Source organism: Choristoneura fumiferana, chromosome 5 (assembly GCF_025370935.1).
Source record: "Choristoneura fumiferana chromosome 5, NRCan_CFum_1, whole genome shotgun sequence".
Taxonomy (NCBI): Eukaryota; Metazoa; Arthropoda; class Insecta; order Lepidoptera; family Tortricidae; genus Choristoneura; species Choristoneura fumiferana.
In genome coordinates this window covers 8,844,987-8,908,371 of record NC_133476.1, presented here as the reverse complement: position 1 = coordinate 8,908,371, position 63,385 = coordinate 8,844,987, and the positions used below count along the sequence as shown (strand labels likewise).

General features: G+C 37.1%; 4 protein-coding genes across 4 annotated transcripts; 3 read left to right on the top strand and 1 right to left on the bottom strand.

Annotated features, from left to right (window-relative positions):
- The first annotated feature begins 18,470 nt into the window (after nucleotides 1-18,470).
- Nucleotides 18,471-32,727, top strand: LOC141427673 (uncharacterized). The gene is made up of 8 exons (XM_074087272.1): nucleotides 18,471-18,549; nucleotides 26,340-26,502; nucleotides 26,961-27,231; nucleotides 29,118-29,212; nucleotides 29,732-29,795; nucleotides 30,112-30,258; nucleotides 30,477-30,518; nucleotides 31,500-32,727. Exons 1-8 carry the CDS (start codon nucleotides 18,471-18,473, stop codon nucleotides 32,667-32,669), a joined length of 2,031 nt encoding a protein of 676 aa, XP_073943373.1. The 3' UTR covers nucleotides 32,670-32,727.
- A 3,979-nt stretch (nucleotides 32,728-36,706) lies between these two features.
- Nucleotides 36,707-38,173, bottom strand: LOC141427795 (uncharacterized). The gene has a single exon (XM_074087385.1). The coding sequence runs from the start codon at nucleotides 38,145-38,147 to the stop codon at nucleotides 37,206-37,208; it is 942 nt and encodes a 313-aa protein (XP_073943486.1). The 5' UTR covers nucleotides 38,148-38,173; the 3' UTR covers nucleotides 36,707-37,205.
- A 3,811-nt stretch (nucleotides 38,174-41,984) lies between these two features.
- LOC141427719 (uncharacterized) lies at nucleotides 41,985-43,071 on the top strand. Its single transcript, XM_074087315.1, has 3 exons — nucleotides 41,985-42,484; nucleotides 42,533-42,753; nucleotides 42,995-43,071. Exons 1-3 carry the CDS (start codon nucleotides 41,985-41,987, stop codon nucleotides 43,069-43,071), a joined length of 798 nt encoding a protein of 265 aa, XP_073943416.1.
- Nucleotides 43,072-53,368: 10,297 nt separating this feature from the next.
- LOC141428052 (NCK-interacting protein with SH3 domain) lies at nucleotides 53,369-62,493 on the top strand. Its single transcript, XM_074087756.1, has 10 exons — nucleotides 53,369-53,547; nucleotides 53,641-53,825; nucleotides 53,903-54,197; nucleotides 55,277-55,485; nucleotides 55,979-56,212; nucleotides 56,649-56,771; nucleotides 57,086-57,269; nucleotides 59,034-59,255; nucleotides 59,819-59,991; nucleotides 60,267-62,493. The coding sequence occupies exons 1-10, from the start codon at nucleotides 53,523-53,525 to the stop codon at nucleotides 60,456-60,458; spliced, it is 1,842 nt and encodes a 613-aa protein (XP_073943857.1). The 5' UTR covers nucleotides 53,369-53,522; the 3' UTR covers nucleotides 60,459-62,493.
- The last annotated feature ends 892 nt before the right edge of the window (nucleotides 62,494-63,385 follow it).

Genomic DNA, 63,385 nt, shown 5'->3' with positions numbered 1-63,385 from the left:
TTATATCCCTTTAGAGTCCTATGAGAAGTAAAACTTAATTGACCGGCTCACAGACAAGCCTGAGCCTGACCTTTAAGTAGCCTTGTCGTTCCTCAGTGCTAACCCACACTTGGCGAATTCTTTCGCCATGGTGTGTGGGTTCCGTCAATGTTTTTTTATTTACCCTTGTGTGCTTAAGGTTGGAGTGACCATATCGATAGTTGGAGGCTATCTCGTTTCTTCGTATGGTTCGTATGGTTGTTGACCTAAAATACACATGTTTTTACTGAAAAATATTGCAGTTTTAGAATTAAGATCTAGAGAAAGTTTTAGTCAATGCAAAACAATAAAAGTGCCCCAATCTTTGTGACCTAGTGATTTTACTTAGGGCTTCAAGTAAAGGGGCGTGCAATTTGGATTCGACCCGGGCTTTAACTTTTTCAAAAAATATGCGGAATTTAATTTGATTAAATGACCTTCCTGAAATTAAATCAAAACTTCCTGAGGAAATCTGCACTCTTGCGAAGAAATTCAATGCTGTGTCAGAAGTTCCCAAATCTGCACTTTACCCGCGTGAGAACTATGCCCTAAGACTACTCATTTGAGCAGAGGGAGGTCTGTGCCCTCCAGTGGGACGTATATAAGTCAAGATGAGTGTGCCAATGCAGGACAAAGCTGTTGTTATTGGTTTTCTTATGGTTTTCTATGGAACCCTAAGCTCAGCTCGGCATCCTAACAACCGAGGAAGTATATTTTTATGTTTTTACGCGCGTGGAGATATTTTAATGCCACAATCTCAGCGCATGCGCTTGCCTCCGCCATTCATGTTCCGCTTTTTCTGGGCCCTATTTGTTTGAATTTAAATTTCCTGAATGGCCAGGCCACTACGACCTCCAACTACCTAGTTGGAGGTCGTAGTTCAATCCATTTTGCAGCGGCAACACCAAAATAGTGAGAATGAGGACGAAATATCTTAACAGGCGAAATATCGTAAAAAAATTGTCTTAAATGCAATGTTTAACTATGTGACTGTTTGTTGCCTTAATAAAAAAAATAAAAAAGGGTAGTATAGTTTCTATCCTGGTTTTTTTTTTATAATTCCTGCGGTACAGACAGCGGACAGACTTGCGGGCAACGCACCAGTTAATCATCTTATCATCATTATCACTATATTAGCTGTAGGACGTCCACTGTTCGACATAAACCTTCCCTATACACAACAACAGCAACAGTTAATATGATAATGAAATTGGAGACGACTAGGAACTATTTTGTGATTAACATTACTTAACTCGTTTCTGAGTAACGACTGTGTGTGACAAATCGTTACTTAATAATGATGTAAATTACCTTGCCCTTGAGTGGCCATGGTCACGAGCGTACAGTCACCAGCATTAATATCTGCCACAGCGGAGCGTGCAAAAATATCTGACACGTCCTTCCGGCCCTAGAAATAGAGTCGTATCAGATATTTATGCACGCTTGTTGTGTCAGATATTGGTGCTGGTGACTGTACTCACGACAACGGGCACACTACACCACATACACACATACACTACAGACACCAAAACTTCTAGTTAAAACTCTGTAATATAATAAAACCGGCCAAGAGCGTGTCGGACACGCCCGAAATAGGGTTCCGTAGCTATTACGAAAAAAATGAGTAATATATTCTAAGGATTTCGTATTTTGTACGGAATATTCCAAGTTTAGGTTTATTTCATACCTTAGGCTGCTATTTACTCTTAAACTACTAATAATTCTCAAGAAAACTTAACCGTTATAGTCTTCCTTGTAAGTTTGATATACTTACTACCATCCTGAATTATTTCAAATTTTTCCACCCAACGCTTTAGATTTAAGAGGGGGGGAACGCTCGATTTAAATGAAAATTTTCACTTTAAAGTTGAATATTTTGCAAACACATCACTGAATCGAAAAATCGTGTTAGCAACCCCCTTATGGTTTGACCTATTCAACGATCCCACACTACAAGATTGGATAAAAAAAAAACTCACCCTCACTTTACGTCTATGGTAAAGTAAAAAAAAAAATTTTAATTTTTAATTTTACTATTTTGTCGACATAGCTTACTTATATTCGTGCAAAATTACAGCTTTCTAGCATTGATAGTCCCGAGAAAAGCCGCGGACGGACGACAGACAGACAGACAGACATGGCGAAACTATAAGGGTTCCGTTTTTGCCATTTAGGCTACGGAACCCTAAAAATAAAGAAAAATAGAACTAAAGCTAAGCCTGAACACATACTATATTTATCACCTAAATTCTACCTAAATTGCAGTTCTGATATCTGCCTGGAATTTTTTGTATAAGTAAATAGATCTCCTTGTTTTAGTTGTTGTAGTTGATGTTGAGTTTTAGTTCTGAGTAGTTTTTTTACCCACTCATAAGTTATGTTTATCTTCACAATACATTCGTAAGTATGATAAAATTTTCAATTACTTGACTCACAAAATCTAATCACAATGTAGCAGTAAATTTAATTAGATACTTGCAAATCGAATAAATTCCATACGTATGAGAAATCTAATTTCCTCCTCGGACTATTTTGACAGTTAAATAAAACGTTATTAAAGCCAGTCATGTTTAACTAACGCTGGGTTAACTTGATATGGCTTATATAACTGCAGGTCAAAAATCAAAACGTTTAATTTACAGGCCGTAGGGATGATGATTAAAATACTTACCTACCTGTATTACCTAAGTGTGTTAGCAGTCGAGGTATGCGCGACATGTTCCGAACCAATCTGTGGTGCTTTATCAAGGTCAGTTCGAAAGGGAAACTAACCGTGTACTGCACACCAGTGCTTTTGCAGCTTGACTATTTACTCTGAACGGATGGCGAATGAATTTTAGAACACCCTTGTTTACCACAAGAGAAATTTCTCTCCAGGCGGGTGTTATAGAACTATCGTAAAAAACGTATCCTAAAGTGTAACAATGGATAGTAATGTAATTATCGCAGAAATTGATAGCCTTTATAGGCTAATAGTAGATTGATAAACAAGGGTTGTAAGTGGTCAATTACACCCAAGATATTTAGGTGCACGAGCGAGCAAAGCGAGCGAGGGTGCTTATAGTTCACGTCGCGGGTGTAATTGATCATTTACACTCTAGTTCAACTCTACTTTTCATCACAAATGCAAAGAAATAAAGAAAAACCGTTATTTATGTATACGCGATTTGTAACAGAGCGGAGGAATATTTATCGCGCCAAACAGTCTTTTATTTTTTTTGTAATGGCCTCGCGCTCTTTGGCTTTGGCACATTCAGCCAGCACTGGCCAGCAGCATTATGCCACCATGGAGGTTTGGAGGTAAGTATTACGCATTACAATCTCCTTGTTTACCAGTTCGTGAATACAAAGGAGCAACATTCGATTTTTTAATTTACTTACCTATCTAAATATGTAAATATCGAATTTACAACACGGATTTCAAGTTAAATGCAACCTACTTTCAGAGCTTAAGTGATGTTTTTTTTTAACTGAACTCACATTCCTCTTACCTATATGCACAATGACATTATATCTATACAAATGTGTATTAGTTTATTGTTTAAGCAATTAGAATCGATAATCTATATTTTTGTGGTTAAACACTATGTCATCCTCACTTAACTCAGAACTGAACTCAGTTCAATAAATTTGGAGTATACATACATTCTGTTGCTTATATCCGTTATGACTTTATATTATCACTCTGCACAAAACAGTATGTTCCTTGCTATTTGCTATTCTATTAAGTGACTTGTCTATTTAGCGTAATGCAGCAATAAAACTAAAATGTTTATCGCATCTTAACTGTTGAACTGTCACCTTTACCTGTTTTCTCTACGTTGTCGCCTTAACCCTGTTTCTATAAAGGAAACGGGGTCTAAGTCCTATCTACTTTTAGATAGTGCGATGTAACTGTTTGCTGTGATTTGAACAGACGTATTTCTCGCTAAATAGCATATCCGTCTTCCAAAATCAGCAAGTTTTTTATACTTAATTCAAAAATTAGGCACTTTTATTTTGGTAAACCATGTAAAAAAACTGAATTACATTAGATTTAATAGGCACTGGCGTGCAGTGAATCAATTCCAGGGTTGGCAGCTGCTACTTAGTTTGCGCCTGCAGCAGCGCGACGCCTCAACAGCAGGGTAGGCCGCACTAGCTCTGCCTACCCTCAATTAGTGATGCAACGGAAGTCACTTAGCGGAACCAGAAACGGAAACAGATGTCAAAAATAAATTTTAGCGGAAACGGAAACGGACGCAGAAACAGAAGTGTAAATACTATGAAAAAAAAAACTTTTTACAAATATTATATTTTATTGAATATTAAATACACACCAAGCCTAGATAGAAATAGAAATAAAACAAAAGAAAACAATATTGCAATTTTTTTATATACAATAAACAAAATAAAATTAACCTAAACCTATAATATAAATTACAAATTGCAAATTGAATATTTATTAATATTGAAAACAGATGCGGAAACATAAGCGGAAACGGATGTTAAAAAGCGTGCGGAATTTCCGCAGTTGCGGAAACAGAAACAGAGGTCTGTTGCATCACTCAAACTAAACCAACTGTTTAAATCAATATCATCATCATATCAGCCGTAGGACGTCCAATTGGACATCCGCCTTCCCCATTCTGCTGTTGAAATATTACAGCTTGCATACAAGCGTCTGAAGCTTATACATTAAGTGACATTTCTACATCTTATATAATAATACAAGCGTCCCTAGCTTTTAGATTGTGCAATGTAACATTTTTGTTCGTCTTTATAAATATACATAATGCGTTATAAATCAGTCTAAACGAGTTTTTTTCGTTTCTTTCAGCAGACATTCTATTGAATCTAGAATTTCTCAGAATCCAGATTAATATCGTGACTACGAGTGATAACATGCTGTGATGTGATTGATTCAATTCATTTCTATTTCTATTGATTAAAAAACCTACGGACAAAAAAAATATATTTGGAATTGATAGCACTTTGGCACTAGATACGTATGTTATTGCAGCGTGATATTGTTTTATCTGTAAAAAAAACACTACTTTCGTGCATAGCATAAGGTCTATTCATCCTTCCGTGTCTTATCATGTAAAGAAACACTTCTCGAAGACACTTCCACACTTTTTTCTCGGATTACACAATAACCATCACTTAACCCTTTGACCATTATTTTTTTTAAGCAATGAATCGAGAACTTTAACGATACGCACAGCATGAATGATTTTTTTTATGATTTTTGAGAAAGAGAATTGTATATATTATTGCAGGGTTTCCGAATTATGAGACGGCAATATGTTTGCCGCTATCAGCCAAGGGCATTAAGTGACAAGACCGTCATGTCAGTTTGCCGGGGGAACTACGGGTGGCACGATGTATCTAAAATAAATAAATTAAAAACCAATAGATGATAAGAAATAATTAAAACCTTTATTTAACTTAAAACTGAATTCTTTCAAATAAATAACCGGCAAGAGCATATCGGGCCATGCTTATAGTCAGGGTCCCGTAGCTGCCCGACCTTAATTGAAAACGTGAAAATCTCTGAAGCATGGGACAGCACAAAGTGGACTTTACAAGTCTCGCATATATTATATTATAAGATTGCACGCACGAACAATCAACACTTTTTTGCGAGATTTTTTACTTCCGTTGTCATTTCTAACTAACACGGCTAATTCAGCAATAAAGGTAAAGGCAAATTTGAAGTATTGAATTAAGCTATTGCTCCATATATAAATCAATAACAATTGTAGCCTAACCCACCCTTTCCTTTAATAAACACCAGACACTTAACGGATAGTGGCAAATATATTGCCGTCTTCATTTTTTTAAATTATCAAATAACAGATTTTTTTTCTTTAAACTTTATATCGCCAATCTTGTCTCTGAAAGTAGAGAATTGTGACTATCGGATAAATCCAGCAAACAAAATTTTATTTACAAACATTTTTGTTCAATTGTAAGGAATAGTTAAAAATCTAAGTTCAGGCCTAAGAATCATCATTTAACATGGGTTGGAATAACGTTTATCTGCTATTCTTTTTTTCGTTAATTGGTACGAGTATGTTCTCTTATGCGAACCAAAAGTTATATTAACAAACAACACGTTCATTGAGAAAAAAAATAAAATATCTGAGTCGTATGACGGCAAATATCTTGCCGTTACCCACTAAAGGGTTAAAATGTTGTTGTATACTTAAAGAAATTCACAAAGTATTGAAATCAACCAAGTAACCACTGAAAAATATCATTTCGAATAAGATTGCCTTCAATAATCGAAGGAACGAATGAATAACCTCAAAAATATCTGCCATTGCAATGTCTAGATTGTCTTTGTATACGTAACTTGCAGCTGCAAATGCATACACAAAGAAAATTGTATAATCTATTATAGAAAGTAAATTTTACCATGTATTCAAATCTACTTTCGCTTTTTTTTCCTTATAGCAGAGGAGGTAGCATCAATAGAAATTGAAATGTCAAAAGGAAACGCAAATGACATTTAAGAAAAAAAACACTGTTTTGTACGGCGTGCGCTTTCATTTTCTAAGTTGCGTCAACGTTATTTTATTTTCAACTGCGTGACAAGCGTGAGATTGATTTACTTCATATTAAATAAAAGCGTTTACGTGCAAAAAATTTAACTTGAAATAACGAAAGTGAATTTGGTTCATTTAGTATTCTACTAGTATGTATTATAAATGTAGAAGTTTTTATTTATGTTACGTGCAATAACGGCTCAACGATGATTGGGATGAATTGAGCAGATTCCTGTATCCCTCTACTACGAAATTCAAAAATCGAAGTTCGTATCGTACCGTCCCGCCGACGCTTATATTATTTAATACGAGAGTGAATGTTCGATTTACGAATTTCGTAGTACCCCTGCTGGGTAAAAAAGTATTATTCTATTTAGTCGGCCAGTTACATTATTAGAAAATATCGGGCACGTTTTCTTTTATTAATCTAACAAAAAATGGCAAAGACGAAGCGCGTCGAAGTTCGAGAGTAGGGTCCGTGACGTCACTACTTAGTAAAAAGCGTACACTTGAGGGGCTATATTATGTCGGCTGATCGTAAAATCCGCCAGATCACGAAATTCCTAGGCATATCGTGAAATGGCGCCATTTCATGATATGCCTAAAAGTCGGCGAGCCATATCATGATGTGCCTGAGAAACAATACGGCAAATCGATGAGAGCAACACATTCGTTGATATATGTACCTAGCTCTTTACCGGGCACATCGTGATATGCCGAAAAAAAGAAAAATTTAGGAACGACGAGCGAAGCGAGGAGTGGTTAGTATGAATTATGACCACAACGCACGAGCCGAGCGAGCGAAGCGAGCGTGCCGCGGCAGCGGCCGGCGAAGTGCCAAAACCGATATGGCGCCATTTCACGATATGCCTAGGAATTTCTTGATTTGGCGGATTTTACGATCGGCCGCCGACATTATATAAACCACTAGGCTGATTTCTATGCTTTTATGATTTTTCCCAACTGACTTTACCGATTCACTTACCGGTGACTATCAATAATCGTGATTCTAAGCAACGTTCATTTTCTGACCGTCATAGCAAATATTGATGTAACAGTAGCGCTTCCTGTGTCGGTTTGTGTGTATCCACAGCGTAACTTGATTAGCGTCGTTTTATATAGCTCCCGCTAATAGCGACGACATTGGGACTTATATAATAGAATACAGGGAAAAACGGTAGTTTAAAGGCCGTCTTTTTCTCATATGCTGTTAATTTTCAAACTTGTTTGCTCGTTGTTCTTTAAAAAACAGTTTAGGAGCTGATTTCATAAATACTATTGGGGTCTAAGTCATTAAGTAATGAGATTTTACAAAAATACCAGTAAAGCAGAAAGGGGGTTAAATATCTAGTCCCTTATAAAGAGTCTGTTTACAATATTTCAAAACCATAGTATCACTGTACGGCCAACCGCCAAAAAAATCATTGATGTGTAAACCCAGTAAAAGTAATAGTAAAATTAAAGAGTAAACTACGCAGAATGTGTATGTACATTTTGACTAATTTCCGCGGAAAGCCAAAGAGTCTTAAAATAAGTATTACCCTTTTGTTAATTAATCTATGCTAACTCCGGTTGTATGACATGATAGTGACAGCTTAGAATAGGGTTGATAATATTTTTCGCTCTATTAATTTAATAATATAGTTTTTTTTCTGGTTATTTTGTAGCACGTTCTTATCGCTGACCTGTTCAACTTTGGAATCTTTTAAAACGAAACTAATTTAAATATGTAGGTACTTTTTCATCTCAAGGCCCGCCAGATCATGAATAAAAAATAAAAGCTATAAATAAAAAAATTAAGAACAATTTTAGCCATTATATTTCTCGTCTTGCGTAAGATTTTCTCTAATTTCCCAAGATATAGAGAAGTACCATAAGACAAGGTTCATCATCATCATCATCGTTGCAAATACTTTGTACAACAATAACAACACAACAATAACAACAGCTTTGTAACAATATCTATAGCCAAGCTCACCGCGACGCCGGCGCAGGCCATTTGATCTATTTTCCACCATAACCGCATAATACCAACATTTCCTATGATACTTCACTACCGCAACGGACGTCCAACCGCGGCTGTTAGCTAGAATTGCTCCTTCCGCGTATTATATAGTTAATCCTTAGATCAAAGTTACATTCTCAACACAGAAACACCTTTATTTATTTACAATGGTTACATTTCAATGCAGTAACGTACGTTATTTTTTTCATAAAACCCAAAAAATTGTCAACCATAAAACAAACTCGGCAAAACAAAACAGTACAGTTACGTAAAATTTGAAGTTTTAAAGTTCAGTAGAATCGCAGGTAAAACGGTGTAAGTTGTATTAGATTGCGAGGTCGTAAAGGGAACTAGTTCGAAGTTGACATCAGTGGACAGTGTTAAGTTGGCGTATTCGTTCGAATGTGAATGGAACAACTCTACAGTTTTCACAATTACATTGCTACTTGCTGCACTAATTTTTCGGGTTGCCAGAGTAAGGTTTGCTTTACATTGATTGGGATAAGACTCACTGGACAGAATCAAAATCCATTAAAAAGTGGTGCAACTTGAAGCACTTAGAGTAAAGTTTTCTACATCAAACTTCTCGAATGCATTTCTAAGTTACAATTAAAAGTCGTTATCATGTTTTTTACCATTTTTTACATCTAAGGGCATCAATTACACAGAAATAAAATTCGGATGCAAGTGTTAATTGGATAATGGATACCAATGGTTTGGTATTTCGTAACCGGATACCGTATTCCGATTCGGTATTTTACGATATCGGGTTTTAACAAGACAGTTTATCGCTGCTTACGGTAGTTGGGTCGTATAATTTGATATGTTGACCGTACCTAATGACTAGCGGTGTATACCTAGTGCCATCCACGAAGACGCGTCATTTTGGACGTTGTAATAAGGACCATGGCACGCATCATCGTGAATGACTCTACCTATATTACTGATTAAAATAAGGTTCTGTGACCAAAATAGCGAAAACGGAATCCTAATAGTATCGTCTTGTCTGTGTGTATGTGTACACTTGAACCAACTGAATCGTGACCCACTGTGGAACCTTTCCGTAGAAAAAGTCATAGTGACATCGCATTGCTTGAAAAGGGAATTTATTATGACACTTACTGTGAGAACGTTCTACGGTGGGTCACGAATCAAATGGTTCGAATGTATGCCACAACCGTGTAACTTAATATAAGGGCTGAATGTCACTAATGGGCTTCTGAAAAGGTAAGGCTATGTCTAACATGGACTAATTTTGTGTTTGTCATTAACCAATAGAAACTGTTATAGAGATCAGGCGTAGGGAAGCGGGTGACGCAAATGCTGAGATCGAACTCGTGGACTTCAATAAATCAAACCACAGCAACTGATACTCAATTAGGTGTATATTCATTAACACATATGCATATCTATTTCTTTATAACAATCACAATACATATAAGTTGTAAACGGGGACGAAACAGACAAATAGATGTAAAAATAAAATAGGCTAAAATAGGTTGATGCTCACAGTGGTACGGCCATGGCGAGAGAGAGGCAGAGAGAATAGAAAATTATGTACAGCATAGACAAATCCAACAGAAACGCCTTCACCTATCCTCGCTCAGCGCGTCCTTAGTGGAAACAGTGAGGATGGGTAAATAAAGCGTTTGTATTCGTTTATGATAAACACATTTCTCGCAACGCATCCTCGCCTCTGATGGCCCATCGGGTCAGAAGGTTCTCGAATGGCGTCCACGGATCGGGAGACGAGCTGTCGGTAGGCCTCCAATAAGAGGGAGCGAAGAGGATCGCGGGATCGCGGTGGATGCGGAAAGCACAAGACCGGTCTGAGTGCAGAGCCTTGGGGGAGTTAGTCTTTTGACTGACATGATGATGATGATGATGATGATGATGATGATGATGATGATGATGATGATCCTCATCCACTGTAGAAACGCAGCCTAAGACTTGTGTGCTATGTTCAAAATTACTTGTAGAAACTCGTGCGCTTTAACTTTATTGTAAGTCGTTACGTCGGGCCGTCAAAATACGTTTCTCAAGTAAATTAACATAACGGAACAATATTTTGAGTAAAAAAACGGCTCCATTCCAGTTTATCTTAACATCTAGTCGGTAGCGTTTTTTGGACCCCTACCGTGTTCACAGAGACTGATTTTACTGTGATTAAAGTTTAAGTTTTTTGTCAACTGCCAATTGTTTAACGTAGTTTTAAGTACAGCTCACTGCTGTACTCCGAGTCGGCAATTAACTGTACTTAAGACGAGCGATTCAATTTTTTGCCAAATTTTCCTTTTATGTTGTAGGCAAGGTGAGTAGTGTGTGAATGAAATTATAACACGTTATTTTTCAGCCATGTCGTTTTGAGACGTGGGATAAGCCGGGATAGCGATGGTTTTTCATCATAGAAGATGCATTTAAGAACGAATTGGACGGAATTTTTAGCGAACCCATTCGCGACATATTTTTAACAGACTAAGGGGCTGTTTCACCATCCATTGATTAGCGTTAACCGACGGTTAAATGTGATGCCGTCTATTCGATTCGTATCTATTCGAACAAAATAAATAGAGACGGCATCACACCTAACCGCCACTTAACACTAATCAATGGATGGTGAAACAGCCCCTAAATTTGCTATTAAATACTTTCCATCCATTAAACAGATGGGTGCAAATCTTCTCTAAATCGGATCTTAGACATAACATGGTAGGGAATTGAGGTAGCAACGAGCTCAATAGATTTTCGCTCCGAAGCTTTTAATTGCCTAGATAAAGAACAGCATAACTTGCCTAGAATTACTCGTACACAAAATCAGACAAGTAACCATCAGATACGATGTTATTCCTTCATTATACCAATCTAAAATCTAACATTCCAACGGTACATCTTTGCGTGTTCCATTCAGCGGACTGTCATCTTTGCGATCCACCTGGGTTTGTATTCCGTACGCGCAAACAGACTTAAGTTATTTTTGTACCTTGTGGATTGTATCCCATTGTGATTGTTAGCTTCGCTTTATCGAGTGTCTAGTTAGTGTATTTTTGACGCTGTATAGAGTTCATACATTAATATACGGCAAAAATTTATATTAAGACTTGGTGGACTAATACAAGCCTTCATATCTATGATAAATTCGTTAGAATTTGTTCTACTACAGTGTTTTTTTTGACAGATTGATTACTACGAGTAACTAAAGAAATTTCTAAATATTTAGCTGGGAGGGAGAGATACTTGACACTAACAAAAATTACTTAACTGTCTTCAGAACTTTAATATTTGACAAACGGACCTTAGCAGTAGTAACGACAAAGCAAGTCACCTATGCCAATCAATTACTGTCGCCCTTGAACAGCTGTATCATAAGGAAAATGACAACAATTGTGATCAGATAATAAACAGCTCTCCGATATTCCGAGAATGTTAAAGCGAGATAGAATCTAACGTGCATTGATATCGCTCGGCGAATACTCTCCGACATCACTACACGTCTCATCTAAATGACACTTGCTTGATGATCTCATTGCGTTTTTGCACGACTCAACTCATACCGAGGAAGAACGACGTATCTTATATATCAAACTTAAAGCACTTTATAGCTGATGTACTGAGTTACTGTTTTGTTTGTGGAGATGCCCGTTTGAAACGTGGTGTAAGACGATTGACTTTACAATTTTTAAATACATTGCGCGAGTTGCTAGATAACCGATGTGCGGTAAGCGTGTCGGTCATGCAATGGACAGCTAGGAATCGCTGCCGGTCGTGCATACTCGTGGCACAAGTATACCTTAAGTGTGTTTAGTTCATTCTTCGTGGGAAGGCTATAGCACCTGCTTGTATTTTTTGTTCTAATGCATTAACAAACCGCAATGGCACCTGTAACTTTCACTGAACGTGTTCCGCCTAAATCGGTGTTTACAAGAAAATTCACAGTGTACTTAATGAAGATAATAAAGTATAGTTTTGGGTCACTTTATACTATATTACAGTTATATAAGCGATTGTTCTGTTTGAATGTTGTTTTGGCTTTTTATGCTACTATTATCGAATATCAGCAAAGATTTTCTGTTTAAAAAGAGATAACGCAAAAGAAGTGTTAATATTAAAGTGCTGTCTGTTTAATATTTTATGAAAAGTAAGTCCATTAGTAACATTTTTATTCGGAGCACTGTAAAATTGTTAAAGGAAATAAAAAAGCGTATACATATTATACCAAAACTGACATTACAAAAAACAAAGCTCTTCGTTCACAATTAGATTACGTAAACATGCGTATTATTTAATTTAATTATTTTTGAAATGCTAACAAAAAAGTGTTTTTTTTTTCTTTCAATACGTGCCTTTCCTCGGTACGTGCCTGTGATATGAATCTCTATGAAATTATATTGCGATATTCGCTTAGCGACTTATATCGCCGGTTTTTGTTCATCAACCAACCTTATGTAGCCTAGAAAAGGCCTAAGATTATATTTATTTGGGGCTTCATCATCTTATTTCAACAAACATAATATAATATAAAAAGAAACGATAACAATTATATAGTTTAAAAAATATCTAAACCCTGTATCTCTCCTACCCGGGGCATCGTGCCTAGTATGCTTGCGGCATTCCCTCGCTGCACGGCTAAGCTCAGCCTCTGGGCGAAAAAAGACCCGGCCCTGGGGTCGCCAGAGACGCCAACTAATTTATCCTACATCTCGCGAACAAATTTTTTGGTGTCGGATGACCACGGTCCTAAAGTTTCATCATCTTATACTTATCATCCATTCCACTTTTGGTATTTGGCCGCATCTCAACATGGTTACGTCTACTTAATAGGAATAGGACGAAATGTTATAACCGAACGTAGACGTATCGTGCTCGTCATCACCGCGTCTGCTGTAAACGACACTGTCCAAGGCACAGGAGAATGAAAAGGATAGAAAATGCAAGAATACTTGAATTACGTGTTGTGGCGTAGGGCCGCTTGTAGACGTCCGATGTTTTCACCGGACAACAGACTGTTTTTTTGCCGGACTTGTGGTGTTGTATGGCTTACAATGAATGTGTGTTCAGGGACCGGACACTTGTCCGGCGATTTAGCCATAGGTACAACACCGCAAGTACGGCAAAAAAGAAAACGGTCCGTACACCGGTGAAACAACGGACGTCTACAAGCGGCCTAGGGCTAGTTGAATGAGGGCTACTTGTAAGGCGAAATATCGCTAGATGGCGTTCGTATCGTTAAATAACTAAATTAGCCAATGAGGGCTATCGCGTATGAATTCGCCGCTAGAGGCGCTAGTGTAGCGTGAGGTCTCCGAAATGTCAAATCTCATAGTTTTTGGGTGAGCTACGCGAGTTTATTTATAATTAGAATAATTTTGTGAATATTTTGCATTACCTGAAATTAATTATGGCAATTATGCGTTACTGGGCAATGAATGTGTGTGTTTTAAGACAGTTTTGTCTTTCGGAAACCTTTGTCCTCCCTTTTTATTAAATATGATTTAAATGTAAATTTTGTTTTCACGCTCGTAATAACTAACCATACCTACCTACTTCAGGCAGGACCTTTGTCTACAGTGGCGCCAACTGGTGAACGTGAAAACGGTAGCCCTCATTGCAAGCAAGACCGTAACCTCACGATACTAACGCCATCTAGTGATATTTCGCCTGTCTTTTAGCTGTCCATTGTTGCAGGCGGGATCAGGATTAGTAACTTAAATGTTAAACCATATTTAATTGTTTTGCCTTGATATGTTTAACAGCAAATTAAAATGAATCGAGTAGATTCTTAGGTAAAAATATCTCTTTAGTCCGTCAGTTATATTTTAAAAAAAAGCGGACACGTATTTTTTCTGTTGTAAATCAAACAAAAAATTAACAAGATGAACCGCGTCATAGTTTGAAAGTGGAGGCGGTGACGTCACTCTTCAGTAAAAAGTGTTAGCAGGTGTGACGTCACACGGAACTTGAACAGTATATGTCCATAATTTTTTGCTTAATTGACAAAAAAAATACTTGTCCGATATTTTTTGAAAATCTAACTGATGGACCAATAATAATCATAAATATTTTAAGGGATCTAGACTACTAAACGTTTTACAAACTCATAATTAAATATATTGAACCGGATAACTCACGTCTTAAATCGAGTTTAGCGCGACATGTTTCGGGCTAATCCGCGTGCACAGCAGCCGCCGAGTCGCGTTGCTCCGAAGAGGAAGGGCTACGGGTTAGCCCGAAACATGTCGGGCTAAACTCGATTTAAGACGTGAGTTATCCGTTACAATATCATTTAACATGAGTGAGTCTCATGGTAGGTTCATGTTTTATAAACTCAATTCAAAATTGTACAAATACAAAAGTTATGTAGCTATCTGAACTGGACTCTTGTAGCTTGGGCCAAATCGATTCCAGTCCCCTATTAAAATATGTTCTCGGTTTCTGGTTTCTGGTATCGCATACTTAATCATTGGTACCGCGATTTGAAATGCCCAGGACTTCCGTATGTCAAGTCAAGGAGCGACGTGGTCTTACGTTATTAGTAACATCCAAGGATAGATTCCTGTTGATACTGGTAGGTATTTAAGGGTTTGTACCCGAGAGACTTTTGAAAATAGGAGAGGGAATATGCTGGGGCATCTGATACGACATGACAGTTACATAAAAACTATTTTGGAAGGGCGAATAGAAGGCAGGCGAGGCAGGGGAAGGCCGAGACCGTATCAGGAGCTGAAAACGCTGGCAGAGAACCGAAAAGAGTGGCGACTACTCCACCGACAAGAGCTAAGCTCTTAAATTAATGATGATGACCCGAGAGACACAGGTTTTACAGCGAAACGGTTCGAGCTACAATCTTGAAAGTATATCTTAGTACCTGGGCGACCGAGCTTTGCTCGGACTAAAATTCGATGATAAGCGTTTTCCAGAGATAAGACCAAGCTAGATCGATTTGTCATCCCCGAAAACCCACATACCAAATTTCATCGAAATCGTTGGAGCCGTTTCCGAGATTCTGATTATATATAGCAATTAAAGCTCGTTTAATGGTATTATATATATTATTATATAGATTGACCGAAAATCACACAACTTGGCAAAAAAAAATGTTTTTCAGGGGGCTCCCTTACTGTTAAAAAACACGAAAATAAATTAATCGAGGTAGTCTAAAACTTGATGAATAAAAAAAATGGTTTTCAGAAACATTGTAGAACAAAGGAATGATTATTTTTTTACTAAATGTTGGCCTGAAGGATATTTTAGCTTCCAATTGACCTATGAACTGTAACTTTGGTGATTACGGTAATTAATACGTATATTTTACTAACAAATGGGAACTATATGTCTTTGTATTATGTCCAATTTCAGTTTTATCTCGTAAACTAGACTAAACTATAACAAAGTGTAACCACAGAATAACAATACAGCGCGGCCATTACGCCGGACAGATTGAAATACAAGGGGCAGAGCTGTACTTAGTCTAGATTCGATATCCGCCCGTAGCCGCCGGCTGCTGCTGTGGCCACAGCTAGTTCACCTCTGGACAGGACAAATCTGGACTTGGGATTAATGATTGGTTAAAATATTCTACTTTTGAATACGTCAAGCAAAATTACAACCAAAACGTTATTACTCGGTATGAGGGTTCTTTTAAATGTTTTTTATATCTTGCGGAAAAACCAGCATTGCTGAGAAAAAGAATTACTTGCAGTAGTTCCGTTAGTTCCTTTGTTTCCATGCTAACATTTCTCTTTTTTGTACTGACAAAGGAACTACTCCGAATAATCCGAAAAAATGCACCAATAGAAACTTGGCTAAAGGTTTTTTTTTTAATACAAATTATGTATGAATTTTTGACCATATTTCATCCTATCTGAATAATTCTTGTGTGGCCTGTAAAATAAAAATATAATGTTTTAAAAGAAGAAAACTAGAAGATTATGAACGTACTTGGTACCGGATATAACACCCACACTACACGTAGTGACCATGCTAACTGTACTGACCATGCTAATTCCTTTTATATCTTCCGGTTAGTAATCAGATGTTTGTATACCTACCTACTCGTAGTTTAAATTACTGGCATCTATAAAAAAACTAGCGTACTAAAGCGTTTAATTCACAGGCTCTTGACGTTTATTTCGACAATGACTAAGCCGTTGTAAGCTTTAGCACTGGTCATCCAGGGTAGGTCATATCTTCAGGCGCTAGGCGGACTACTAAAGTGGTACAGTCACCAACAAAAATTTGTAACAATTATTCACCTTACAGACCTTGTGATCACCGTCTTGTAGTTAATATTTCGTCAGGTGACAAGTAAAAGTCACTAACTAAAAAAAAAAATTTTGCCTTACGTACGATGCTATGCATAAGTTTGATTAACCGGAAGACGAAACTTTTTTAGGCATATGAACCAGAAGTCATAACGTTGGCAGGCCGCCCACTAGATGTACTAACGACATCGCGAGAGTTGCGGAAAACCGGTGGATGCAAGTGGCGAATTATCTATCATTGTGGCGTTCTAAGGGGGAAACCATTGTTCGACAGTGGACTCGTGCTGCGTCATCGGTTGGTGTGAACGTGCCTTCACGAAACGATGTTGTTAGTGTTGTCTACGTACGTTTCGTCGGATAGTCGCGCGAACAGCGCCTCTAGCGGAACGTTTGCGATGTTCATGCTTCCATACAAATTGAGATTTTATCGCGAACGCGATCGAGACGTATTTTTTAACCGTAAACTTACACTTAGGGCACTGAGCAGTGGCGCGTAGTGCGCATGTCACGTTGCTCCTAAGAATTAAGAAGGGCTACAAATTAGCCCGAAACTCGACTTAAGACTTGAGTTATCCGTTACAATGTCATTTAATATGATAAAGTTTAAGTTGATATTTTTTAATCTATTTTTATGTCTGACTGTACATCGGAGGTATGAATAAAGCTGTTCACGCCCACACGTTCTTGCTAAATCGTATGATTCTTATAATATGAGTATTTATGATTTACTGCATTCCGTACGCCATTGGACTGATTTCACTGGTTATTAATTTTCGGATCTGGATGGTTGCAAATGAAAGCTAATGACATACGAAATCTGTACTTAATAAAAACAGAAAATTAAAAAAAAACATCAGAGGTAAACTTGTATAAAGTCAAAGGCAAAAGATGTTTATTAAATTAAGAGGGTTTATATCTGCTGAGCTGGCAACATTGCATTTTTGTTAGTTTTTCTCGATTATTACATAAATTTAATTTTCATTATTTTTTTATGGAATAATAATAATAATAAAATCTTTATTTCAGATTAAGGCTGTTTCACCATCCATTGATTAGTCTTAACCGACGGTTAAATGTGATGGTTCTCCGTCTATTCGAACAAAACAAATAGAGACGGCATCACACCTAACCGCCAGTTAACACTAATCAATGGATGGTGAAACAGCCCCTTAGTTTACATATCTATCCATATCATGTTAGTACAACTTACAGCCTCAGGATCAGTAAAAATTAAATAAAAATAATAATATATAGTTCAATTGTATTATACTAATTATATTAACTACTAATTACTAATACTTATTACTAATTATTGTAATTGTAATTGTTATTATGAAATAATCGAGAAAAACTAACAAAAATGCAACGTTGCCAGCTCAGCAGGTATAAACGCTCTAAAGGCTTATACAAGCACTAATGAACGTAAGAAACTATCTACCACCGTATCGGAAAAACCTCTGTTGAGAATAATCTGGAAAGAAACTCAACGAATTATAATTTTGTTTAGTTGAAAAAGTATAGCTATAAGAAATGGGCTTTTTTGGGGACTGCAGCTGCAGGGCTACTACGAAACTCGAAACTCAAAGTTCGTGTAGTTAAGTGCGGTCCCTCTTACACTTATACTATTTAATACGAGAGCGAGAGGGACGGTACGATATGAACTTCGAGTTTCGAGTCATCGATGTCATCGTCATCGATGATTACTCCAATGACGAGGTTGAAAGGGGTAGTATCGGTTGGTCGTATTTCGGTTTGAGTTTTATCGATAAATTATCGAAAAATCGGAACTGCAACCATGGTTGTACCGTTATAGGGCCCACAGACGCTATGAAAAATCCTATGATCAGACTGCACCAGGGGTCGGCAACCTGCGGCTCGCGAGCCACATGGGCTCTTTGGATGTGAAGCTGCGGCCCTTTAGTTCCACACACAAATATTATTTACCAATACCATGTAAAATATATAATATTTAGTTTTTTGTGAAATAAAAATGAATAAATAAATATAGGTATATAATTTTTTGTAAAATATTTTCTCTTATAAATTATTATTTTTTTATCAAAAAACTTTGTTACTATTTATTGTTGGCAAGAAAAAACTTTGCAGTTCTTTAAAAAGTTTGAAATTTTGTAAATTGCAATTTTGACTCTTCCGACTCAAAAGGTTGCCGACCCCATGACTACACCGATCGATCGGTCAGATTTATCGTAAATTCTTACGCCACACACGCTACAGTTTATCGTTATTTATAAAAAAATAACCTTAAAAAGTTGTTAAGCCCCCACCACTGTTATTTCAAAGTTGAATCTCATAAACGGCTGAACTCATTTTAATGAAACTTAGCTAAGAACCACCTCGATGAAATTAGCCTAACATATAATTCTTGTTTCAGATTTCAACTAACAGTTATCTCCACACGAAATCAAAGGTATGTACAATTTGTAATAGTAAGTAAGTTTGCTCAGCGAAATTTAAGATTTTATAAAAAAAAATGTTTTCACTTTTTAACCCCCGACGCAAAAAGAGGGGTGTTATAGTTATAAGTTTGACCGCTATGTGTGTCTAACTGTGGCACCGTAGCTCTTAAACGGGTGACCGATTTGAATGCTGTTTTTAATTTGTAATCAGGTTTTCTAGCGATGTTTTGTTTAGCTATAATATGCTAGCATGTTTCATCAAAATAGAATTGGACTTTGAAGTGACAAAGGCGGGGGTTTTGAAACCTTTTATTGGTTACGTTAGTTTCTTATATATTACCCTTAAGGCGCGCTTATAGTTGAATTTTCGGTATTTGAGGGGGTGAAGCAGACGACGCGGTGGAGGCGAATGCGGGGCGACTCGCGCGTCTGTCACGCAGCCCGTTGACGGCCTTATTCTGTTTGTAACCGTATTCTGGTTAATGTGAATTCCGGATTTTTCCTTAAAATTATAATTACACATTTTTTTGGTTTAATAAAGAAAATCTTCGTTTAATATGAATAGTCTTGGTAATAAACAAATTATTTATGCCTCTTCATGCCCACAGTTTGATTTGTAACGTAGGTAATGGATAGACATTTAGACTGAATAGGTCGATAGATAGATATGACAGATGGCATGCTCTTGTTTCGGAGGCCAAGACCCTCTTTGGGTCCCTGAGCCAAATTAGTTAGTTAGATAGCTTATTAGTCTGGTCAACATTTAGGATACTTTATGTTACGGAAAATAAATATTTTTGGATATAATAAAAAATTGCTCTAAATCGGATTCCGCGCGGACGCAGTCGACGGCAACAATTAGTTTTAAATAAATTTATAGCTCTTCCAAAATTGTCTGGAGCATGAAGCGATGTTTTCTTATTTTCATGACTTGAGAAGTATGGATATGTAGGAGAAAGTTATTTATCTTCAGTCAGAGGAGATTCCAAAGTTGATTGTCTGGAGCATGAAGCGATGTTTTCGCTATTTTCGTCGCTTGAAAAGTATAGATATGTAGAAGAAAGTTCTTTTTCTTCAGTCAGAGGAGGTTCTACAGTTATTTTTCATGAAGATTCTTTTTCCCTTAGTGGCATTCCCCGAGCTCGACGGGAATCAACAATTTCGGGTAGTAACCAGTCCATATAAAATGAAATTAGTTTGTCTTTCATTTTTTTCCCCAAAATGTATCATCTATAAGTATGATTACTGTTTTGAGGTGATGATTTTCACCACTCCACACAGCAAATATACACTGTGCTCGACACGTGACATGGAGACCTTGGATCTGGTCATACCAGTTACTATTTTTGTTAATTTCAGTAGTTTTAGTTTCCTTTTCATAATTCTACATCTGAATTTCGTTTTCTTTGATACATTTTTCAAGTCCATTTCTAAAGGCTACACTTCAACCGGGCACTTTATTTCACTTTTACTTAAAGATGATACATTTTGGGAGAAAAAATTAAAGACAAACTAATTTCAAAATTGAAAATACAAACTGAAATATAGATGCACAGAAAAACCAGAAAAATAAGACCAGCACTGGAAATCGAACCCAGGTCCTCGGTATTCCGTACCGCGTGCTATACCGCTACACCACTGCTGGTCCACCAGCAGTGACCAGCAGTGGTGGTTGACCGGCAGTGGTGTAGCGGTATAGCACGCGGTACGGAATACCGAGGACCTGGGTTCGATTCCCAGTGCTGGTCTTATTTTTCTGGTTTTTCGGTGCATCTATATTTCAGTTTGTATTTTCAATTTAGGTTTTACGGGATGACCGTAAGAGAAAAAAAATTGGAATGGAAATAAAAAATATAAAAAGATTCCAAAAAACCAATCTTGATTTACGTGAAGGTAAATTACAAATCGAAGTCCCTATAATAAATAAGTCGCTGATAAGGTAGGCGGTAGGCGTCGTAATGTACGGTCTGGTACACACGGACCGCATTCCAATTGCAATCCGGCTGTAAAATGGCAGAACTACATCAGAACTGCGTAAGAACTGCACTCCGACTGCCTAAAATGGCAGTTGGAATGCAGTCCTCTGACAGTCGGGTCCAGTGCTGGTGCAGTTGTACTAACTGCGCAATAACTGCATCCAAACTCCCATTTTGCAGCCGGATTGCAGTTGGAGTACATGTTTTTGTCAATAATTTACTAGTGCAACCAAGTGCAACCATCTTATTTTATTAAAATAATTTATGTTAAATAACTTGGCTGAATGCAAGATATTACCTTTGCCTGCAAAAAAGTGAGAAAATCTAAACTTAGATCGAAACTGTTGCATCTACTATCAGAAATGTCAGTGAAACTGTCAAAGGGATCAAGCAGGGCTACTACGAAACTCGAAACTAGAAGTTCGTGTCGTGCGGTCCCTCTGACACTTATACTATTTAATACGAGAGCGAGAGGGACGGTACGATACGAACTTCGAGTTTCGAGTTTCGTAGTAGCCGCAAGGTTCGCCGCATGTTCGCCGTGAGTAGTATAGGTTATACAACGTGCCTACAATTTGTATGGCAGTCGCGGTAGAATCTGGACGAAGCCGTCCGCGTCCGTGAGCAGCCGAGGCCCGCGCCAACAAGCTTGCGGTCGTAGTACGTATGTGAAATCCGCTCAGCAGGGCTGCTACGAAACTCGAAGATCGTGGGTTGCGGTCCCTCTGACACTTATACTATTTAATACGAGAGCGAGAGGGATGGTACGATACGAACTTCGAGTTTCGAGTTTCATAGTAGCCGCAAGGTTCGCCGCATGTTCGCCGTGAGTAGTATAGGTTTATACAACGTGCCTACAATTTGTATGGCAGTCGCGGTAGAATCTGGACGAAGCCGTCCGCTTCCATGAGCAGCCGAGGCCCGCGCCAACCAGCTTGCGGTCGTAGTACGAATGTGAAATCCGCTCAGCAGTGCTGCTACGAAACTCGAAGATCGTGGGTTGCGGTCCCTCTGACACTTATACTATTTAGTACGAGATCGAGAGGGACCGCACGACACGAACTTCGAGTTTGGAGTTTCGTAGTAGCCCTGCTGACTCGGCCCGACTCCGGCCGGTCGATTAGTGTGTGGTAGGTACTTCGTTTAGGTACTCTAATGCTTCTCATATGTGCTCTGAGTTCACTTATGCGTTTCCTCTTTCGCTTAACTTTTTTAATACTGCGATTACCCATATTATTTGCTCTCAAAAGTAGTACTAGCGCGTTAGAAAAATGTGCACAGGTCCGTCGTCGACTACGTACACGCGTGTACTGGCGACTGGGAAATACTTGGCCGCCGCCGCGCGCTAGAACCGTTTTATTTTGCCAAAGACGAAATAAATTGGTATGATTGATGTACTCAACCTATTGAAAATCTATGAAGCATAAATCTAAATCTACTAAAAACTATTTAATAAAGCAAATTTTGTGTTGATATTCATAATAGTTTTTTATAATATTTGGTTTAACGTGTAAACGAAGGCTCTTTTTCAAAAAAATAATCTATCGAGGTTTTTGTCAGCAATCGTGTTTTTGATGAAGTCAAAAACTAGCTAATAGACTGAAAATATACATATAAAAAAATTGCAGTTGTAAGTATTGTGTAAGTATATTTTAAATATTTTCTAAAATTGTAGTTTTCACTACGTACAGCGCCTTAAAAATGAAAAGTGACGTAAATTTAATATTAAAATTTGCAAGTCATGTTAAATACATTAGGGGTCCGTCATAAATTACGTCACACATTTAGGGGGGGGGTACAATACAGGAACAAATTATTGCTGCATAGCAGAACGTGTTTTTAAAAAAAATTGAATGTAAATACACTAGGGTCCGTCATAAATTACGTCACCATTAGAGGGGGAGGGTACTTATAATACAGAACAAATATTCCATTTTCATAGCAATACGTGTGACAAATCGCGGGGAGCTAAAAATGGTAAAAATTGGTGTTTATGGATGCCCCTCATCCCATAATATTATAAAATTTATAATGCAAAGTTTGTAAGTCTGTTTGTTACATTCACGTTATGACCATGAAACGATTTAGATAACCAGGCCCTAAAGATATTTGGGTCCGAGCAAGGCCATAGGATGTATTATCCCGGAAAATTGCATAGTTCCTGCGCGTTCGCCATAACATGAATTCTTACGCTACGTATCCTAAAGGCGTTTAGTCATTACTCGATAGATTTTATTTAGTCAACATTCTAAGTCTTGTAACTGTCCGCAGCCAAGGATACTACGCTCTATCAACTTATAAATTAGATACTACACTGCAACGACAACAGTTCTAGCAGTCTGAATAGGGTTATAATGTACAAACAGAGTTTAAAGTAATCTAAGTATGCTTTCGCTTTTACATACAGGGTGTCAAAGTGACTTTTTATGCACCAAAAAACTATCGTGGTAGTGGCACTCGTATCTAGTTGTTTGACTTATTGTTGAGAATGGAACGGGAAGAATGGAACTTTTATATTAATAACTAAAATATTTTATCGAAAATATAAACTGAGACATAGATTCACAGAAAAACCAGAAAAAGAGACCATCACTGGGAAAATACAAAAAGACTCCAAAAAAAAAACTAGTCATAAAATATTTTATTTTTAATGTCATTGTTATATTACAAATTTTTCACAGAAAATATCTTGCGACGACTTCGTTATTGGCGAAATACACGATTATTTAATTTAAACAACCTTCCACTGAGCAGCTAGAATAACTTTCTTTTTGTTGCTCCATTATTGCACAAAAAAGTTCACAGACGCGTGTGTTTTGTGGTATCACACTTCTTAAGGTTTAAAGAGTAAGACTTGATTCAAATCTGACTCCTTAATCGCTACAATATCGCATTGGCGTATAGAATATAGCCCCCACCCGCTATTACGACTAAGTATTTGTCGCTGCAGCTAAAACCACTAACTACGCAGAAAATTTGCGCTCTCCTTTAGCAGGGACCGCCATTTCCGCTGCAGCCACCACTTCCACAAGCCGTCGGGTCGCGTACTTAAAGTGCAACTGGACACGATACTGCAACAGAGATTAGGTTAAGTAACATAGTTGTTAAAGATAAATTTCATTGAGGGAGCTTCTGCACGCAGATATTGCAATTGTTCGATCACAATAATGTTTTTTTGGGCAAAATTGCTCGTATGTCTTGAGAACCTGAAGGAGAATAGTACTAGCAGTTGATCACTGGTCAATGGAGTAAAAATAATTCTGCCATTTCTAACTTGGCCCGAAGTACTCGGCAGACGTTATGGAGGTGGTATTTCAACCCCATTATTAACGTCATGTAGTAGACTTTCTTTGCGCGATAGAAAATGGAATACGGAAATTCGTCGAAGAACTAAAGTCACCGACATAGCTGGAAAATTATGGAAGTTGAAGTGGCAATGGGCGGGCCACATCGCTCGAAGAACAAATAACCGTTGGGGGAGAAAAGTCCTCGAGTGGCGACCACGAACCGGATGACGAAGCGTTGGCAGGCCTCCCACCAGGTGGACTGACGGCATCGTAAGAGTTGTCGTTCATTCTGGCGTTCTAAGGGGGAGACCTTTGTTCAGCAGTGGACGTCTTCCGGCTGATGATGATGATAATGATAGTAGATCAATCAAAAGTATAATGGTCTGCTAGTACCATTTTAGTTGGGGCACCATGTGACGTAAATTTAGCCTAAGAAAAATCGGGATCGCTATACCTATCTGGATACTCAATTAGCGCTAATTTCGTGCTCTGTGAAATGCGCGCGTTGTGTGTGTGTGTGTGTGTGTGTGTGTGTGCGTGTGCTAGCTCATGTGGAAAGAGACTAGAAACAATATCATTTTGACATATCGACCTGAAAAATGCCTAAAAAACCATATATATCTATATGTTATAACTTTACTGTTGTAACTTATGAATTCAGATAACAGAGTTTCATTAAAAAAGAGGATTAACTAATGCTATTATTAGTTTCGGATCTTCGTTGCGTGACCAATCGTAATGGAGGTTTGATAACCAAAGGTGTAAACCAAGAATCAAATCAATAACCGAAAAGTTAAAATGCCAAGCTATAACATTGTGAAATCTAGCTATTTCACAAAATTTGTTTTGCGTTCATAAAAACATTATCACCATACCTAATAATAAAGTTTTATGTGTTTCGATTATTGGTTCTACATTTTCTTAGTGCTTTAGAATAATAAAAAACAGTTTTGTTTGAGTTTTTATTTCTTCACCATAAAACTTAGTTCTAAAAAATATTTTTAAATTAAAATAGTTTGCTTTGTTAAGTGTAACAAGCTGTTAAATTTACAATAATTTTGAAGACATGATTAACTACATCGTTTCATTCTTCGTTTTGTTCAAGTTTGTGTCAAATAATCAGCAGATATATCCGGAACCAGTTGACAACTTCTATCAAGAAAATGATAAAATAATAGCGGTCATTGATGACATTTTTATTACGTTAAAAATTAACAATAACTTTAAGAAATTTAAAAACGTAACTGAGTACATGTCAATTCACCGTTATATACAAGACGCAGTGGAGAACAGAAATAGAAAATATAAAGAAATATACAACAATACTAAAATTACACCTTGTTATAAAGCGGCTTATTACGTTTCACATATCAATAAAGTACTTGACGAAATAATAAGCGAGCATAAAGAAAAAAATATACAAATATTTTTTAGCAGAAATAAGTATTCTTCACCTGCAGCAAGTGACGACACGTTAACAGACTTCGTTAGTTTGGCAAAAAAATTACGTTCAAATTTGAAAGTTAACAAAAATATTGAACCCACTAAAGGTGAGTACGGTTAATAAACTCAAAATTTAATTTCTTAAAATAAACGAAGCTTCGCCACACAAAATGTTTAGAATCAGTTGGATTTTATTTTACGGGTTACATACTCGAATTGGTTTTCACCGAATCGGGCTGCTTTGATTTTTGTCATTGAATTAATAAAAATACCAACGAAACAGAGGTGCATTTTATAGACTTCTAAAGGTAAAAGAGGAAAAAAATATATGCGCTAGCAAATTTTAAATCATTTTTTTTAAATCGAAAGTTGTTTTCTTTCATAAATAATTCACCATTTCAGACAGCGCAAAAAAAGTTGAAACCAGAAGGATATTTCTCGGCGTACAAGCTGAGATCAAGGACTGGCCATTCGTAGTCAGCATCCACATAGCTGGCAAGTTCGTCTGTACTGGTTCCATCATCAGAGAAGACTTGGTGCTCTCCGCAGGTTCTTGCTTCATAAAGTAAGGAATAGATATTTTGACCGATTTGCGAAACTACGTCCGTGAAACATCCTTCGTAAGCGTGTAAATTTGTACATTGCCATAAATCACCACACAAACTTCACTGGCATCTCTTATAAAACAATTTTTTTAGCATTTTAGAATAGTAACTATTTTCACAATTCTTCTAAAATCAGTCCCTTGTTATTTTCAAGTTAAGTCAACATTATGAAATAGTTAAGGGTTATTATAAAACGTACGATTCTAAGAAATTCATTTTGAATTTAAATCTAAATTTGAATTTAAAAAATTGAATTCTACAGTGGGGAAATTTATTTTAATCTGTGTTTTAATAAAGCTCAAATTTCATCAACAGCTGTTGTTAAAATTATGTATGTTTGTGTTTAAATTCAATTTAATTAAAATTCATTCTACTTTGAAGTTGAAAAAAAAAGATAAAATATAAATTATTTTGCCAGATTCTACAAAAAGAAACTTAAAAAAGAGTTTAAAAACAACATCTGGATACGAGCTGGAAGCAATTACTTCAACAGTGGCGGTGTGACAGTGCGGGCGGTCATGCTGCATTTCTACCCTAAATTCAACCCTGTGGAACGATCTAATAACATAGTCGTCATACAACTGAAGTTGAAGCTGAGGTACAAGAACCAGCTAATAAAAGCCATCAAGTTTGCGAAAAAGCGAACAAAGTACACAGGAGTGGACATTTTGGGATGGGGAAACAAAGAGGTGATTACATAAAAATAAATTCCGACAAAAAAAATCGATATAATATTTGAAAAAAAAAATTATAACCTCTTTTTGAAGACGGTTAAAAATTACTAGACAAGTTGTATAAAAAAATCGTATGGTTTTGGACTCAATGCAACCTGTTGCATTACTCGTCGTTTTTTCATGATTTTTTTACACAATGCACATATGCCAATTTTTGCACAGTAATTTTTCCTATAGGTACATGTTCGGCAATATTTTAGTAAAAATACATAATGATTATGAATAATGAGGTTTTAGAACCTCAAACAAAATATGATCTGCTTAGTAGGGAAGACAACAGTCAAGTCAGTAAACATTTGAAACGTGTTTTCATGTATTTCAAGACCTTGGCGAATCTCTTATATTTGACGCTAATAATTGTAAATTAAAAAGATGATAATGATGATGAAAACGAATATAAGCTGGAGCCGCTGGGGTATTATAACGATTTATCTTTTATTTTTGCTTGAACAATTATATGTCATAAACTAAAAATTTCTTGCTGTTCCAACTTAAAAACAAGTAAGTAATCCAGCTTGTTTAGCGTGTGTAGTAAATGTGGCGAACTGCAAGTGCCAGAAAACTTCTTTAGTAAATCTTTAAAACGCGGTTAACGCCACTGTGGTAGTAAAGTACGTGCGCCTACTTATCTCCATTACGACGCCTAATGCTTATAAATAAGTTATAACTTTTAAAGTTAGTCGGCAACTATACCTACTGTTTCGAGTAATATATTATGATTTTGAATATGACATAGTTTATTCCCGCGAGCTCTCTCCGATGCGGAATTCTAAATCTGTTAAGAAATCTGTTTGTTACTCCTTCTATAAGGAGGCCGTACGTGGTTGCTCAGTGATTTAACCTAATGGTCTCTCAAGCTCTCAATTAAGGGTTATGGGTTCAAATGATGTGCGAAATTACATTTTAAAAATACCATGAGCTTTGCGGTGAACGAAATCTTTGTTAGGCAATCTAAACACACCTTGGAAGAAATTCAGGGGTGTGTGTGAAATTCTCAACGCGCATGGGCCTGCATAGGAACTATAGCCCAAACCCTCACATTGAAGCTCTCTCATTTCGCCTGTGCCCTCCAGTAGGAGTAAGTCTACATCATGAAGGAAACTTGTTTTCAAAATTTCTAGGCATGGGGATTCGAGATGCGCTTAGTTAGACCTTTTCTTTTCAACCGACTTCAAAAAAGGAGGAGGTTTCAATTTGTTACCTATGTTGCTTTTCTGTATTTTTGTTACGCAATAACTACGCCAAATGTGGGCCGAATTTCAAAATTATTTTTTAGTTCTAAAGGACATACTTCCGTGGTGGTCCCATTGACACCAACTCAAGATAGCACACCTATAGCGATTTTGGCCTTTTTAACACCAAATCAAGTATTTACTTTCAGAAAGTATCATTTGGTGAACTGGACCTGATGATGAAGACCGTAGGTACCGGTAATCTGTTATAAAATAGGTAATATAACTATGCCGTGTTTGAGCTTAATGGAATCGTTGTGAGATGCACTTTTGCCACAAATCAGTAAAAAGTATGAAAAAAATTTTTTAACAAAAAATGGAACCGACTTCAAAAACCTTGAAAATAATTTTCTACTAGTTTGAAGTCGGTGCCTCAGCAGGAGTGATTAAAGCCAAATACATACATAGGTGAGGTAGACGACTATAGTTCCACTCCTGCTGGCTCGTGCTGAGGCACCGACTTCAAACTGGGAGAAAATTATTTTCAAGGTTTTTGAAGTCGGTTCCATTTTTTGTTAATTTTTTTTGATAGTTACGAGTAGTTACATTACAATATTTATGGCTTTAACAAGCTTAACGCCCAAATAAACTTTTTTGTTCTGGACTAAGGCGTCAATGGAAGGACGTAACCAAAGGGTCATGTACGACGTCGACGTGGATATGAATATTGAAAATCAACAGCTTCAACGTGCAGTATTGGACAGGTACAGCATGATCGACTGCATCAGTGTTTATCCAAGTAAGTTTTTTTTTCAAACCATTAAACATTTCTTGATAATTATTATCATCATCATCAGACGGACAACATCTGCTTGCCATAGGCCGTCCGCCCTTCCTAAATGATCTCTACTCTACAACAATCGATTTTATGCTACCCGTAGCCAATGGATGACACACACACATTCAGCATCAATGGAAGTTCAGTAATTATATTACTTGTATAAGTTTATTACGTGGGTGAAGCCTATGTTTATCACCATCATATCAGCCATACATAGGACGTCTACTGTTGAACAGAGGCTTCCTCTACAGACCAGCAGTTGCTTCGGTTGGAAGCGGCCTGCATCCATCGTGAACCCGCGGCTTTAATTTTGAACCCGTAACAGCCTTAACAAAAGCGCATAACATCTCCGTTTGTCTTTATACTCAAAGCTTCTCAAAGATCCTAAAACTTACTAATTGATTAATTTTAATTTTAGAGATTAAACATTTGAATGTTTCAGTCACAAGATCACTAACAGAAACTTCTGCGCTGGGTCCTCCCACCACGATAGTGGAGCCTGCAATGTTAGTAAATTTTTATAATCCATAAAACAATAATTTTTAATAAATACTTACGGCAAGAAACTTTTTTTCGACATTATCCTCCCAGCAAATATTGTTAAAAGAAAGCATGCACAAAGTTAACTTTTTAGTTTGGTCAAAATTGTCGCGACTTGTCCTTTCGTTTGCGGTAAATAATCGTGGGAGGATGGGGGAAGGTAGGACAACACACTCGAAGACTCACTAAGCCCCTGTGCTGATATCATTTTTGTATCTACGGAATTGGATGACCACGTACGGTGGTGACTGCTTTATTCTTAAATTTTACTTTTCCTTCAAGTACGACCTTGGTGGGCCAGGCGTCATCGGCATCGAACTTCACGGCGTAGTCAGCTTCGGTCCCACCCGCAATGGTACCCATGCCGCCCCCATCGTCTTCTCCAAAGTCTTCAAATATGCCCGCTGGCTCAATAAGCTGTTCCGCAAGGTATACGATACGATGGCTTTGAATCTATTCTGAACTGTCTTAAGTAAACACCATTCCATCTTGACATTTTATTTTCATTTCCGAGTAGTGTTTCCGTTTGAACACACCTGACTGTTTCACGCTCAGACCGCCGTTGTTCATAACAATACAAAAAAACTAGATTAAAAATTAAAACTCAGGTCTATAGAATATACTTCTAATAAGGTTTTTTTTTTCAGATAACATTAACTAATGACACAGTTGAAGATTCTGGACAAATGGTATTTCATTAAAATTTTACATACTACCACAGATACTACTAAGTCTATTAGCTCCTGAATCCAGTACCCTTAGTGTAAGTTATCGGTTACAAAATACGTCTCGATCACGTTCGCGTTAAAATCTCAATTTATATGGAAACACAAACAGCGCCTCTAGCGGAACGTTTGCGATGTTCGTGTTTCCATACAAATTGAGGTTTTAACGCGAACGCGATCGAGACGTATTTTGTACCGAAAACTTACACTAAGGGCGCGGATTACGTACGCATTGGAATTCTCCTCAAAAGATAAGTTTGTAAGTAGACCACCATAATTTTGTTTTGATTTCGTTTGGTTACTAAATTGTGTTCATGTTTTTATCCGAAAAAGAGTCCAAGACTAACTTGATTTTAAGTATTTTATGCCTATCATGTCAAATTACAGTCAAAGAAAAGTATACTATTACTTTTTTAGTTTCATGTATCTCAACGTTTGTCGACTGTAGTTGTTTCTTTTTATTCTCGTATGTATATTTAGTTATTTGCCATATCCTGAAGCTTAGACGGCTTTTAACAAACGAGATAGGTACTGGCTAAGGAAAGAGTTTTCAGATGGTGGTTTTCGTAGTCGAATTTTTGTCCCTGATAGGTTAATTATATGTACGAGTAAGTAATTGTTAAGATTGGTTTATGGAGCCTTTTTGTATTTTTTATTTCAACTCCAAATTTGTAACTTTTACGGTCATCCCGTGATATCCGTATCGAAAATACAAACTGAAACTTCGATGCACAGAAAAACCAGAAATAGAAACCTCTACTCGACTCCTGTCCAGTGGTGGTGTAGAGGGAACAGCACGCAGCACGGAATGCTGAGGACCTGGGTTCGATTCCCAGCGCTGGTCTCTTTTTGTGGTTTTCTGTGCATCCATGTTTTAGTTTGTATTTTCGATAAGTAATTGTTTCATTTATATTTTTGTTTTCAATCATATTCCTTTTTTTTCAGGAAACAAAGGTGAAGCAAGGATCCGGGGAGTTAAACGTACTGTACACAGATGAATCATATATCGTTTCTGAAATCAAAAATAACATACAAGCCAGCTATCGGAATCTATTGGACCTTTATCTGCCGATTGAAGAAGATCACACCCAGATTCTTCATAGACAAAGTAATCAATATAACTCTCTTCGCAATAACATCTATCTGGACCCGACCCTAGTAAATTCAACTGAAGTTTTCGAAAAATTAAACGGAAAAAACACAACGCCTACTAAAACCGATCAAGTTTCTAATTGGGTGCTATACAAAGAATTCATGGCACAGATATTAAATAATAAGAGCAATGATCCAGCTGCAGAAGCTTTTGGAGTAACTGAAGGAAATTTGGCACAAAGTACTGCAGCAGAAAAAATTAGTTTGTTAAGCGAAATGCAAGAAGAATACGATGCTGAATACAGCGAGCAAAAAGTTGAATCTGAATATAATGGAATCACACATAATATGCCCAATAACGACGAAAACAAAGCACAAACACAAAAAGATACACTAAGTGACTCCAACGACGATAGAAACAAACCAATGACTCAAAATGTTGAATTTGAATATGAAGATACAACTAACAGCACCAATAACCATGAAAACATAATACAAAAACAAAATGTTTCACCTAATGATTCCGAAAACGATAAAAATAAACCCCAAACACAAAATGTTGAGTTCGTATATGAAGACACACCTTATAACGATGAAAACAAAGGAATAATAGAAAATTATTCACCTAATGACCCCAACGACGACAAAGACAAACCACTTACTCATAATGTTGAATTCCAATATGAAAATACACCTAATGACCCCAATAATGATGGAAACAAAGCACAAATACAAAATGATTTACCTAATGACCACAATAACGGCAAAGACGAATCACTAACTCAAAATGTTCAATTCGAATATGAAGATGCACCAAATAATGACAATTTAGTAAAACAAGATGCAAATGATTTAGCAGAAATAATCATATCAGATTCTGGAACTACACAGAAACTTTCGTTGAATAAAAAAGATCCTGAGGCGGTGAAACGCTTTGTTAACGAATTAATCAAATTAAAAGATAGAATTACTCGTACAAGTACAACAATATTCTACAGGGAATTAGACGAAATAGACAAGTGACGACAATGAAGACTAATTCATCATCAGTGTTTCCTGTTAATAAATATATTAAATACAATATATACAACTATTCTTTATCGAACACCATAAATCAGTAGTTACGGTCCCGTCCCTGCGATAGCCCATGTGACAGTTGCATTGGAACTTCTTAAATATATTCGTGAACAAAAATAAATATAAACATAACATAAGTCAATAAATAAAACAGTTTTACGACAACTTCGTGTAACATAGAGGTAAAGTTAACGCGCAGTGACCTAAAAATTATATGCCTCAGGGATTTGTCGTAGTCGCACTAAAGAAACCTCCTAGAAACATACAGCTTCTCGGGCATAGTAAAGGCACACATTATATACGACACGTTACTCCGCCTTCGCAAAAAGCCTTTAATGGCCGTATTCATATGTATAAATGGCGTGCAATTATGGAAAAGTCAGCATCGTCATGCTGAAAACAAGACGGCTACTTATGCATGAAAATGTAAATTCGAATTCCTTCCTACTTGCGTAGCTTCGTCAATTATTATTCACAAGGAAAGGTTACAGAATATTCTATATATATTATAATTACATCTATTATATGATCGAGCTGCAGTAACATTCCAAAACTTGAGAAATTTTATAGAAAATGTCGCTTTTTTTGGTCGCGTGCTGATGTTTATAATATGAACCTACAGACGACCAGGGCCCCATTTCACGAAGCTACAAGTTACAATTTACAAGCGGTAGTCTCTTTTCAACGCATACTGTTAAACAAAGACTACCGCTTGTAAGTTTTAACTTGTAGCTTCGTGAAATAGGGCACAGGTAAGTGATTTACCTACCAATTTTTATGACAGTTCCTACCTACATTGAAATGAAAACAATAATGCTTATTTTAAGTGAAATTGACATTGTCATTGACTTATGAGTAGAAATAGCCAAATTTTTGAAGCCATGCAACTTCAAGGTGTAGATGTTACATTGTGTAGGTTTTTTTTTTAGTATCAGCTCTGACAGTAGAAAACCTTCACTCCAGAATCTACAACAACGAGTGAATATGGGTCACTTTTCGTAGAAAGTCCTGGGCAAAGTGGTGTACACTTTGTCTTAATCAGAGTAAGGAAATATCACATCATGTTCTCTTATTTGGGCTCTACAAAATGAAACAATACCTACGATTCTCGTTCGTTGATTTTAATTATGCCAGTGTAAAAAATCCAGTCAGTACGTAATAGATCCTATGAATAATTCATTAAGAATGCAAACTCAAGACCATTTATAAATATAAAGTTGGTATAGACGGAGACCGCAAAATGCAAGTTTCAAGCAAAATAACGATGACGGGAACGTGGATTCTTTTGTATTTTTATACAGCAGTATCAGGTGGTATTGCTAAGTATTCACATAGGTAACCATGGAATAGGTACAGGAACAAATTTCCTGATTATTATCAACTGGTTACCAAAAACCTACTGTTGTCAAAAAATAGATGAGCTTGTCAGAAACCCTGACTTTGGCCAAAAACCCCTGACTTTGGCAGTCACCAAAAAGCTTGTACTAAAACATACTATTTTGCAAAAAAAAACAAAAACGGTTAAGGCTACCTTGATTAAAACAAATCGTTTGAGCGGGTTGAATTTTACAAAATAACTTCAGATCTCGTCCTGACAGGAATCCAATATTTCCGCAACATCGTACGTATCGTTATTTTGTCGAGAGCAGACGCAACATTGTATTGAAGCCGAACTAGTCACAAGGGATGACGCAATTTTTCTACATTTTCCCGCTTTAATATTTTATTCTAGAAAATTATGTGCCTTTGATCGTATCATAATAGAAATATCGGGAACTCTTATAAAGCAATAAGTTATATTGCTTTTGTCATAATGGTCAAAGTTTTTTGATTGGATCCTATACCACTAAACGAACAATTTCTGTGTATACAACCTGTCTTAAGCCTTTGGATAAACATGCAAAGTAGAAGTTGATTAGTGTATTTCCGCCATAACGTAAAAATTACAAAACGGCCATCGGCATTTTAAAAAAATGTAAGTGGTAATAATTCGGTGCTATGTAACAGTCAAGGTCATTTAAATATTATGTACAATCAAGTGCAATGATATCGTCTCGGAAAAAGTTACAACAGACACAGTATGTATACACGACCTTAATGATAAGTGCATAAAGTCAGTCGTGGCACTAATATTCTAAATGTGAAAGTTTGTAAGTGGGCCTGTTGGTTTGTTTAGTTGTTTGTTTGTTACTTCATCACGTCTAAACCGCTGAACCGATTAAGATGAAATTCGGTATACAGATAGTTTGAGTCCCAGCGAAGGACATACAATAGTTGTTATCACGGAAAATTGTATAGTTGCCGCGGGCTAGCGATAAACGAATTCTACGCAGACCGAGTCACGGGTAACAGGCTAATCAAAGTCAAAATATCTTTATTCAATTTAGGCTAATATTTTTTGGAATTTTATTATAAAAACGTATGCAATTTCCCAGAAACGACTTTTTGGTTTTAGCCAGTCTACATAAGATGGAACTTTAAGCTTCCCTGTGTTTCTAGTAGCCTTTGGCTTATCGACGTTAGTGGGAAAATCACATATGTTCTTCCTTACATACATGATTATTTCAAAAACATAAAGCGACGGTAGAGTTAGGATACCCGTGTGTTTGTGTGATTCAACGGGTGTTTTTCCGACCCTGATTATTTATTATTACCAATTATACCAAAACTAAACCGTAAACCTTTCAATGGCACATAACGGTTTCTAGTAATATAAAGGCATTGCCCGCTGGGATAACAAAGGTCGAAATATAATGTTTCAACGTAGAGGAATTATACAATAGAGTGAAACTGGCAAATAATTTGTATGAAAAAAACTCCTGTGGTGACTGCTGCATGCTCATTGCCAACTCAAAGTCAAGCAGCTGATTGAGCTAGCCGGTAATATAAAAATCGTTCGATATTAAATCTTAGACCTACTTATTCTTTTATTGCAATAAAACTCCCCCAGGTACATGCTGGGTTACCACGTATGTAGTCGCAGTATGCTCGACATGCTTCGAACCCATTCGTGCTTCTTTATCAAGGTGAACTGAACATGTTTCGAACCCATTTGTGCTCTTTATCAAAGTGAACCAGAATAAACAGTCAATATAAAACATATCGGGCGTATCTCTACTACAAATCCTTAGATACGTACTTAAATGGGCCGAGTATAATTATCAATTAATTTTTAGTCATTACAGTGTTTGACATGAAGAATAAAACTCACTCGTTTCCTTAAATCCGTTTTAATACTCTATTAGTTGATTCCTCTTTGTGTTTCAATAACTATCGTAAGGTATTTACTGAAGGTAATGTTACACCCACGGCCAAGTAGGCTCTACCGCTCTACCAATCAAAAGCCAACTAGATATCCCAATATTTGGTCATAAGTGCGAATGTACCTACCTACGTTTTTTGTTGGTTTAATTGTCACGCTTTCACGCTTACAATAGTCAATCAATTAGATAGATCGTTTGAGACCCTGAAAAGGACATACGAGTAGAATTGTTTAGTTACGGAAATTTGTTTAGTTCCCGAGAGCGCGCGATAAACGAATTTCGAAATCGCAGGCAACAGAGGGGCTACAAAATTCGAAAACCGAAGTTCGTGTCCTACCATTCCTCTCGTTCCGTATTAAATGATATAAGCGTGAGCGGTACGGCAAAATTCGAACTAATTACCCTTAAACGCGTAAGATAATCAAACATTATTCTTAGTCATTCATGAATTAAACTTAACTATTTATTTCAGGTCCAAAAGAATGGAACAATTAATGTAATAAATAAAATACGGACGAAATAATTAATTAACTCAGGATACGGTTGTAAACTTAATAGATTTTGAGATGTATTTATTTAGAACTAACTTTTGTCCGCGACTTTGTTTGCGGATTTTGATCACGTCTAGCGGGAACTGTACCTATAATTTTCAGTCTAATAACTATCCTATGTCTTCTTCAGGATTTAAACGTTATATAATGTGATTGAGTAACAAATATCTTCATAAATTTTCTCATTTATTTATTGTATATTAGAAAAATATGGAATTTACTTACCCAAATACAATCAGAAACATTTTAATGTATCTAAACTACCCAATCATTCATGAACCTTCCGTCGGAGTTCGAAATATTCGTAGTTTAATTTATCCGATTCATAACGGAATCTTTGCATACATACACAAGTGTATATACATTGATTGCGTAAACGAATAAAATCAAGTAATAATAACTTAATATTTAATTAAAGTTATACACTTTTTGTATCCACATTATCATATTATTACTATCTATTGTTTACATCACAGTAGAGTTAGTTTGCTTGTCAGATATCTGAATGTTCTGGTTCTGTCTATATGACTCTGAATCAATGTTATCTTCAACTAAAACCTCCTTATACACGCTTCTTGCATACCGTCCCCTAATATTGGTTCCAGGATTAGTTCTGACCTTGTTCGATTTAAGAGCAAACTAGAAATCTCATGCTTACGGATATCTTCCTAGAGACCACGAACTTCTCTCTCGTGCGGCTGTTTCGCTATTAATTCTTCAGTGAAATCTATGCTTCTTCCGTGCCGTCCTCCAATCCTGTTCCAAGGATTAGTCCTAGCATTGGGGTTCCAGTTAGGAATTATCACATCACGATGTGTAGGTTTTTTCGGCAATCCCGAAATTTGAACGTCTCTTGTGTGTCTCTCGTGCGCCACTGACTCAATTCCATCTTCAATAAAATCTAAGCTCCTTCCGTGTCGTCCTCCAATTCGGTTCCAAGCATTAGTCCTGGCATTGGGATTCCAGTTAGGAATTATAACATCACGATATGTAGGTTTTTTCGGTAGTCCAGAAATTTGAATGTCGCGGGCTGTTCTCGCTAGGATAGGGATGCGAGGAACAGGAGCTGGAATGGTTGGTCTGGGGTATAAAGGCTTGGGTCGGAGTGGGTTGAGGTGCCCTGGTAGCCTGATTTCTCTCGCGTTGCGTCTGTTGTAGCCTGGGTGTGTTGGGCCGGTGTTCCTGCTGCCGCTTGAAGTCCTGGGGCCGCCGCCTCCTCGCCTAGCGCTGGGGGAGTCCACACTGCGGGCATTGCGTCGATTGTAACCAGGGTGTGTGGGACCAGTGTCGCGGGTGCCTGATGAAGTTGAATGACCGCCTCCTCGCTTCGCGCTGGGAGAGTCTAAGCTTCGTTCGGGCCTGTTTAATTGTAGTTCTTGATCATGGCTCGACAATAGATCATTCGCGTCTTCTTTTAGTTCCGGTGTGAGGTCACTTACTTCTCGGACATACCGCGTTATTTTACCACGCGGTGGCGGTCTGTAAGTTGGTAATATGATTCTAGGCTTCTGGACGTGTGGTCTGTACGTAGGCTGAATAAACTTTTGGCATGACAATTCAGCCACAAACGCAACCAAGATCACGCTCAATGCTAGGGTTACTTTCAACATGTTGGCGAACTCAGTGTTTACAACAAACTGATAATTATATCTCAGTTCAGCGTCGTATTTATACTGTCTTAAAGCAACTTAGGTACTTAACCGAGCGCATACACGGGAAAGATAAAAGGGGAAGTCCTCTAACCTGTTTGTTTACTCAGTCATCGCTTTGGCAAAATGCAATGTTTAACTTAGAATTTATCCGTGTATTTTATTTGGTGTAAAACATTAGCCTAATATAATATAAAAGCATACAAATAAAATTAATGATATTTCATACAGGATACTAGCTTTAACCCACCACTTCGTCCGCGCAGAATTCGAATTTGTGGAGAGTTTCTTCATATAAATATATTGACACGTAATTATTTATTGTTTATTTCTAATTTTTAACTTTCTGATTTAAAAAGGCGAAGTTCCCATCCAAAACCCACAGCCCTTTCACACAATAATAATCAAACCGCCAGGCAGTACTCGTCGACATCACCATCCCACATGACGAGAATCTCGTGAAGGCCGAGAAGGACAAACTCAGCAAGTACCTTGACTTGGCTCACAAGGTGACTGCTATGTGGGATGTCGACTCGACGATCATTGTCCCGATAGTCGTTTCGGCAAACGGTCTAATAGCGAAGAGTCTCGACCAACATCTCAAGAGACTCTCGCTAGATGGCTGGATCAAGGGCCAGATACAGAGGGCGGTACTTCTGGACACGGCACGCATCGTTCGGAGGTTCCTCACTCTGCGGCCCTGACCACCGGTAGCTTGGGCCCTGCCCCGTTACCGGCGGCAAACTAGGTTTTTATAATATTTTTATTTTGTATGTACTTTTCTGTATTTTACTTTTTATAACTATTTTAAAAACCTAATCCTAAGAATGAAAAAAAAAATAAAGAACATAATAATATCTTGGGACACTTGACACCAATTGACCTGGTCCCAAACTAAGCAAAGCTTGTACTATGGATTCTAGGCAACGGATAAACATACTTAAATAGATAAATACATATTTAAATACACATTAAACATTAATCAATTAAAGGATCATTCCCGCTGCAAAACTATCCTTATCCTTGCAGGGTTTAAAACTGCCTCCATCCATACCAAATTTCATCTTAATTGGTTAAGCGGTTTAAGAGCGAATAAGTATAGTATACAGACAGACAGAGATACAGACAATCCTACATTTTTTTTTATTCGACTAGATGGCAAACGAGCAAGTGGGTATCCTGATGGTAAGAGATCACCACCGCCTATAGACACCTGCAACACCGGGGGGATTGCAGATGCGTTGCCAACCTAGAGGCCTAAGATGGGATACCTCAAGTGCCAGTAATTTCACCGGCTGTCTTACTCTCCATGCCGAAACGCAACAGTGCAAGCACTGCTGCTTCACGGCAGGATTAGCGAGCAAGATGGTGGTACATTCGCATTTACGAAGTTAGTAACAGAGTATAACAAATATAATGACAGATCGATAGACGGACGCACCAGTGAAATTATAAGGATTATTTTCTTCCTTTTAAGTACGTACTTTAAGTTTCTGATCCCTAAAGAAGAATGACCGAAAATTTAAATTGATTTCCTAAGTCGTAAAACTCGGTGAAACTTTCGGCCGGACGGTCGCTCTCCCCGGACACCTAAACTAGACCGAAGCCCAATTCGGAGAAAACGTTTAATATTCGCGACAATAAAGGATTCTAGAGATGTGATCAGACCAACTCAGTATAATGTGTACAGGTCAAAGTCAAAGTCAAAGTCAAAATATCTTTATTCAATTTAGGCCACAACAAGCACTTATGAATGTCAAAAAAAATCTACCACCGGTTCGGAAAAACCTCTGTTGAGAAGAATCTGGCAAGAAACTGAACAAGGTATATTTTTTGTAAACAGATTTACAATATTATTAAATGATATGTATACATCACAAGTATTTAACACCACTTTATTTTTAACACAGTAGGTTCGCTATTTGAATGGATCGCTAATGCGGATCGGAATTATTTCCAAATATCCCTGTCCATGATATAATCATTAACTTTATAATACGCCTTTACCTACACGTGTAACATTTACATTTTTGTTGTGAATATTTCTAAGCTACAAATAAGCACGAATATTATGGACTTGCTTGAACTTAGCAATATATTGCGAACTAACCATTACCCGCGTCTCCGTCCGCGTAGAATTCGCGCTATCCCGCGGGAACTATGCAATTTTCCGGAATATAAACTATCCTATATACTTCCCTGGACTTGAACTATCTGTATACCGAATTTCATCTAAATTGGTTCAGCGGTTTAGACGTGACTGATGAAGTAACAAACACTTGTATTTTAAGAAAAAACATGTGACAAATACCTACAATACAATTAGTTATTTTATGATTTCAATTAACAATGATGTAATGCGTCTTGCTACAAATAGTTGAACTTAGGTTGATAGATATTATAGCACTTACATTACCCATATAAATAAATAAATAAATATCACGGGACAATTCACACCAATAAAATTGACGTAGCAAAGTAAGCTTAGCAAAGCTTGTGTTATCGGTACTTAGCAACGATATAATTATATAGATAGATACATACTTAAATACATAATATTAAATACCCAAGACCGAGAACAAACATTCTTTTTTCATACAAATATCTGCCCCGACACGGGAATCTAAACCGGGACCTCAGGCTTCGTAGTCAGGTTCTCTAACCACTAGGCCATCTGGTCGTCTACCATCACTTAGACTACGTCATATTATGATCACTAAGTTGGAATATTACATAATTATATGTTGCTACATTACAGCAAATTGCTTTTAATTACATCACGTGTAACCCATGATCCCGTTAGGAGGTACTGCTAGGGGTACCAGATCTGAACCTGTAGAACTGCGTTTTGCTGCTGTGTATTTGGTGTGTTTATTTCGGCTTGATACTCCACTCGTTGGGGGAGGCCTATGTCTAGCAGTGGACGTCTTTCGGCTGACATGATGATGATGATGACTACACTCGTTCTTAAAGACGAAGGGTCTTAATAAACGGACGAACGTACAACAAAGTGATCCTAGGGGTTCTATTTATGCCGACTGTTGTACAGAACCATAAAAAAATAGTTTTTTGTTAAAACGCCATTTTTAATACAAGCTTTTCTTCTGACTGTAGGTACTCGTACTTTTTAGGTCGTACTTTTTGTTGACCATGCTTGCATTTGTCATATAACCAAAATATGTACCAAATTTCAAATCGATGCCATTAACTGTTGAGGAATTCCGTCCTGCTGAGACGATCCTGACCGGAATGCCAGGATGTCACTGCCAAATTTTTGTAATGTCACCAGAATTCTGATTACTTATCATTACATTTTAAGTCAATCCAAACACATGAAGTGAGTCAAATTTAGCTTCCCAGATTTAACCCAAATAATATGCTAAATAAAAACTTGTAAGAATGCTTAAAATATTCTATTATTGATGACGTGGTTCAAATTTTTTTTTCATATTCATAGTACCTAAGAAATTATTTGCAAACAAAAGCTATAACAGGTTATCCACTTTTTCCATCATTCAAATCTAAAAGGTAAACCGCAGAAGATAACATTGCTATTAAATTCACTGTGTTTACTGTTACGACAAGCGTTATCTTCAAGGAGATAACAAAGATCATCTCAGTTCAAGACATCGTTTTATGACCGATGATTTAGAAACAAAGACGGGAGGGGCCTTCCCCTTTTCTAAGTATTATGAATACCTCCGGGTAAGTACCTGATCGTTTCCTTAACACATAGTAAATATATGCGTATGGCTGTAATATACTTATTTTTTCCTTGGAAACATAGGAATAGTCAACATGTTTAAAGTTACGCTAATATTAGGTATAATCTTCGCTGCGCTTTTAGCAGAATCATCATGCCAAAAGCTTTTTGAACCAGCAGTCACGCCTCGATTAAAAGCACCAAAACAGAAAAATGTATTGATACTACCAACGTTCAGACCGCCGACGCGTGGTAAAATAACGCGTTATGTCCGAGAAATAAGTGAGCTCACACCGCTACTAAATGAAAAAGTAAATAATTTTATACCGGAACAAGACCACGAGCTGCAATCAAACAGGCCTGAGCGAAGCGTTGACTCTCCTAGTGCGAAGCGAGGAGGCGGTCATTCAACTTCATCAGGCAGCCACGACACTGGTCCCACACATCCTGGTTACAATCGACGCAACGCCCGCAGTGTGGACTCCCCTAGCGCAAGGCGAGGAGCCCCAGGCCCAAGGCCCAGGACTACAAGCGGCAGCAGAATCACTGGCCCAATACACCCAGGCTACAACAGAAGCAACGCGAGAGAATTCAGGCTTCCAGGGCACCTCAACCCACTGTGACCCAAGCCTTTATACCCCAGACCAACCATTGCAGCTCCTGTTCCTCGCATTCCTATCCTAGCGAGAACAGCCCGCGACATTCAAATTTCTGGACTTCCGAAAAAGCATCGTGATGTTATAATTCCTAACTGGAATCCCAATGCCAGGACTAATCCTTCGAATGGAATTGGAAGACGACACGGAAGGAGCTTAGATTTTATTGATCATGGATCCCAGTCAGTGGCGCACGAGGGACAAACAAGTGACCTTCAAATTTCGGGATTGCCGAAAAAACCTACATATCGTGATGTCATAATTCCTAACTGGAATCCGCACGTGCCTATCAGCCCTTGGGAGAGATTCAGAGGTCGCCAAAAAAAAAGTGCACAACGTACCATATTGCATTTAAGTTAATAATGTAACTATTTCGTTCTTAAAACTCGACGAGTACTACCTAATAAGGTACATCATTGTGTTTGACTTGACATTCTAATGCCCAATAGATGACACTCTGCTGTCACCTCTATTGCTTATGACCAAATTAAAGATGCACCAGTATTCGGACATCTACCTTATTTAAGTTTCACTCCTGAATGAAAACTTGTGACACTATGGATAAAACTTTCTCTTCTTATACCTACCAACACTATGTTCACGCAGATAGGCACTTTCTCACTCGTAGTTACATAGAAAAGTGTATTTATAACTTGTTTAGGGCACCGACTCAACTATACGTATTTCAATTGTCCGGGCTGGCCTATAAATGTCTAGTCTAGCTAGGATAAAACGAAAGATCTAAAACATGACTCACCTCAAACAATACCGTCTTTACCATAATGGGCACACGAGGCCCGTGCTCGGGGGGGGGGGGGAGTCCAAATTACCATTCCCTTTTTAATTTCCAAATGACACTAGTTCTTGTGTGCCCCAGGGCCTCCTCACCTCATGGCCTTAGCCTTAGACCTCAAATTAGGTGGCAGCGGTGGCCTTACCCATTGCGAGGTTCCGGGCGGCAGGTCTTTACGAGGGCCTTTGTCCTTTGTGAAAAGTATGGGATGCGAAAATATAGTTTAAAAAATTCTACGTTTTTTTTTAATTTGCTTGGGTTGTTGCGCGAGGCCCCTGCAAGAGCGAGGCCCTGGGCGATTGCCCTGTTCGCCACCCCTTAAGGTCGCCGCTGTTTGGTGGACGCGATCACTACTGCTACTGGTTGCACCCAAATCAAATCACAAGTTTCCGATCGACTTGACTCTTTGGCGCCATTCCATCCTCACCATTTAGATGGTTGGCGGTCCTCTACTGTGCGTTTTTCCAGAAATTTCCTGCCTCGCACAGCAAAACTCTGGAATGAGCTATCGCCTGCGGTATTCCCGGACCGCTATGACCTTCAAGTTTTCAAGAAAAGAGCGTACTCCTACCTTAAAGGCCGGCAACGCACTTGTGACTCTTCTGGTGTTGCAGGTGTCCATGGGCGACGGTAATCGCTTACCATCAGGCGATCCCCCTGCTCGTTTGCCCCCTATACCATAAAAAAAAAAAACGTTTTTAAATAGGTAGGGTACTCTACATAATCACTGCACTGCTGCCTAATTTGATCTCACTATCACACTTTTAAACGGAATAAAATTAACTAGGTCTAACTACATACCTACTCTCTAAAAGAAACATACATTACACAACCTTATAATCATTTATTCATGTAATAACCTACACTAAAACACATATGTACAATCCAGAGGAAATTAGAGATGATCTATGTATAACTAGCCATATCTGACTATCTACAACAAGGGGTACCGAAGCTGAACACTGCAATGATTATTTACACAAAGACAGACTTGGTATAGCAATTAAAACAAGTAACTTGAACTCAGGAGAAATTTAAGTACCTACACGGGCAATTTTAAACCAGTTAACTGTGCATATAAAATTAAATTACTATCGATGGATGGATGAGGAGGGAAAACATCAAAAACATTGATTGATTTGATGTTTTCCCTCCTTCGTCATTTCTCTATTCGTCGGACAGATGGCGCTGTTGGGTATTTCAGGTTAGCCAACCTACGCAAATCAACCGGAAACACCAGGGCGACAACACCTCTTTATTCAGCTACGAAAATGAGACATATCCGGACACAATTATGTTCTTGTTATTGGTACCGTATAATAAAATAAACATAAGGAATTCTGGTAACAGGAAAAACAACAACCAAATAATATTTCTTCTTTTGCTCCATAGAAATGCGTATTACACACATGATACTTACATGATTAAGTAAATATGTCCCTAGGTATAGTTTTTAGGGTTCCGGAGCCAAAATGGCAAAAAAGGAACCCTTATAGTTTCGCCATGTCTGTCTGTCTGTCCGTCCGCGGCTTTGCTCAGGGACTATCAATGCTAGAAAGCTGTAATTTTGCACGGATATATAGGTAAACTATGCCGACAAAATCATACAATTAAAAATTCAAAAAATATATTTTTTTAGGGTACCTCCCATAGACGTAAAGTGGGGGTGATTTTTTTTTCTCATCCAACCCTATAGTGTGGGCTATCATTGGATTTGTCTTTTAAATGCTAAGTCAATTTTTCGATTCAGTGATATGTTTGCGAAATATTCAACTTTAAAGTGCAAATTTTCATAAAAATCGAGCGTCCCCCCCCCCCTCTAAAATCTAAACCGGTGGATGGAAAAATTTGAAAAAATTCAGGATGGTAGTAAGTATATCAAACTTTCAAGGAAAACTATAACGGCTAAGTTTACTTGAGAAATATTAGTAGTTTATGAGTAAACAGCAGCCTAAGGTATAAAATATACCTAAACTTGGAAGATTCCGTTTAAAATACGAAATCCTTTGAAAAATATTACTTAATTTTTTCGTAATGGCTATGGAACCCTATTTTGGGCGTGTCCGACACGCTGTTGGCCGTTTTTTTTCCTGTTTTTGTTGAGGCTTTGAACTCTCCAGGTGATCATGTCAGCCTCGATGGGTGCTCGATCATTTTCTCTACGCAAGGGACATATTAAAAAAGTGGTAAGTATAGTAGCACATATGAATCTTGAAAAACTCTGAGCTGCGAGCCCTGCGAGCTCTGTTTTTCGAGATTCATTTGTGCGAAATTACATGTGAAATTTACCACAAGCTTTACGGTGAAGGGAAAAATCGTAAGGATGTGTGAAAATAATGTGAAATAAATAAATGTGCGTGTTCGTTTTGTTACGATTTTTTTTAAATAATTTTCGTAACAAAAGGGACACATCCATACAATATTTAGGGACACATAATATAGAGACCGTTTTTATTACAGATCGGAATCGTGGGCTGAGTCTACCTCCCAAATTTTGTTGAAATTGGAGAGATAAACTCAGGGTGCAACTTTAAATAGAAAGCCACAAACAGCGAAGCAATACAATGGTGTGTGTGAAGTTTTCGATCAGCACTGGGCGCGCTTGGGAACTACAGCCCAAGCCCTCTTATTCTGAGAGGAGGCCGTGTCCAACAGTGGGAGTATATAGGCTGAAATGATGATGATGATGATAAACGGTCATACATATCGAAAGGCGTGTACAGTCATCAGCACCAATATCTGACACAACCGAGTACTGCCTTTCCGCAACGTAACGTTTGGCAACCTGTTTCATTTCGCAACTTTTCATTTCGCAAACTCTTAAACTGTAAATATTTCGGGATTTATTTCAGGGCCATCGTGTAGAACCCTTTAGGTTAGGTTAGGTAAGTTTTATAAAAATCCTGAAATATTTACAGTTTCAGAAATATTAAACAGTTGGGAAATGAAAAGTTGCGAAATGAAACAGGTTGCCAAACGTTATTCGTCACAACATAAGTAAACCGACACAACAAAGCTCGCCGGCGCATCTGACATCCTGCCAAATCACCAGATGATTAAGTACCTACCTATAACTCCAATCAAGAGTTGTGAAGTGAAAGCCGTTCCGATTGTCGAATCTGGTCCTATATGGGTTATTATTTCGAGAGGTTCAATTGTGTTCAGACTCAAATTTTCAGTTATAAAATTAGAAATATATCGTTTATTGTTTTTAAGTTGCTTAAGATATTATCACTAAAACTTGTGGTAAATACATTTTATTCTATTTTATCTTTTTTTCCACAATAACTTAAATTTTCTGCACAAAAGTCAGTTACGTGGTCAGGTTCGGATTATCCCTGATTACTTTGTAGTATTGTAAAAAATACAAGGTATAGAAAAACTTGCTGTTTAAACATGGATTGAATGTTCATAATATGATATACCATGCATGCAAACATAAAAAATTACGACATTGATAAGACTATTTTTTTCTACATTTCCCGTTGTTCCAAAATACACCATCATTTTCGTAGCCACACTTATTAAGTATATTTTAAACAAAAAAAGAGGTCAAACCTCCTGTAAATCCTTTTTGAACTATAAGCAACTTTGAAAATAAGACTGCGTCAATATAACGTATAATGTTTATCGCAAGTCATAATTATTTATCTATAATTAATGTAATAAAGGTTCAGTTAGATTTGCGTCAAAGATCGAGCGTCATTTTCGTTACGGTTGCGACTTGGTAAGTATTGGGTAAATAAATATAATGTTTTACTGGTGCTGTGTCATTTGCAGTTAAGTTATTCAATATTGATTTCATTTGCTTCAAACCTATAGGATATTTACTGCAGAGCCGCGAAAGTAAGAGCTTTTCAATTTCGTGGTCATCATTTTCGTGGTCCTATGGGCCACGAAACTGATTAAAGACCACGAAAAAGATGATTTTCCCTACAAGTAGAAAAAATACAGAACACTTTTTATAGAATTTTCTGCTTTTTACAGTGTAATCGTTTATGCCGTTATTGATTTAATTGATTTAAACGAAGAATGGTTGACCGTCAACAACATTTGCTCCAGGTGTGGTTATAGGAATTATGACCAGTGCGTCGCCAATTTTGTTAACTGGCGAGAGGTTCAAGAATTATTTTGCCCTGAATGTACGTGTGAAATGTATATATCTAAATATTAAAAGAAAACTTCGTCATTTAGAGGAGCATTTTGTTGTGTTGTTTCGTTGTAACATAATTTCGTTCTGGTTTACCGTAGACCTGCACGGGGGGAAGGTATTGAAAACTGTTTTGGTTTGTGAGTTGAAGTTATTAATCTTACTTTAATTAAGTAATTTCTAGATAGTATTTAAAAGGTTACAAAAATGACAATTTTGAAGTCGTCATTTTCGTGGTCAAGTTTTAATTTTTTTTTATATAGATATCGATTGTCTATTTCTGTTGATACCTGATTAATTAAATAATGCTTATTCGTTTTCTCATTATGATCGGATTTTCATTCAAATAGTACAATTATAAGATTTTAAAATAAACAAAATGTTCTTTTTCGTGGTCTCGATGCTCATTTTCGTTACCGTTATTATTGGATTTTTGCTTTTTTTAACCAAAATAAACTTTATCGATCTCTTATAATATAAAGCATCTTATCGGTACATATCCTTATGTTCAAAATAAAACAGACCATATCAAAATGTGCGTTTTTATTTCTGTAACATTTATCTTACACCTCAAATAATTACCCATATACCTAATAGGTATAGGTAGGTACTAACGAAGTGCAAAATTCGAACTTCGTGTCTTGCCGTCCCGCTGACGCTTAGGTATATTATCTATAATTATTTTACGGGAGTGAAAGGGACGATACAATATGAACTTAAATTTTGAAAGAAAGAAAGAAAGAAATCATTTATTGCCACAAAAAAAATGAACAGTCAGACAGTCAGATTTTCGATCAATTAGGTCTGATCAGGTAGGTACCTACCTATATTAAAATGTCCTAGTCAGCCAGTAGGTACGTTGTACGTTCGATCGATCATCTACTGTTAATTTATTATTATCGATTTTTGTTTCTGTGCTTGCCTACTTAATGTTGTTTGGTGGATATTAAAATATATATAATAATATAAATATCATGGGACATTTGACACCAATTGACCTAGTTCCAAACTAAAGAAAAGCTTGTACTATGGATACTAGGCAACGGATAAACATACTTACTTGTAAGTATAGATAAATACATACAATCACCCATCCAAGACCCGAGAACAAACATTCGTATTATTCATACAAATATCTGCCCCGGCCGGGAATCGAACCCGGGACCTCAAGCTTCGTAGTCAGGTTCTCTAACCACTTGGCCATCCAGTCGTCATCTTATAATTTTACAGCAAATTCATAATAAGACGTTAAAGAAATTAAGAAACTATTAAGACTATATTGCAGTAACAGCCCAAAAAGACCAAGGCCTGTGCTAGGGCTAGTTACATAGAAGCGTCATGATTCTGAGGGAGCAATTCGATTTCCGCTATTGATTTTTGGTCAGTTTCAAGTTTAGTTGAGAACAAAAAAAAATCGTTTATTATATTATTGTAATACTCGTAAAGAAATAGATACTTAAACTATCAAATATTTGGGAATTTAAATTATAAGTAAGTACTAGATGAAAACCCGGCTTCGCTCGGGTAAAATGTAGACTCATAATAATATGTTTGAAAAATTTTTTTGCCAGTAAAGACTGTCGTACTTATCGAAAAATCTGACGTATATTCCCAGCCTTAATTATTATCACAAACACTTTAACGGCTAACCTACGTATCGGTATTTCACCAGTAGATATTTCTCCTAAATCTTATTTGCCCAAATAACTACGTAGTCAGTCCCAAAGTTCTGTCACAAATGAAAATAATGATAAAAACAAAAGTACCAATCAGTTTTTAATAAATTATATACCAATTTAAAGTACATTTAATAAAAAAATAAATTTAAGTACTTAAAATTATTCAAAATGACTTCCTTTGTTTTTAATACAGGCCCTTAATCGGCGCAGCCAGTCGTCTATCGCAGCACGCACCATTTTCATGTCTATTTCAGCGACTGCTTTTCTTAAAGATCGGCTGAGAAGAAAGGCTCTCCAAATTTTTATGGGGTTTATTAGCACAGACCTTCCCCTCTAAGACCTGCCAAATTTTAAAGTCCAGAGGATTAAGGTTCGGACTGGAGGAAGGCAAATCTTCGTGTCTTATAAAGTCGATTTTTTGACGGCCAAACCAGGCTTGAGTGGTCTTGGCTTTGTGTGCTGGCGCAGAATCCTACTGGAACACAAAATTATGACCTGAAAATAGCGTGTTGGGCAGATCTTTGACATGCTTATCCAAAACCGTCTCTTGGTACACTTTCGCACTGATTTTGACCCCTTTTTCGCAAAAATGAACCTCAGTTGGCCCGTAATAAGATCAGAGAATACTCTACAGAGCTCCAAGCGTACACTCTATCATTATGTTTATTGTACTTCTCCAATATCGAAAATCTTTTCGTCTGTAAAGAGGATATCACGGTGTCGTTTTTGCGCGTACCGCTTTAACAACTTCCGGGATCTTTTAAACCTGTGGCGTCTGAAACGCCACTCACTCCCGGGCAGAAAGCCTGGATGCCGAATCACTTACGTGTGTCTATGGTGGCCACAGTGACCCGGTCTTCTAGCGAAGATCGGGCCACTGATTGGTTGAGCCAGTCGCAAGTACATTCTGTTCACTCTGAACGGAATGACGAATGGGTTCAGTATATAACGCTTTGCAGAGCTGAATTCCCTCTCTTTTCCATTCTATTTCTCCACAACACGTAAGTGCAAAACCAGACATATCAGTGCCGTGATAACCGTGTATTGTGCATACTTGTATGATTTATATTAATAAACTCTTAAAACACCAAAAACCTTATTGTTTTTAGACGGGCATTAAGTAAGTGCCCACTCTATTTTTTGTATGCTCGCAGACTAAGATCTTCGTTTAAAACCTTTTTGACGGTTTTTCTACTGACACCCATCTGCAAAGCCATCAACTTCTGTTTTCGGACAGGATTTCATGCTATGCGTGCCTTGATCGCTTTGATCACTGCTGGTGTTTGTACGGAGCGAGGCCGGCCAATTCTTTTCTTGTCCTCAACACTGGAGACTTCATTGTACCTGTCAATCGTACGGTACACAAACCTAAGCGTTATATTTACATTTTTGAGCAACTTGAAAATGGTACTTGGCGAGTGCCCACAGCGGTGCAATGCTAAAACAGCTATTCGGTTTTCTTTCAACGTCCACTCCATCGTGAGAAATTGCAGCGAATTGAGCGAATGACTGTTTATTGTTTTAAAATAATTGACAAACATTCAAAAATGGAATTCAATCAAATTTTCTTAAAATCATGTTTTAAATTTAAAAATAATGTGCCAGTGACAGAACTTTGGGACCGACTACGTATGTCTGTCTCATTAACCCTTAAATTGGCAAGAGTAAAAAAATACAAAAACAAGTGATACAGTATCATACCTTTATTTAATACCGTCTTAGGGTCTACAAAAAAATAAAAATAAAAATCTAGCATTATTGGTTTTTCAGAAAATCTATGTACATCACCATGCACGTTGCCAATTCTATAAGAACAAAGTAACATTATTGTGTGTACACGCTGGTTACCGCTGCCAATCAGGCAGTAAACTTTTATATATAAAAAAACCTAAATTATTTAAAAAAAACATCATTTATACTTGGTTTTGGTATATTTGGTATAGGTATTTTAACTAAATGTAAACAAAACACCGTCAATTGGTGTCTTAAATATTGAAATTTCCCCATTAAACTATCTAAACATACTATCTGTATTGAAATACACTAGTCTAGTTAGTATTACAATGATAGACAAGTAAAATGTTTAAATCCTTGAATGTGACAAATCTAGCAACTGAAGTTTGTTTACATTTAGTTAAATACTCGTACCTATCCAAATCAAATATAGTGTGGAACTGTCGAAAGCAATTTCGTGTTTTCGTTTTTCCAGCAGCGAAACAAAGGGGCATATTATGAGTTGCTCTGAAGATGAGCTCTGATTGAGTTCGAAACGCGCTCAAGTGTAGATGGCGTGGCTATGGATTGCATAGAGTTTAATGTGGGCAAAGCATCATATTAACTGTGGATGGCCAGGGCAGAACTTTTTCTCTAATGGGTGAAAGAAGCATCGTGCATGCTTTCAGAATTCAATCGGTTTTGGATATACATATATATTTATCAACCTCATGCTCATCCAATAAGCAGTATAGCAAATTTAAACGTTCCAAAGAAGAGTTTAGAGAAGGTGCATCAGAGCTATCATCAGAATCGAATTGTGGCGGTGCGTGCGGTTTAATTTCCTCGTCCGGATTAGAGCCACAATCATAACATGCATTTTCTACGGGAATTAAAGCTAAAATCTTATGCGGTCGACTTTATGTTAAGCACTGCAGACAAAGAAAGAAAAACATACTGTTTAAAAAGATTTAAAATAAACAAGGGGACGTAAAATCGTTAATTTGAAATCAAAAAAATGTACAGGGAACTTGGTAATGTACACCGTGGTTACCGAAGTTAATTCACCTTGTAGTTGGCAACGTACATGGTGGTTACCGTAGTTGAATGTAAGTACTTCTTCACAAACTTGGCGACGGTAACCGTGGTGTACGTTCTAATTTAACAGTGATTATCGTTGTTATCATGCTGAATATACACAAAATAACCAATTGTTCGTATACTTTAGCATTTTCTCATAAAACACAAAACATAATAAGCATAACTTGCATAGAAAAAAGTTGAATTTTTTTAATAAAACTTTCCCTAGGTACTAGAATGCGACGCCGCGTTGAACTTATTTTTGACACTGACGTTAATTTGAAATTATTGCCAAGTCACATATTTTTTCAACCATTCATCATAAAATTATTTAGTAGTTTTTAGTCATAAAAGTTTCAAAAAATATATATATTGATGATAGTATTTTTTATTAACTAACGTACACGGTGATGCACAGTGCCAATTTAAGGGTTAAGAAATTAGACCTAAAGGGCCCCATATAAGGTACGATCCGTCTGTACGATCGATCTGATGAAAATCGACGAATCGTACCGTGTGTGGGGCCCTTAAAAGGTCACAATGGAGAACGAAATGCAAACCTGTGACACGTGATGACGTGACACTCACGCCACTTTGATGTGATGACTTTGACATGTTTACTTCGCAACGCCATTATATATACTCAGTAATTTATTCCATTTTTTATTGAAAATACTCGCTAAATCCGAATTTTCTACCTTACAAGTTGTCGACTCGGAACAAACGTCAACAACTGAAGATAGTTATAGTTGAAGGTAGTTGGTGATAGTTTTGAGTTTTGATAAGATCCATTCAAGTTTTCCGGCAAGACGTTTCGTTTTACACAGTCACATGAGTCACAGTTCTTTGTAATGGATACTTTTTTGGCGTGACGCACGCGATGTGTTGAAGGCGAGCCGTATCTAAGAGCTAGCTAGTATGAAACGGAACGTTTATTAACTACCATAGATGGCGACTGCGGTTTGTTTTGTTTGTCAGTGCCATTAGAATTTAACGAAATTCTCCATAATCCGAATTTTGCGGATATATGTTGTCGACTCGGATCGACTAATTTTTTACGCTCTTCAATTTGATGTGCATTTCGTTCGAGTCTACCGTACCCCTGGACGAAATTATTAATATAGATGAGTTGTAACTTTGTTTTCCCCTGTTACCCCCAAGTAGTCACCGGCTGCTTGTCACCCCAGCTTGCCGTAAAGTACCTACCTACCCACGCTTTACGAAAGGCATGAGATGAGACCGCGACGACTATGATTGCGATTTTTTTACACATAAAATATAATACAATCACAATCACACTTGCAGCATAAGTATAGGTATAGGTTAAGTTCCTTTTGCCTAATCCTGAAAAGATGAACTTAATAAAAAACGTAAAACTACATTTTTACGAGTGACAACACCGACGGAAAGAGCTGTCAAAAATAAAATGAAATTGATTTGTTGATGGTACCGACCGACCTGGAAATCGCAGTTTAAATTTCTGTACACAAAATAATGTAAGAAAGTGCATTACAGCTAGAAGGAAAAATATACTCCAGAATAATCTGTAGAAATTATCAGCCATGGGTGACGTGCAAAACGATCTTGGTAAGGCTCACAAAATTGTTTATTATGTCTGCGGTTTTTTTTGGGTGTGCTTAACAATGATATGAGAAAAAATACCTTTATTATGCATTTCAGAGGACAACGAAATGCTTCAAGCACTGTACGACTTTGAGGCAACGTTAGCTAAAACGCTGAGCTTCACAGAAGGTGAATTTTTCTATCTTCAGCAACACAACGCGAAACAGCGAAACTGGTGGCACGTTGTTAATAGAAAAGGTCAAGTCGGCTTCGTTCCCTCCAATTACGTGGCCACAGTCAAGGTTCAACTCGTTCCTATTTCATTTAATAATTAGAGCTGAATTAGCTCGGTCATTCAGTATATGGCTTACCGTTGCAGGTTGAACCGGAGTTTTTTCTGAGCTTCTTAAATAGTTGCATTAAATCACTGAATGAGGATAATGCTATGTCAGCGCAGAAACAAGAGTTGTTAGTTAGAGTGAGTGAGAAGAAGAAGCAGATTACAGCATCAATGAGGCCCCTAAATAAGAAAGCTCAAGCCCCTAAACCTCCGCCACGATTGGATGATGCCACCCCGCCTAATGGAGTGTCTCCATCCTTTGACTTGAGGCCTATTGTGTCGCAACAGTATATTAATGAAGAACGAGATAGTTCTTCTCCTAAATCTGTAATTGGTAAGTGTTAAGTAACAATTACAATAGTAAGTGTTTGTTCATTCTGTGTGTATTTTAGTTTAATAGTATGTATGTACTCTTTACAAATATATTTGTCATTATCAGAATTATGTTCAGTCAACTACAAATATACTGATAATATCAGTATCTAAGATATTGATAATATTATCAGGCCATATTATGACCAGTTACGAAAACATATTGTCACTACCATCAACATCTATGTACCTTACGGCATGATAGATGTCAATGGTCACTACTATGAAACAAGCTCGTACCTCAAAATTGATGCTTTTCTAAGTGAACTTTATCATTATTTCAAAGGTCAATTTTGTTGACATATTGATTTGAGATATGAGATTTTTTCGAAGTAGTGACAATATATTGATGGTTGAAAGGAGAAATTGACTAGACTACATTTTTTTACATAGTGAGTTATATATACATGTTTGGAATCAGTAAGTTTTTCTCTGTTGTTTGAGCTGTCTCAAATTTTTCTCAAAAATGTTGCTTAGTCAATTTCTCCTTTCAACCGTTGATATACACACAACCATTTAATATTTATTTTTAAAAGTTGCTTGACTTGTAACTTTGGCCATATCAATTATCTTTGTCAATTACTGTTGCAACATCCCACTGATCATCATTCATAATCATCTACATTATTTGTCAGTTTTGCACTCTTTTTCGGTGTCCTAATTGCAAATTGTGTTAAAATATTTATTAATTATTTGTGGAGGGTCTTTTGTTTTTATACATGATGATTTTTAATTGGTAATCAGGTACTAATTTTTCCAATTAAATAATTGTAAGCCCCTCACAATAAACAAGTGTTGAATGCTACTTTTGTAATATCCATCTTAATAATATTAAATTTGTAAGTGATGTCCAAATGAAACACTTGTCTATTTATAACTATTGTCATATTAAAAGTGCTAATTAAAATGAAAAGGAGTCTGGCTAGAAAACTTTTAGACCTAAATTCCATTCTCTTGGCAGCATTGTCTTATCAGTTGTATGTTGTAAGTAAAGCACAATGTGCCACTGTCATTATGTTTAAATATCTGTTTACCTTTTAGAAAATGATGACATCAATAAGCCAGGGGCCATAAACAAAACAGCAAACCAGTTGTCATCAGACACTGATAACCAGGATGATAGCCAGGACAGTAGTGACAGCATTAAGCCCAATGCTATTTATGACATAGTGCAGTCTGTACGCAAGGAGACACAACTGAGCCATGAGATGTCAAAAGTTGCTGTTGAGACAGTGCTTGTTTCCTTGAGGGTAAGTGTATACACACACTTATTATTTCAATTGTCGATTTAGTGGCTTCACCAAAAATGGACTCATCATGAGGGACAAGCTCTTGACTGCCTATTAAAAAAGTCTGTAATACAGCCTCTTAGGGCCCTCGCCCATGGTGACTTTTTGTAGCGATGCTGTCGCGCGTTTTGTTAATGCTCGACAGCATCGCTACTAACGCGCTACGGCATCGCGACTGTATCGATGCAAACGCGCGACGGTTTCGGATGATATCGTGGAGAGAACGGAGGGATGGTGAAGCGCGACAGTAGCGCGTTTGCATCGCGACTGAATTGTGGTTATGTGGGCGAGGGTACACAGCTAGCGTCATCTTCATCACATCAGCCATAGGACATCCACTGTTGGACATAGACCTCTCCCATACATCTCCAGTTGCTTCAGTTAGAAGCGGCCTGCATCCAGTATTCCTGAAATTCACTATGAAAGATGGGTTTCTAATGTCATTGTCTTTCAGGAATTCCTACCTGGCGGCGCGGCCCGCTCAATCATCGATGCGCTTCTTCGAGAAGCCAACAGTAACATCACGTGCCCTAAGAACGCTATTGACGCAGCTCCCGACGCTTTACGAATGATGACGGCTCTCAACGCGTTGTCCAAAGCGGCCAACGACGCGCAGCAGAGAGGCTGGGCTTTGCATGATGATGCTCATGATATACAAACTCAGTTGCTTGAACTTATTTCTGTTATGGTACGTGGAATGGAAGGAAGCCTTCGGTGTGTGTTGGTGTATGGGAATGTTAATGGTTATATTTTACCATAGTAAAAGAGAAAAGTATGTACACTCCAACCCTTTAGGAGACTTAACTGCCTACTCCGGCGTGGACGCTTAGGGTTGTCAATGTCTACTTTAGATTAATTACCTACCGGCAAATAATTTTAGTATGAAAGTTAACTTAAAACTGTCTTATGTCTCTGTCTAGCTATACAAACAAAATTATGCTGCTATATTATTATTAGTATTATTTTATTTTAAAAAGCAGGATTTCTAGCGATGGTTCTTAGACTAAATTAAATTTCCATGAAAAAATGTAAACAACAAAATTTCACATAATTCAATGTCATGTGATTATGCATATTACCATCCAAGTACTTACCCCTCAAAAGTGTTTTTTTTTTCCTTCTAGTCAAATGCGGACGTGAACATTTCTCAGCATGTGCTAAGCAGTCACAAATATGCCTATGTTACGACTCTAGTCCAATTCTACCAGATGGAGACAAGATGGCCTCTGCGACAACTTCTCTTGCAGGTACGCAACAATTTATTGTTAAATCACAAATTTTGTCGTAAAAGCTGACTTTCTATTACCCCTTCACCTATGAATTCCAGACTCAGCACTGCAGTGAGAGGGAGACATCATAATTACACCGCACCTTTAGTGCTTTCTTTTCTGTCTATCCTAGTATGAAATAGTCTAAGTGACGAAACGAGCAGCCATACCTGCAGTTACTTAGTTAGAAAAAGATAAGAGACATTTAGCTAATCGTTTGACGATTTAACATTCACGATTGTAATTCTTATGTTGCAATTGGTGAAGTTAACAAAGAATCTCAAATGTTTCAGGCTTTTGGCGTAATGTGCGGCCTGGAACGGACGGCGTTGGCAACCCTGGCACTGTCACAGCTCCCGCCGGAAATTGCACGCGACATGCGCGACAACCCTCGTGCCGTCAGTCGACTCTCGCACTCCGCTCTTCTGTTGTCTATGGTTCTGTCTATGGGCGACAAACTGCCAGTAACACACTTCGGTAAATTATTCTTTCGTTGTAATATTAGGTAGGTGATGGAGCGACGACTTGGTTAAGATCGCGGGATCGCGGTGGATGCGGAAAGCACAAGACCGGTCTGAGTGGAGAGCCTTGGGGGAGGCCTATGTCCAGCAGTGGACGTCTTTCGGCTGACATGATGATGATGTGTGATGATGAATATAAGGTGTTGCTCGTGTTTTCGTCTGCGAACTAAATATGTATATGTAACTAGCTGTTGCCCGCTACACCGTCCGCGTAGAAGTATGAAAAATAGTGTACGTCCTATTCTCAGTCAGACCTACCGAATATACACTAAAAAAATCTTAGAATTTTATATATCAGAAGATATAAATTATCTGTCAGCTAACACTCACAAACTCAGAATCAAAGTTAAAAAAAAATGTATTTACTGTTTTTTTTTCTTTTCCTATTTTTATATGTTGTTTTAATGACTTATGTACTATTGTACTACATTAATATTACTTTCTTTTAATGACTTAATTATGTGCAATGTACTTGATTAATATTACTTTATTTTCTTTTAAAATTTATGGGTGTATTATGCCTGCAATAAAAGGAATTATTATTATTATTATATAAAATCAGAATTATCTTTTAGGCTATATATCAAGCTCCTTATGAATGTCGAAGAATTACTACCGGTTCAAAAAAACTTCTTTTAGGAAAATCCGGCAACAAACTCGACAAGATCTTTATAATACGAGTATTAGTAGAATGTTTTATCCAGGGCAGCTGATTTTTGAATTAGCATGAGAAATTACTATTATATGTATTCTGTGACTAAATCACGCACAGTCACAACCACATTCATTATCTCTTTCTAGAACCGTCTTATTCCATGAGATTTATAAATGGTGAATGCAATGAGGGCTATCGTTTTTTGTCTTACTAGATGGCGCCACTGTTGCGTGAGGCTTTTAAGTGTGGCTTTCAAAGTCTGTTATTACGGGCGTGAAAACTAAAGTTTAGATTAAAATCATATTTCATACATCTTAAAACCGTACCATAAAAATACCGAGCAACCACAGTCTTGCGTAGTCCCGTTTTGTTCGGAAAAAAAGGGAGGACAAAAGTTTTCGAAAGACAAAGCTGTCTCAAAACACAGACATTCATTGCCAATTATCGCATAATTGCCATAATTAATTTCAGGTAGCTAATACAAAATCAACACAAAATATTCTAATTCTAATATTATAAATAAACCGCGTCGTAGCTCACTCCAAAACTGACCGATTTTGATGAAATTTGTATATAGGTAGTTTGACCCCAAGGATCAACATAGGATACCTGGTAGATGGCGCCACCACGCGATAACCTATATCCGCGCGACGTAGTCGCGGGCTAACTAGTTATAAATACGCGTAGCTCAAAAAACTGTGAGATTTGGCATTTCGGAGACCTCACGGTACACTAGCGCCTGTAGCGGCGAATTCATACGCGACAGCCCTCATTTGCGATAGCGTGCGTGATATTATCTTAAAACTAAATTTTTTTATATTATTTTTAACTTACAGCGTCGAGTTAAGGCAATAAATACTAAGCCACCAAGCAATTCTTCTCCTTATTCCTTGTTTCCATGACATTAGGAACCTCTAAGCAAATTTCAACCTAAATCCAAGCATTCAGGCTGGACGTAAATGAATCCTATCATTAAGGATTTTTTTCCGTATCTGTGTTTTAATTATTATTATCTTTGACAAAATTAAAGACAATCTGTCTAGAATCTAGTTCAATTTTTTTCAGAAATACTGGGCACAGAGTTCGCGGAATTCCTTCTAGAACTAATCGAGAACCCTCCAGAAACGGACTTGGATGAACAAATACCGGATTTATTCCTCACACTCCTGTTGGCTTACAATCTCCAATTTGAAAGCCCCATTGACAACCTGCTTCTGAATGCATTGGAAAACATAGATAATGCTAAGACTTTTTGTGAGAAAGTGCTGCTACTTCTTAACCGAGAAGGTAAGTCCTTATAACAGTGTTGTTTTACCGGTATTTTTCTATGGCTGGGATCCAAGATACTTGTTTAGTTATAGTAATTAAAAATTAGTCCGGCCGTTAGCCGTTGGGGCCGAATGGAGAGCAGGGCGCAGCGTAGGACGTCCACCAACGAGATGGACGGGTGACCTGGTTAAAGCCTCAGGCTCACGGTGGACGCGGGCTGCTCCCAGCCGAAGCAACTGGACGCCTATGTCCAACAGTGGGCGTCCTACTGCTGATATAATTTAACTCATGGCAGAATATATTTAAGAGAATAATGACGACTTACCGGACCATTCATGAGGATAGTGTCAAGTTACAAAGTTGCTAAATGTCTAAATGTCAAAATACGAAATTGTCAAGGTTGTCTATACACATAGACAACCTTGACAATATGGTATTGTGATTGTGACACCTGGTGGATCCCTGTCGCATGGAGCCTCTGATGTCTTTATCAAGACTTTTTAACAGTTGCGGCAAATTCTGACTACGACAGGCAGGGTTCTACCGTTAGTAAATTAAAACTTTACTTACTCAATTTCCAGATGACCCGGTCCACATTTTCGACCACGAGCCGGCGCCCGCGCACTCGGTCCTGAAGCTATTGATAGATTTATTTGCGCGCAAGAAGACTGCCGAGCATTTCTACACTAACGACGTCAAAGTGGCTATCGACATTATCGTGAGACAGCTAGCTGATCTGTCACCTGGAGAGACGGTAATTAAAGTTGACATAATAATATAATAATCTTTCAGGTAAGGCCATGGCAAGATCAGAACGGCCATGGCTTTAGTCGTATGTCTTATATGTAGAAAATTAACCGAGACATTTAAGATGGTTTGTTTCCCAGATAAATGCTAGGATCCTGGGGGGAACATTTTTAATTAATTGTCCTTTAATTGAGTTTTCGCCACCCAAAGGCTAAGCAATCGACAAATAATAGGTAACTGATTAGATTATAATAGCTACTAAATATAATATGCCTTTTGCAGCGTCGTCAAGAATATCTAAGAATCCTCCAAGGCATCATCCGAAACACCGACTACGGTTCTCATCTGCATCGAAGAGACGACTTGCTTCGTTGCTTCGCTCGAATCTTCTGCGAAGAGGGTGATTCCAGTCGCGACGACCAAGCCCTAGTGCGAGCAATCTCCAACGAGTTCCCACAGTACTTCAAGGCCTAAGGTACAGAATCACTTTTAATATTGGTAATTAATGAACCATGGATGGTTACGACTCAAGGGCTTCGGCAGGCCTTAATGATCCACTACGCTTTTTTGAAGTAAAAATGGAGAAGAGATTGAATTATTTGCCTATTCTTCTAGCCAAACATTCCAATTGTATTTGGCGTTCAGGATGGATGCTTAGTTAAACAAGACGCTAGAGCTAGAAAAATAAATTGTCGTGAAATTTAGCCATTCTACAATCCCGAATGTAGTGTACTCTTTTGACCATTATAAATCATGGCAGGCTACAAACTGACAGCAATAGGGATTTGCGTACTAAAAACGTAAACCAGAACCAGAACTACCCTTCATGTTATTGTAATGGCTGCTTTACGAAAGTTGTCTAAAAAAAAAATATTATTATCATAATGAATAAATAAATAAATAAATGACGTATAAGTCTGTTACACCAAATCAGGTAAACTTATCTGTACGTTAAATCAACAACCACAATGCAATACAATATCAACTTACCTGAATAAATAAAATATACATTTTAAATCAAAATAAAACCTGTGACAACCATTAGTAGTAGTGAACACTTGCATGAAGATTATTATTATACTCTATATTAATTATAAATAGCTACACGTAGTTCAAATGAATTATCGTTCCTTTTATTCATCGGAGAAAAGTGTCTTGGATATATAAAAATTTTAGCTCTATTTATTGGTATTGAAACTGTCTTAATTAAAATAGCTTGTTTACTTCGTTATCTCTCTTAAGATATGTCTATAATGTTATAAAGATGTGTGTATGTGTACCATGTTGTGGATAGTGTGAATATTCAAACAGATACGTAATAATTGTATTACTGGGTATGTTGTCAGCACACATTTAAATTTTGTTTCTCCTAAATCTTAAAACATGAATTATGCTTGCACGAAAACAGACATGATTGAGGCTGTTGCGTGTCTATAAGTAGATTCATCTGCGATTTTTTTTTACTCATTGAATGAAATTTGAAAATAAAAATGGTTAGTATATGCTGTCTTAATTGTTACGCTAAGTTTAACTTATGTTTCCTTTTCGATAATAAAGTAGTTTTATAGAGTGCCATAAATACCCATCACCAAAGATTACTATTCGGTATTATTTTGTGATTGTGCACATTAGCAAGTCAATTAAAAGATGCTTTAAATCTGTCCAGTCCACACACAAACAGTCCTCCCGGTAGAAACTACATACTCATTATACTTATATACTACCGGCCTAAATACACATTATATTTATTTATTTTTAAGTGTAACATTAGTAAGAAATAAAAAATTGTATTTTATGAAAGCAAGGTAATATTTATAAAGCCCTAGATAGTTTTTAAAAAAAATCTTAGTTTTCTCCCATAACGTGGAGAGGAGGAAAAAACACAACAGAAATATTGTGATTATTTCCGAGAAGCGAAATTCGCAAAACTTATATTTGCAGCAGCTTTGTGTGAGTGATCGGAGCATAGCTATATTTTTCTCTGTGCTTTTGTGGTCTGGAGAGTCACCCAACATATCTGGTGCTGTCTGTACTTAAAAATATTCATAAAGATTCAAATTTTCGTGCATGAGATAGTACAAATCTATGTACTTAGTGTAAAGAGACAATATTTTTCCTAGTCATTAATCACTGTACTACCTAACTTACTCATTCATAAAGTGTTGGATCTGTATAGAAATAAGATTTAGGCTCTCTGTGTACCTTAAAACTCAGATAAATAGTAATTGATCATTATGTGCATAAATAAATACCAAATACGGTAAAATTTTAAAATACCTGAAGTCTAACTCAAAAGACTAATGCTATAAGTTTTACTCGTTCTATACTCACGGTCTGAATGGAGTATTTGATTTGATTGTACTTATCTACTATGTTATTGTTAATACTTAACAATTATCTGAGAGCAAATTATGTATTTAATGTTAAAGAAATCTAATAGATTTTACCTATGTTCGATCACAATCAAATTAATAATTCTATTCTATTAAATCTTCATTCGAAAATTGTATAAAAAGCAACATAATGATATTGACTTTATTAGTGTTTTAAATTGTTATTATTTTGTGACAGTCCTTCGAATTTTAAGTGCTCAATTTGAAGCCAAATTATGTAGTTTTTGTATTTATGATGTAGAGAATCTAATAATAATAATCTGTTTAACAATTGCTGTTTAACATATAAATTAATAGGAATACGAAGCCGACATGTTTTCTATTTAATATCGGTCTCGATATTAATAAATTGCTGATTATCTGAAAGAGCTCGTATCTAGGAAACTTGAATCTAGATTGTTAGTGAAAAATTAAATTCTGTAGATCAGTTACAGTTTTAAAGATCTATCTGAAGGAAAAATATGGGCATGTGGAATAGTCCGTCTCTTGTATACCTAGTTGAAAATTTGTAATGTAACGAATGACCAATCACCAAGAGCTTGAATTTGTTTGTTTCAAGAATTTTATCTAAATCACCACATTTTATTAAACGATATACTCATAGTATTGTTAGTTTTCTTGCGCAAATCAACTAATTATATTACACTCTTACCTATTTAGAATGAAATGGTCTAATTTACGTATCTTTATTTTTTTTTAATAAAGACATGTTCAATCACAACATAATTTTTTATTAAGCCTTGGTATACTTACATACTTCATGAATCATACACCTGCAAGAGTTTTATTGTATTTTTATTAGCTACACGCGACATGATGCGATTTCCGACCATAATATCCGATTAAATTAACTGATATAGGAAATATGAATATACGTAGAACACGAATTTTCTCTTAAATAGGTAGGTATCTCAACGTAACACAAAACTGTAAAACGGGTCAATCAACTTTTTAGTGTAGCTTGTTGGCATGGTACAAATCCACTAAAAGTTAGGGGTTGTGACAATT

What these genes read in the sequence shown, in the direction of transcription:
- LOC141427719 (XM_074087315.1), top strand. Translation starts at nt 41,985, where the DNA reads ATGTTTAAAGTTACGCTAATATTAGGTATAATCTTCGCTGCGCTTTTA. An exon ending in AGCAACGCGAGAGAATTCAG is followed by an intron (nt 42,485 to 42,532) that starts GCTTCCAGGGCA and finishes TTTATACCCCAG; the next exon opens with ACCAACCATTGCAGCTCCTG. An exon ending in GGCGCACGAGGGACAAACAA is followed by an intron (nt 42,754 to 42,994) that starts GTGACCTTCAAA and finishes AATGCCCAATAG; the next exon opens with ATGACACTCTGCTGTCACCT.
- LOC141427673 (XM_074087272.1), top strand. Translation starts at nt 18,471, where the DNA reads ATGAACTTCGAGTTTCGAGTCATCGATGTCATCGTCATCGATGATTAC. An exon ending in GGTTGAAAGGGGTAGTATCG is followed by an intron (nt 18,550 to 26,339) that starts GTTGGTCGTATT and finishes TCACCATTTCAG; the next exon opens with ACAGCGCAAAAAAAGTTGAA. An exon ending in CAACGTGCAGTATTGGACAG is followed by an intron (nt 29,213 to 29,731) that starts GTACAGCATGAT and finishes TGAATGTTTCAG; the next exon opens with TCACAAGATCACTAACAGAA.
- LOC141428052 (XM_074087756.1), top strand. Translation starts at nt 53,523, where the DNA reads ATGGGTGACGTGCAAAACGATCTTG. An exon ending in TTCTCCTAAATCTGTAATTG is followed by an intron (nt 54,198 to 55,276) that starts GTAAGTGTTAAG and finishes TTTACCTTTTAG; the next exon opens with AAAATGATGACATCAATAAG. An exon ending in TGCGACAACTTCTCTTGCAG is followed by an intron (nt 56,772 to 57,085) that starts GTACGCAACAAT and finishes CAAATGTTTCAG; the next exon opens with GCTTTTGGCGTAATGTGCGG.
- LOC141427795 (XM_074087385.1), bottom strand. Translation starts at nt 38,147, where the DNA reads ATGTTGAAAGTAACCCTAGCATTGAGCGTGATCTTGGTTGCGTTTGTG.